Source organism: Vicugna pacos, chromosome 2 (assembly GCF_048564905.1).
Source record: "Vicugna pacos chromosome 2, VicPac4, whole genome shotgun sequence".
Classification (NCBI taxonomy): domain Eukaryota; kingdom Metazoa; phylum Chordata; class Mammalia; order Artiodactyla; family Camelidae; genus Vicugna; species Vicugna pacos.
The window spans coordinates 4,187,646-4,259,734 of NC_132988.1; the positions used below are offsets into that span (position 1 = coordinate 4,187,646).

The 72,089-nt window shown below is 38.6% G+C and overlaps 1 long non-coding RNA gene and 1 pseudogene across 1 annotated transcript; both read right to left on the minus strand.

Annotated features, from left to right (window-relative positions):
• Nucleotides 1-10,520: 10,520 nt before the first annotated feature.
• LOC140699669 (uncharacterized) lies at nt 10,521-16,954 on the minus strand. Its single transcript, XR_012077921.1, has 6 exons — nt 16,883-16,954; nt 16,055-16,211; nt 15,860-15,948; nt 14,889-14,945; nt 12,985-13,201; nt 10,521-11,035 (listed from the first exon to the last, which is right to left on the minus strand). It is a non-coding gene; the product is annotated as an uncharacterized lncRNA (long non-coding RNA).
• Nucleotides 16,955-30,370: 13,416 nt separating this feature from the next.
• Nucleotides 30,371-30,858, minus strand: LOC102545079 (large ribosomal subunit protein eL29 pseudogene; annotated as a pseudogene).
• Nucleotides 30,859-72,089: the final 41,231 nt, after the last annotated feature.

Below are 72,089 nucleotides of genomic sequence, written 5' to 3' on the forward strand. Positions count from 1 at the left end.
CATTTTTAGTGCACTGTGGTATTCCATTTATGCCTGCGTAATAATTTTACTCCTTTTAATGTTAAATATCTGGGCTGTTCCAATTTGGGGCTTGAAAACATAGCACTGCTACATGTATTGGATACAGTTCCCTTAGTGCAGGCTGCTGGAGCAAAAATACCACAGACTAGCTGTCTTAAACAACAGAAGGCTGGAAGTTCGAGATCAAGGTCTTCGTGTGGTCAGGCACTGGTGAGTGCCTCTTCCTGGTGTGCAGACCTGCATCTTCTCCCTGCATCCTCAGATGGCAGACACAGAGGGAGAGAGGAAGAGCGCTCTGTCTCCTCTTCCCAGGTGGACACTAATCCTGTTCCTGTTGGCTCCACTCTCCAATGGCCCAACCTCTGAACCATCACACTGGGGACCGAGGACTTCAACATAGGAATTCAGGAGGAACACAATCATTCAGTTCTTACTGACAAGAATGTCCCTAGATTTACTACGTAGGACTAAAATTGTTTGAGTTTTTTAAAATGATCACATGCAATGTCACTGTATAATGCCAAACTGGCTTTTCAACATAGTTGGGCCAATCTTCTCTTATCAATAGTGAATGAGAGTTCTAGAATCTCTCCAGCTCTTGTTGTAAAGTCTCACCAAACCTTGGGAAGGTCTGATTTGAAAATTGGTGTCCATTGGGCATGTGTGTTACAGTATCTCATTGTGTTTATAGTTTCAAATTTCCTTGGTTATTAGTGAAATGAAGAGTTTTATCCCATGTTTATTGATCATATGACTACTTATTTGTGCAGTAACTTTCAATTTTGTTCCATTTGCTCATTTATCTCTTTTACATAATGTACTGTCTTCAATATTAGAAGACCTATCTTTCCAACTTGTCCTAGCTCTACAGTAAGCATCTTCTCAGCATTTTGTACTTCTTAATAAATTTTTGAATCAATTTATTATGTTCCACTAGAAACCAAAAAAAGCCTACTAGAATTGAGTGAAATTGTTTGAAACTTGTGAATAAATTTGGGGAGAGTTGATGTCTTAATAATACCGAGACATCCAATATATGAGCAAGACATATCTCTCAATCTATTAAGAATTATCGAATCTATCTCAATATAGTTTCACAATTCTGTTCTTTGATTTATACAAAATTTTCTTAGATTTTTTTCTAGGTGCATTATATTTCATATATAATAAAATTATTAAATTAGCTTATAAAATCTAATACTCCATTTTTATTTTATTTTGTGTACATAATTATACCATCTTACACCAATAACTTTGAGTTTTCCTTTTTAAGCCTTTTGGTTTCTTTTCATTTCTTCTCAACTCTGGACAAGACCTCTGTATATAATTCAATACAAATGGCAAGAAATGGTATATTTGTCACCTTCTGGATCTTAAAGTGATAGATTTCAGCCTTTTCCCATTGGATCCCTCACTGTAAATTATTTTTGCTGATTTTTTTTTATCAGAGAAAGGACATTTACTTTCCTTTTCTAGTTTAATAGTCTCATCATTATGGATGTTCAATTTTACCAAAAGCTTTTTCTACCTTTAGTAAGATCACTGTAAGTTTTGCTTTGCTCTTTAATCAGTTAATATGGAAAATGCTGTAATTGATTTCCTAATAATAAACCTTCTCACATTACTTGGATAAAGCAAAGTTGGTCAATATAAGATACTTAAAAATGCATGTATTTATGAATTTAATTCTAACGTATTGTTTAGGGTATTTACAAATCTGCTGACTACTGAAAATAATCAGTAGTTTTTCATGCTTTCATAGGTACTGTCAGATTTTACTATCGTACAAAACCCTACCCTCATAAAATACAGCAGGAAATACTTTTTCTACTATTGTATAGCAATCTTTTAATTGAAATTATTTATTTCTCAAATACTTGTTAGAACTCACCACTGATAAAACATAAGCCGTAAGCTCTCACAATGGTAAGAGTTTGGTTATCAAATCAATATTTTAATACTGTACTACTAAAATTTTCTATTTTTGAGAGTCTATTATTTTTCTTGTAATTTGTCTATTTCATTTAAATTATCAAATATATTGACATAACGTTTGTTGCATCCTCTAGTTTTAATATCTCAACTTCTAAAATGCAAGCATCCTTTTTTCCCCTTGAAAATGGTTGGTTGTGTCCTTGTCATCTTTTTCCTGATGCCCCAGCACTGATGTGCCTAATTCTGGATTTTTTTTTTAATTGATACAAAAATATATTCTTATATTAGTTTGTCCTACTCTTTTACCGATTTTGTTACTAAAAACCAAAAACTATTCCTTAACATTTTTCTATCATTCAACTACACAATTAGCATTTATTTATAAATATCCAAAGATGCACAGTGTTTGACAAGTGATTCGTTTTTAGTATGCCCCTACTGGATGCGAGGGCTTTGAGAGATTGCTTCCTTTAATACTCATGTTGAGGAACGTTAGGACTTATAGAGATAAGGCAACTTGCCAGTGGATAACTAGTTAAGTAATACAGCCAGGATTCAGAGCCAGCTTGGTCTGAAACTTACCTTGTAGATGTCCCCAGCATCTCTGGATTGCCTGAAGAAATGCGCCAGGTGTTTGTAATCCCTAAAGTCCAAGTAGAGCAATTAAACTCCCTGATCAAAGACTGAAGAAGGCAGAATTAAATCAAAAAGCATATAATGATTTTTGAAAAAAGAAGTGCATACAAAATCTAAAAGAATTCACTTTCTTACATTTATAACCTATCCATGAATTTTTGCTTAATATTGTGAAGAATGGCCCTGGACAATTTAGTGACTCCTCCATAGTTAATGGAATCACATTTAGTTGTAGTAAAAATTATGATTATATAGAATCTGTTTTATAATTTTGTCACCTTCACACTGTGGATAATCAAATGTATAGGGTTTCCATTCATGATTTATAAATTAAGACAATTTCATGTCATTTAGTGAAAAGTATTTATGGTTGCAAGATTCTTAATGAGAAAAAAATTTCTTGATGCTTTTATATAATGTTAGGCTTGGCTATTTATTCTTGCTTTCTATTGTTGCCTAGTCTTCAAATTTGGAAGACAAGAATGACAAAAGGAACTGAGATGACAGGCATGAGAGAGTCACTGTGTTTAATGATCACACGTGGTGTCCTGTCATCACAAATTACCCCACCATACTGGTGATTAACCAGGCCACCACTTGTTCTATGAGCTTACGGTACCGTAGCCAAGAAGTGTAATAGAAAACTGCCTGCAAAATTAAAAAAGCTTCCTTAATTTTATATTTATTACCATCTTGTCACCTCTAATAACACTTCATCATATAGGTGTCCTTGCCTGGAGAGATCAAAATTGCAATTTACTTAAAGAGAAATAATCGTAGCTCGGTGCAAGACCGATGAGGTGATTCAGTGCAACAAAAAACAAAGGTGTACAAATTAGAATGAATTTGTTTGGGTTGGGAAATAACAACATTGCAATAATTTCAAAGGGTTTCCTTTCTTCAGTGCTGTCATTTATTTTCATTACAGGGAAATATATACCATCAAATCTATTGGTGGAGTTGTACCAATAATAATCTTTTTGACACATTGTATTTTTTCATCATCGGATTTCAGCCCAGCCTGATTTTAGAAAGGAGCCCTACGTAAATGTCTATTTTGCAGAGGTGTTGTGAAGACAGACTATTTTCTGTCCAGCCACACAAAATAAAAATGCAACTGAATAATGTAGAAACAGGATCAGTCATATTACAGCAGTGGATCAAATTCGGAGCCAAGGCAAGGTTACAAAATACAAATAAATTGTGCTTTCACAGCCATGCTCTTAACAAACATAGCTCTTTATTTTGATGATCATCACTGACCAGAAAGTAAAGCTTTATTCCACTGCAATCCGGGGGGTTTGTCCACCTCTCCAGAAAAATCAACCACAGTCTTCCCTGCTCAGTAAGTGTGATCCTGTAATTTCTTCCACTCTGGAAGATGTCCCTCCTGCCCTCTATTCATGCTACCTTATCAAAGTCACCTCTATAAAACTATATAAAATTGCTCCAGCTCCAACTGCCTCACTTTTCTCTCAATTTCTGTTGAATTCTTAACCCTTAATCTCTGTATGCTTCACACATATTAGTTTTTATTTTGTCAAATAATATTAGCTTTTATTCCACCAAATAGTAAGTTCAGGAGGAATATTTTATTTTCTTTCCATAGAATTTAAAGAAGGTATGAATATATCATAAATGCTCATAAATTCTCATTGAATTTATTTATGTTTTTCTCTGGTAAAATTTGAGGAACCTCTGTGTGTGTGTGTGTGTGTGTGTGTGTGTGTGTGTGTGGTGTGTGTGTATAACTGAGAAATTTAAAAAAATTATGTTTAAGATAAAATCTCATCTTAATTATCAATGAAATAGATCTTAGAATGTGGCTTGAGTATTGGGATGAAATAAATTTCCTACTTTTAAAAAATTATTTTTATTTTTTAGTTTTTTGGGGGTAATTAGATTTGTTTATTTTTTTCTTTATTTATTTTTAATTAAAGGAAATATTCTTGGTAGTTTTTAGTAACCACATGTATTTGGTTCCCAGCCAATTTGGAAGGCAAGTCCACAGTCTACAGGAAATCCCAAATGGATTTGTTTATCTTATTCAAGAATGTTATGAATGTATTCAACCCTCACATAAGACGTGATATCTGTTTGCATAAGAGCATTAAGCATGTAATTAATAGTGCAATGGTCTGAGTAAAATCTTCCTGTATATCAGCAAGAAAAGTAATTACACTGATATGGGTGGTGGATAAGAGTAGTCAAATACCATATTCAGATTCTTCTGTAACTCAAAAACATAAAGTTGAAATGTCAGAAAGAAACTAGTGTTGGTAGAGAAAAACTGTCATTCAAATTGTAGCAAGGAAGCTGGTTGAGTTAATCAATGGTTTTTTTGTAATTTAAGGTATTCTTAAATTATTCTTTTATTTATGGGCATACAAAGGGTTAGAGGACAAATGACAGTAGCAGATAATACCTTTAAAAAAATTCTGCAATAGCAACAAAATCTAAACAAAGAAAGAAAGAAACACAAATGTAACATATTTACTCCCTCTGCCTTAACAGAAGTTCAAACATTTCCTGAAAGTCTGCCACTGGCGTGACATTTGTATGTGTGTGCGTGTGTGTGGCATCTTGAAGAGTTGACGTGTAATCTTCAGACATGTTTCATTTGGGGGAAAGTCTTTTTTTGCTTGAGGGTGCCTCATCAGTTGGCCCTCTGTGATATAGAACAGCTTTAGTTTCCTTTTGAATCGTGCTAGCCTTTGTGTCAATGTATGTGGATTTACTGTGTCACTCCGCTCCCCAAATGATAATTATAAAGAAGCTAGTCTCAGAGGAGAATTAAACTCATTTGTTCTAGATCTGAAACCAAAGAACAATGTAAAGGTATTCTTGTACCACACTATCCTCTGTTGTAGGATTTCTGAATGAATTGTGCATTTGAATTAGCTTGTTGTACTAGTTTGTGTCACAGACGAATCAGTGATTAAGTGGGGTAATGAACATATGAGTGGACATCCCATGTGTTTTGCAAAGCATGCTTTTGAATGACGGGCCCTTGGAGGTGCCACATAGGTCAATTCCTTCCAGCCATAATCAGTCAAGACACATTTCTGATCTCGTCACTGTTTTTATTTGATGCCAATCTTCTGTCCTCACCAATGGAAATAAATTCTGACTTTTCACTGCTATTTACAATAAAAATTCCTTAGTTACATTTACCACTAAATTCTCTCTTCTGAACCCCAGATGTATATTTCAGCTATCTAATGAAACTTTATACTTGCATACATCTATCCTTATTGTATACATATTATACCTATACTTGTACATCCCAAGAATGGTTCATACATAAAAAAACCATGTCCTTAAACTCATGTTTTCCCAACCTACTCTCCTTCCCACATTCCCTGTCTCATTGAATGGCATTTATCCACCCAGCTATACAAACAAGAAAATGAAACACAATACTTTAGCCCTTGTCCTCCTCCACTCTCTACATCAAATTAACTCCTTATGTCCTTAAAAAAAAAAAAACAGTGAAGTGAATGGACTTTAGAATCAGGCAGTCTGGATTGAAATCCCTATCCTGTTTCTTACAGTTGTGTGACCTTGAGTTTCTCTGAGCCTTAGATACCTTATTGCTAATTTCTTTTAAAGGTAATTTTAAAATAATATTCTTCATTTAAAAATATATACCTCAATCAAGGAAAACCTAAATAAATGGAGAAATATTCCATACTCATGGATAGCAAGACTCAAAATTATCAAAATGTCCATTCTTCCCTACTTAATCCATAGACTCAGTGCAATATCAGCCAGTCAAGATCCCTGTGACTTGTTTTGTGGATAATGACAAACATTTCAATGCTTACATGGAGAGGCAAAAGACTCAGAATACCCAATTCAAGAGAAGAACACAACTGAAAGACTGACATTACTCAATGTCATGACTTCTTATAAAGTTACAGGAATCAAGACAGTGTTGGATTGGTGAAAGAACACACAAATAGATTAATTAAACAGAATGGAAAGCCAAGAAATAGACCCACATAAATATAGTCAATTGATCTTTGAGAAAGAAGCAAAAGCAAAACAATGGAGCAAAAATATTGTCTTTGACAAATAGTGCTGAAATGACTAGATATCCACATGTAAAAAAATCCCCCCAAAATGAATCTCGACACAGACCTTACCCCTTCACAAAAATTAACTCAAAATGGATCACAAACTTAAATGTGAAATATTTAACTATAAAACTCCTAAAAGATAACACAGAAGAAAACAAAATGACCCTGGGTGTGGTGATGTCCTGTAGCTACATCAAAGACACGATCCATGGAAGAAACAGTTGATAAGCTGGTCTTCATTAAAAAATTAAAAGCTTCTGTTCTGCAAAAGACAATGTCAAGAGACTGAGAAGACAAGTACAGATGGGGAGAAAATATTTGCAAAAGACGTATCTGATACTTTATATCCAAAGTATATAAAGAACTCTTTAAACAAAAAGGAAGACAAACAATCCATGTAGAAAATAAGCCAGGGACTTAACAGGCACCTCACCAAAGAAGATACATGGGTGGCAATTAAGCATTTGAAAAGATGCTCCACATCATGTGTTATCAGGAAAATGCAAATCAAAACAATGAGACACACTTATTAGAATGGCCAAAATCCAGAACACTGACACCACTAAATGCTGGTGAGGATGTGGAGCAACAAGAACTCTCATTCATTGATGATGGGAATACAAAATGCAAGATGGGACAGCCGCCTTGGAAAACAGCTTGGAAGTGTCTTACCAAAAAAAAAAAAAATGCTTTTAATATAGAATCCAGCAATTATGCTCATTGGTATTTACCCAAAAGAGTTGAAAACTTACATCCACACAAAAACCTGCACATGGGTATTGACAGGGGCTTTATTAATAACTGCCAAGACTTGGAAGGAGTAAGGAAGGTGTCCTTCAGTAGGTGAGTGGATAAATAGCAGTACATTTGGCTAATGGAATATTATTCAGCACTGAAAAGAAATGAGCTATCAAGACATGAAAAGACATGGAGGAAGCTCAATTGCATACTACTAAGTGAAAGGAGCCAGTATGAAAAGGCAATGTACTGTATGATTCCAACATATGACATTTCTGAAAAGGCAAAACTGTGGAGACAGTGAAAAAAAACAGTGGTTGCCAGGGACTGGTGTAAGAGGAGGAGTGACAAGTTGGAGCACAGGGGATATTTAGGGCAGTGAAAATACCCTGTATTATACTATAATGATGAATACACGTCCATATACTTCTGTCCAAACCCAAAGAATTGTACACCACCAAGAGTGAACCCTAATGTAAACTTTGAACTTTGGGTGATGATGATGTACCGATAAGGTTCATCACTTGTAGCAAATGTACCATCTGGTGGGGATGTTGCTAGTAGGGGAGGCTGTGTATGCCCTGGGGCAGGGGGTAATCTCAATTTTGCTGTGAACCTTAAACTGTTCTAAGCAGATTATCTTCCTTAAAAATGTAACTACTTCACAGACATTTGGGAGGAATCGATACCACGATGCATGAAAAGCATTTACTACTTAGAGGTAGAGGGTCTCTATTTGATACTTACTATGTTTCAAAGACATCTACTCCTTCCGTCTTCTCTGCCTCTCTCTCAGTTTACCCCAACTCACCTTTCTACTGGAAAACGACAATGGCTGCACACACTGTCTCCTGTTGTCAGTCTTGAAGGCTCCCATCTGTTATTCTCCGTGATTTCCCCTACCTTTAGAGCTTCACACACAGTTTTCTCGTCTCTGCTTTAAACCTTCTTCTCTTCTTGTCCTGATCGTTCGAGAACCTGCTCATACCTTGGTTCGTAAATTAGATGTCAATTTCTCTGAGAACCTTCCTGACTCATAACCTCCTCCAATAGAAGATATTTCATACAATTATCACTGAGTACATTCTACAAAAAATGTATCTCCCTGCCTTCCTTTCTATCCTCCCCATTAGACTGTAAGATTCTTGAGTTCCGGAACTGCATCTGCCAGGCTGTCATAGTCTTAGTGTTTATCCTCATGGTCACCACATAGGTGCTTAGCAAACAATTTCTGAGTGAGTGAATTCCTAATCCAGCTATTCTTGATAAGCTATTAGTAAGAGACAGTAAATTCTTGGTTATAGTTTCTGGGATAGCCAGGCATCCTGATTCCTCTTTTTAAAAGCTGCTAAAGGCTTGTTTCTTTGCTTTGTTTTTAATAATAGAATCCCATAATAAAAAGCTACAGATCTCTGATATCATTTCCCAATTCTATTCTATTTGTTACATTGTGATTACTCTTTATGAATGTTAGAAATTTAACAATACTTTTTCAGCAAGTATCATCTATAAAAGCAAAATTTCTCTTTAGTTTTTGTTTTTTGAAAATATCTCCAGGGAATTATATCCCCATTTGTGCTTTAGAGAGGTTTAGTTATGATATAGAATGCAACAAAGAAAATATATAACTTCAGAATACTGCACATCAAGATTGCAAATCTTCCATGGTAGTTAAGAGATCATATTTTTCTAAAATATGCACTATAATGAGAGAATTCACAGTTTATGACTTCCATCTGGCAGACCTGACAAACGAAGGTCATCAATCTGTTCTCAAAAAATAGCTTTTTGCTTAGACTCTAACCCCTGAAGACGTCTCTGATTTGTGGTGATCTAATACTCTTTCCAGACGTCCCATCATTCAAGGTCTAAGGTCAAGGACACGAATCTGCGTCTGCTGGCTGGAAAAATAGGTGAGGAAGATGATCAAGGAGAGTCCTTGGAACTCATCTTCTTTGTCAGTATCACTTAGCGTAAAGGTGTATGTATTTCAGCTCAAACACATTCCTCCCTTCACGTGGCCCTTTGTTCCTGCAGTGCTGTTTTATTTTATTTAATGATTACCTCCTTGGAAGCAATCACTGTTAGATCCTTCCCGTTTCCCCTTTAATTGGTCTCAGACTTTCAGACCTGCCTTTATGTTTACTTTCCCAGATGCCTAACTCTAGGCCAACAACTCCTATGAGTAAGTTTTGTGTTGAAAGTGCAATTTTAACATTTTCTAATATGAAGAATAGAACTTTCAGGAGAGCACCATATTCCACCGAAGCACCTTCTCTTTATTTTTCTTTCTCAAGACGTAGATAAAAATGATACAAATTGTTCATTATATCAATGAGCTTAAAAGTGTTTTTTTCCCTAGAAACACTAACCCCTGGGATGTTAAAATGGTCAAACACATTTAGGAAATACATTTGTGAAGTTATATGTATTTTTCTTAAGACTTCTGAGGGGCTTTAATAAGCTAATGTAGATTGTGAGTCTCTAAGACAAGATACCGTGTACAAGCGCCCCCAGGTTATTTGCTATTTTGTTTCAGATCTTCTCTCTGAATAGTCGTCTGTGGAATATTTGGTAGAAAAGACTGCACTAAATATTGTGGCATCCACACAGTAACTTTTCTTTTCTTTCTTTTTAAAAACATTTACTTTATTTGGTTATTATTATTATTATTATTATTATTATTATTATTATTATTATTGCAGGGGGAGGCAATTAGTTTTATTTATTTATTTTATTTTTAGAGGAGGGACTGGGGCTTGAACCCAGGACCTTGTGCAGGCTAAGCATGCGCTCTACTACTTGAGCTATACCCTCCCCAACTTTTCAATTTTATCTGGTTTTTAATTAAATCAGGCAACAACCTTTAGTCCCTTACTGTACTAGTAGGAAGTACCCGTGAGCTTTATTCAGTCCAAGCCAATTCATTTCCCATTTGAATGTCACAAAGTTGATACTCACATGTGATACACAGAAATGGATTTCCTAATTTTATTTATATGTTGTTCTGAAGAGTGAAGGCCGAGAAAAAAAATCCAATGCTATATTTTTTCCACACCAGTCAATAATATTTATTGCTTTTAATCAGAAAGGGAGGAAACTCCACATTTCTGCTATGCATCTTTAAGTTCCTGACTCAGTCCCTGTGACCGCATGCACTTTACCCTAAGCACTTCTGTAGGATCTGTGAATACGACGATGCGGAACCCCAGGCCAGGGAAGGACGGGCCAAGGGACCCTCAGGGTCAGTGTAACGGCTGCCGTGGGGGCATCGCACAGGGTCACAGAGGAAGATGAGCCTAATTCTGTCTCTGAACGTCAAGAAAGTCTCAGAGAAGGCTGGGCCGGAGCTGCTGCTTGAAGGACAAGTAAACAGATGAGTAGGTAGAGGGCTTCCAGTCAAAGAACGCACCACACCTGGGGGACTGCCAATAGCTCTGCTTTTCTAACAGGAACAGTATGAGGGAAGGAACCGCCTCTCCTGGACCTTCTTGGCATGGGGTTCCTTTTATATGCTGTGGCTTCAGTCTCTTTCAAAGATAGTGTATTTGGTGGAGGGTACAGCTCAGTGGTAGAGCAGGTGCTTAGCATGCATGAAGTCTCCTGGATTCAATCCTCAGTACCTTCATTAAAAAAATACGACACAAATGAAGATTGTGTATTAACTTGTTCTCATAATTTCCTGATCTCTCCTTCGCAAAGAGTGAGAACTGTCTTACTGGCTGGATTCTTCAGTGCGGTAATGACTTTGATAACAAGGCCACAGCTAATGGATATACTCACAGCGTTGTAGGGGAGACCTTTGTGAGAGGGCAGACACGTCTTTCTTTTCTTGATGTTACATATAAGGGGAAATGCAATAAGAAAATTGGAAGAGAGAGTGAGAGTAGACATGTAGGAGAGACAGTAAGATTTTAGAGAAAAAATCATAATCATTATATTAAATACCACAAAAGTATAAATGCTGGTATTCAGTTAAGTGTTGTAAAAACTGAAAAACACATATAAACATCTTTACTCTGAGTGCTGTCTTGAGCAAAAAAGATAGAGATATCAATAGAATTATTAAATATAAAACATTTCATGGTCTTAAAAGCGAAAGATACAATTACTTAAATCAAAGTGATGCTACAACATGCACAGCACATTCCTATCCCTCCCATTCTGGAAATCGTTCATTTCTTTATCCCAGTTGCCTAAGAGGCTCTTCTTTTCTCCAATATGTATAATGCACCAGTGAAATTTCCCAAAACTAGAGGAAACGTTTAAGGGAATAAATTGACTGAACCACGTGGCAAGGTTCTCTGGACTTCTCAAATGGCAAATCGTTGAAGTGGAGGAGGAGGACCTGAGACTTGTTAAGGAGAAAGGAAAGAGAAGGCATTAAAAGGGTTGTTTTTATGAAAGAAAGCAACGTAGCTGTGGAAGAGACAGGATGGAAATAATTGCTAAACTTGAGTTATTTCTGTGAGCCACATACCATCCTCAGCCTTGTGTGTACTCGAAGTTTAACCCTTTCAGTGATTCTACAAAGGAGATCCTATTATTGCCCCCATTTGGGGAATAAGGCGCTCAGTCATAGTGGGGCTAATGCCTTGCTCTAGATGATGTAGCTAGTGAGCCGAAAGCCAGGGGTTCAGGTTCCAAAATCTACAGTCTTAATATTTACACTCAGCATCTTGCAAACACTAAATGGTGGTAGTTTTCTATGTTGGCTACACTTTATAAAATCAGGTATTTATGAATCCCTTAAAGATTGACTCTAAGTGCATAAAGGTAACATTCCCTGACCAAAATTTTTATATCAGCTAGTTTGGCATAACTTGTATTCAAGGTCATGGCCTGAAAGTCTCAGTCCCACCGTTAGCTGGTTATTATAATGACTCCTTAAGAGACAAATCAAGCATCATTTTCATTCCTTATGGTTGATTTATGAGTGTATCTATGTACAGATGTGTTTATTCCATGCTGAATGTGTAAAATTCTAACTGGATGCCAACATTTTTAAAAATAAATGAATAAGGTGGAGAAAAAATTGAAAAATGTTCACAATATAAAATGAAACCAGTATTAAATTAATGCATAATATTTAAGCCATAATATCCTGTCTTCTTGTTATAACAGGGTCTACAAATTTTGTTCCAGGACTCCTACCTGTCTCTACCAAATAAATAAATGAAATTCAATTAGTAAACTTGTCAGAAGAATCATGAATCATTGCTAGCATAGATACAATAAATTTCTCCTGCGGATTCTTGTAAAGTAGTGACTGTGGTCCAAGTCCTCAGGGAATAAGAACCATTTCCCTCAGCAAATAAATCAACAACAGAATTCACGCAGTTGTTGTTGTGTTATAATTGCCCTTTGTTGTGAACGGGTAACAGTATTCCAAAGCAGAATTCAATAATAATTTCCAAACGGTACCAGAATTATAGAGTCCAGGAACATCCTTCAGTGATGTTACAGATTAACACATGGAGACAAAACATCAAGTATTTTATGAATCATACTAAAATGAATATTAGTACATATAACTATAAACACACACATAATGAAAGAGCCTAAGACTTACTGTGAAAGGTGTACTCTGACATTTTCTATTTTACTCTAATGTCATTTAAAAGTTGGCCAGGAACTAATACATTAATTTCCTGACCCACAAATGGCCTTGTGACCTATGGATTGAAGGATGTTGACCTGGAGCCAATTTGAATGTCACATTGCCCGTTATGTTTCTTATAGTGAAACTTGATAGGTATCGAAGAGAAGTGGATTCGAGTTCTTCTTCCCTAAAACAGCAGATGGAACATAAATATTATATATATTTTTCATCATACTTAACAGTCTTTATCAATCCAGGTTTTATTTTTTTACATACATAGTGTTTTGGGGTTTGTGTGTGTGTGCAAGTATATATATATACATATATATATGTATATACATATAATTTATCTTTTTTTTTGAAGTATAGTCGGTTTACAATGTGTCAATTTCTGGTGTACAGCATAATGCTTCAGTCATACATGAGTGGATACTAAGATATATAAAAAAGATAAATATTATATTTTGATGATTAAAGAGAAACACTTTCTTCCACAGTTTAGCAAAAGTTGAGATTCTGGGAAAAGGTCTTACTACTTGATGCAGACGCGGAAGACTGAGAATAATGTCAGACAAGATACGCGGTCACTCAGATATCAGATGAAAGTAGTGCAAGGACGTGGCTGTGAGCCTGACACTAGTCTAACTCAGGAAATCATTTTTAGTTCTCTTGAGTGCTGGGACAGATAATGAAACCCTGTGGTTTTAGGTCATTGACTGTAGCCTCAAATATTTTATCCTCAGAATTAAAAGTCTCTAAAGAATGCTGTTAATGTCCAACTTGAAACCGTGTGATTTCTTTGGAAACTCTCAAAAATAAACTAAGTTGCAAAAGATAGCTCATATTTGGATGTGGAAAAAAAAATCAGAGGAGGGCAGGTAAAAATGATACACTTGCATTTTACCAAGGAGACCCACCCAAGAAAGACTGTCTCATGGCGTCCTGTTTAGAGCTGGTATGTGGTAGGGAACCAAAAACATGCTTCTAGAATGAATGGACTAGTTAGTGAAGGACAGTTAGGTAGAAAATACCCATTTCTATATCTAGAAGTATAAAAACGTGTCTTTAGATGAAGATAACTTTTATAGAAGTGAACTACATCTACCTTAATGTCTATCTTTTAAGAGAAAAATAGGTTCTATTTGTATATTTTTCTAGTGATCAAAAAATTCATAATTAGTAGGTGCTGAAATAGGCAAACGTGTTTTTAACTTAATAAAACATGAACAACCTTAGATAAAGCCTACAGAAAGTTTAAACTCTTTGAAAGGCTCAATGCTGAATCTTTTGACTATTTTATGATTTTTTTGCTTTTATTTCTTTTTAATCAACTTTCATCCTAAACTACTGAGCTTGTATGCAATTATATAATCTATCGTTACCATCTCCATCACTTCATCTTTCCCTCCCCCTTCAATACTATGAATAAATGATTTATTACTGGCATCATACACTATGAAAATGCTACAAGTGAATGTTAAATAAATACAAAATGATTAATACAAAAAATGCGTTAAAATACAGTTTTGGCAGGGGTCTGAAACAACATTTGATGGGGCTAGAAAGTTTCATTGTTTACAAAAAAGACTGCGAGTCTCTGATGTCTTTCTCTTAAAGATAGAAACTGTGGTGTTTCATCTTATAAGAAGAAAGAATTTATCATCTACAGGAAAGAATATTACAGTAAAAGCACTCTTTTTTTTTGCTGCTGAAATTGTAAAATTAATGAAAGTTCTTTGTCATTTTCTCATGCATAAATATCAAAGTTAATGCCTGGAAATGAAATTTGTACAAGCAGCATTTTAAGTTCTGTTGGCAATTCGAAAGTTCCTTCCACGTTGTTAGAAGAAGAATCTAAATCGATGTTTACTCACTTATCACTGTGCTGACAACTCCTCACGTTTTCATGTCTTCCCAGTGTCTTGCATTTCCTACGCCAAGAATCAAAAGGAAAGATATGGTTTTAAAATGTAGTCTTCTTTTGATTTTTGAAAATGCCCTGTTTCGATACCCTTTGAAGTTTAGAAATTAATCTCTACCAGCTGTGAGCAGAGTCAACGGCTAATTATTTATTCTGATTAATCGATTCACTTTAATTATGATTTAGTTTTTAAGGCCTCTAGACGTATGAATTTTCACTTGAAGCAGGATTACATTATTTGTTTATCTCTATTTGAAGTAATAAGTCAAGGAGACATGTTTTCTATTTTCCTCCAAAGTAGAGAAATTGTAAATGCTAGTTATAAATGTAAATGCAGTGGGTTTGTATGTATATACACGTATTGACTAATAATATTATAACAGTTGTCCTGAACAAGGAGTGTCTGTACGCAATGGACCCCCTTATGTATGAGAGAGTTACTTCCTCTCCTGTTTGTCATTTACTACATCTTTAAAAAAAAACCATGTCTGTTTTTCTCACATTCATCTGACGGGTTTTCGGAAGGCCAGTCTGTGAGTAAAGTAAAAATTGTAGCTGAAAATGAATTAGCACCATCTGCCTAAGAGCAGCCCCCCCCCCAGGTGCCAACGAAGGGCGTGATGACCCTCATAAATGCCTCGTGCCAGCTGATGAGAGTGAAGGCTCATTTCCATAAGGAACGCTCCTTCTCTGTGTGCGCTGCGGACCACAAGCTGTGCGTGGTACAGGCTGGCAGAAGTCGGCTGTGCGTCACATCGGCCGTGATGCTGATCACCCACGCAATAAGACGACCACGCAGACGCTCTGCCTGGCCCAGAGCCCAAGGGACCACTGTCACAGCGGCTTCACCACCACAGAGCCTTCGAAGCTAGCCATCTTGGTGGCTACTTCCTCTTCCTTGTACCCACATAGACATCCATTTACCACCAAGGCTTTGCTTCCAGAAGACACAGCTAGCATAAGGCGAAGAGGCAGACGGTCTCACTGTTTTCTACTTCTGTCACCAAAATCTTCTGAGCAAAATGAATAAGAGCATGGATCAGATTTGCTTGTGCAGAATAGAAAAGGCAAACAATGAAAATGTGAGGGGAAAAATATACCTTGGGAGGCTCTGCTGACCTGGAAAATACAAATGGCAGCCTAGAATTCCCATGGTCGTACTTTTCCAACACAAGCACAGGCTCAGAGCATGAAGAGGAAGTGAGGATACTGGCACAGGCAGAAAGGACCACAATCTTCTTAACCATCCCTGGAGCGCAAGTTACTTTATTTCACACTGAGGGAAAAAAAAATGTGTGTAATTTTTTTCCCATTACAGGGGGAAACAAATGTGATAGTATTTATCAAAAGAAGAAAATTTAAGTCAAAGAAATGAATCTATAATTGGCATTTCTATATTCATTTAAGGACTAAAGCACAGAATTTCAATGTGCTTCTAGAATCAAATGTCAGACACAACAGCAAAATGTCCAATTATGTCTTCGCTTGACTCATGTTCATTTTCACCCTGAAAGATCACTTGATTAAGGGATGACACGAGAAAAGTGCAAACAAACAAACAAACAAACAAAAAGGTAATAGCTTTCATCTCTGCTTTAGAGAAACTGACCATGTCTGCTCAGTCAATGTGAAAGTAAGGAGGGCAGGAGGGAAGGATAGCCAGGAGAGGGGGAACTGGAGGAAGCAGTGGATGGGAATGGCAGTAATTGATGATGCCCTGGTACCTGATTCTTGAGGGCTTGCAACAGAGAAGAAACCATTAACCATCAGTCAGATTGAGCGCGGTCCATCCAAAGCTCTGACAAAAGGCTCAACCACTCCAGATATCAGAGCACTGTGCATACAGTGGCTACTTGCTTGCACCCATGTTCACTTATTAATGGTGGAGATGGAACTTAACCATAGGCTTTTGATTTTCCAACTCAGCTGAATGAAATTGTAACTTACTGCCAGCTCTAAGCCTTCAGAACTAGAAACTTTTTGTCCTCTACAGTTTGAAGAGCAGAACACTCAGACCTGTTTAAATGCAGAAAAGGGACAGGCAGAGTTTGTTATAAATAACAATGAAATGATTCAAAACATGTATCCATTAAAAAAACATTCAACATTGATATCCAGTGGATAATTCCACCAGTATTCCAAAGGACACTGTGAAGATACACGAATAAACACTCAGTAAAATTATCCAGTCCCAAAGCTTCTCCAAAAAAAAAAAACAAAACAAAAAAAAACCACACAGAATTACAAAGGAAATTCTGAGTGAAAACAAAAAGAAAAGATATTTTGGCTTAGACTTAAGAAACAAGTTTGGAGTTGTCAGAAATAAAATGGCACTGGGACATTATCAACGTTGGATCACTACCCATCAGAAATGTGATAAGACAGATTCCTGTCTGAAAAGAATCCATTAATAATTTCTAAGCTTCCTTCCAAGGTTTTTATTCTTGACTCTAGATTTTTATGTTTCTTGAGTGTCTGAAAATGTACAGGGTGGGAACCTCAGTGTCGCATAACAGAGCATAGGTTCTCAGCTCTGACCACATATTAGCCTCCCTTAGAGAGCTTTGTAAAAATGCTTAAGAATACTCAGTGCCTGAGTACAATATAAAGCGAGTCTCTAGAGATGGGGTCTGGATGACTGTATGATTTTAAATGCTGCACAGGTGACTCCAGTGTGCGTCTAAGACCAAGGACCATGCCGTAGAGCAGGGCCTGGAAGTGACTGAGGTTAAGGACTCCTGACTGGTTGCGTGAGTCCCAGGAAAGCTGTCCAAGCGTTCCAGTAAGAGATCTGGCTTTGGCCAGAGCCATGTCACAGTAATGACATAGACAAATAGGAAATAGATAAAATAAGTGCAAATCAATGAAACTGTGTCCTAGGTCTCACTTTTCCGTAAACACTAGAGAAGGGTCACAGGCAGCTAAGTTGCTTATTATGTTGAGCCTCGCTTGGCAGTTCATTTCTGCTTATGACTCTGTACGCTGGCCTGTGGGACTGAGTTTCCCCTTAACTAGCGGTGCAGCTGCTAAAGGCTGCATTCAAATATGTCCCATTTGTGTGTCGTTAACACAGAATCTGTTGATGTGAAACCCTCCACCCCCTGGCTGTGACCCTGGGTATTTTCGACTGTGATCATGGCCAGAAACACAGGCAAACATTCCAGAGTTATAATAACATTAAATCAGAAGACAGAATCAAAAAAAAAAAAAAAGAACTAGAAGTAAAAATTATTGATTGTGAACACGTTTCTGCCTTTATGCATATTTTCTAGGCAGTTCAAAGATTACTCTTCTTGACGTAATAGATTCAAGTCAGGGTATAAGATGCCCAAATTGATAGAAGTTGAAATCTAAAAATTAAAAAGAAATCTACAAAAAGAATCTTTATTGCCGGCGACTACAGCACATGCATACACAAACACATCATAAATAATAGTCTGTGACCTCAGTAATAAAGATTGCACACAGGATACTTGAAGTTCTGGCCTAAATTTGTGTTATTTTAAACAGTGAGTTAAAGGCACATTAATAAAACTATATATATTATAACCTAAAAAATGATGCAGACACCAGCTGCTGGGAATTCATTAAATAAAATGCCAGCCTTTAAATGATCATACAGTTTATCAGAAACTTGCTTGATCAACAAATTTAAAATTTTTTTCCTTCTTTTTTTATTTTATTTATTTTTAATTGAAGTATAGTCAGTTTACAATGTTGTGTCAGTTTCTGGTGTACAGCACAATGCTTCAGTCACACTTAATACACATGTATTTGTTTTCATATTTTTTTCACCATAAGCTACTACAAGATATTGAATATAGTGCCCTGTGCTGTACAGTATACATTTGTTTATCTATTTTATATATACCAGTCAGTATCTGCAGATCTCAAACTCTCAATTTATCCCTTCCCACCCACATCCTCCCTGGTAACCATAAATTTATTTTCTATGTCTGTGAGTCCATTTCTGTTTTGTTAATGTTTGTTTGTCTTTTCCTTTTTTAGATTCCACATCTGAGTGATCTCATGTGGTATTTTCCTTTCTCTTTCTGGCTTACTTCACTTAGGATGACATTCCCCAGGGCCGTCCATGTTGCTGCAAATGGCATTGTTTTGTTATTTTTTATGGCTGAGCAGTTTTCCATTGTATAAATATGCCACAACTTCTTTATCCAGTCATCTGTCGATGGAAATTTAGGTTGTCTCCATGTCTTGACTGTTATAAATAGTGCTGCTATGAACATTGGGGTGCAGGTATCTTTTTGAATTAAGGTTCCCTCTGGATATATGCCCAGGGAAAGTACTTAGGAATAAATCTGACCAAGAAAGTGAAAGACTTATATGCAGAGAACTACAAAATGCTGACTAAAGAAATGAAAGAGGACTTGAGGAATTGGAAAGATATCTCATGTTCTTCCATTGGAAGAATCAACATTGTTAAAATGGCCATACTACCCAAAGCATTCTACAGATTTAATGCAATCCCTATCAAATTACCCAGGACATTTTTCACAGAACTAGAGCAAATCATACTAAAATTTATATGGAATCACAAAAGACCCAGAATTGCATAAGCATTACCGAAGAAAAAGAATGAAGCTGGAGGACTAATCCTCCCAGACTTCAGACAATACTACAGAGCTACAGTCATCAAAAGAGCATGGTACTGGTACAAAAACAGACATATGGATCAGTGGAACAGAATAGAGAGCCCAGAAATGAACTCACAAACTTTTGGTCAATTAATCTTTGACAAAGGAGGCAAGAACATACAATGGAATAAAGACAGTCTCTTCAGCAAATGCTGTTGGGAAAACTGGACAGCAGCACGTAAATCAATGAAGCTAGAACACTCCCTCACACCTACACAAAAATAAACTGAAAATGGCTTAAAGGCTTATACATGAGACAAGACACAATAAATCTCCTAGAAGAAAACATAGGTAAAATATTATCTCACATAAATATCAGCAATGTTCTCCTAGGGCAGTCTATCCAAGCAATAGAAATAAAAGCAAGAATAAACAAATGGGACCTAATTAAATTTACAAGTTTTTGCACAGCAAAGGAAACCATAAGCAAAACAAAATGACAATCTACGGAATGGGAGAAAATACTTGCAAAAAATGAGACTGATGAAGGCTTAATTTCCAGAATATATAAACAGCTCATGCAACTTAATCAGAAAAAAACAAGTAACCCAATCCAAAAATGATCAGAAGATCTAAACAAAAATTCTCCAATGAAGACATACGAATGTCCAACAGGCACATGAAAAAATGCTCAGTATCACTAATTATCAGAGAAATGCAAGTCAAAACTACAATGAAGTATCACCTCACACCAGTCAGAATGGCCATCATTCAAAAGTCCACAAATGGAAAATACTGGAGAGGGTGTGGAGAAAAGGGAACCCTCCTACACTGCTGGTGGGAATGCAGTTTGGTGCAGCCACTGTGGAAAACAGTATGGAGATTCCTCAAAAGACTAAAAATAGACTTACCATATGATCCAGCAATCCCACTCCTGGGCATATATCCAGAGGGAATCTTAATCCAAAAAGATCAACATCATTTTTAAATAGACAAGTGACGTGACATAGATAAAGAATAAAATAAATTCTCAGTGCCATTGAGAAAACTGTCATTTCCAAAACAAGTTAGGCTAAGTCCTGTGTTGATATCTAACATCCTGTTTCAAAAGCAGCCCTGGTGAACATCCAAGGGTCTGGACAGATCTTCTTTTGCCTGTGGGTGAGCAACAAGTTTCTCTCTGAGATTTTCTTTTCTCTTTTCTTTTCTTTTCTTTTCTTTTCTTTTCTTTTCTTTTCTTTTCTTTTTAAATTGAAGTATCATCAGTTTACAATGTTGTGCTAATTTCAGGTGTATAGCATAATGTTTCAGTTATACATATACATGTATATATTCCTTTTTATATTTTTTCATTGCTGACTATTACAAGATATTGAATACAGTTTCTTGTGCTATACAATAGGACCTTATTATTTATCTACTTTATATACAGTAGTGTCTATCTACAAATCTCAAACTCCCAATTTATCCCTCCCCATGCCCTATGTCACCTACGAACCACAAGTTTGAGATCTGCTTTTCAATGTGTCATCTCGAAGATTGTAAGCTGTCCTCCTGACTGAAAGCCACAAGAGGGGTTTCATACTGAGTTCCTTTGTAAGTTCCAGAACTTTCTTTGGAATTCCTCAGTCATTTTTGATGGTGACCACCAGAGTAACCACCACCCAGCGACCTCATATTCTAATGTTTATGTGCGTGTGTAGCAAAACCCCAAAACGGAGAGGAAGTTGGAGAATCTCTTCTCTAATTAACTCAATCAAAAGAAGGACTGAATTCATAATTCCTTACTTTAACTTACTAGTCAAAAGCCATGCGGGACTTTCTGAAGAGGCAATCTGGCTTAATTACTGGTAAGTTATAGATTACTTTATCCATTGTGCCAGATGAGCTGTCTCCTTTAACTAATGGCCGTAGAGTGAATGAGTGAGTTTACAGATAACCCTGGTAATTCTATCCAGTTAAGACAATTGATTTAAAATGACGAATATTTTGGTTTGGTTTTTGTATTTTGACATTTGCTAAGAGCCAGTGTTCCTTTTGTATGACCCCCAGACTCTATGGATTGACAATAAGTTCACAATAAGATTATCTTATTTTCCAAACTGTCTTATCATTTGTTCCTGGATCTTGTTAGTGCTATTTTTGGAATACCCTGCAGAGTTTCTGACTGATATCTTACTCCATTACTACCTTTGTAGGGCAAGGAAGGGCAGAGAGTCGTAGCAATGTCTGTTTATTTTGTAATAAGAGCAAACATCATCCATCTCTTTCACTTTGTAAGAATCTCAAAGTTATATGAAAAAGAAACCATATGACCTACTTTGTGTTGCTTCCTTGGTCAAAATATTTTCGGGGAAAAAAGGTGGGTTTTGTTTAAAGTGAGTGAGGAATGGCAAAAATAATTGAAGGAAAAGGAGATCATCAGAAATTATTCAAGAAAATTTCATGTGATGGAGAGAGAAACTTCCAGACGGACGTGGCCAACAGAGAACCCAGCATAGTGGATACAGACAGACCTTCCAGATGCACATCATGTGAAACTTTAGCACAGGGAAGGCCCAGAGAAGTTTCACTAAATTCCAGAAATTAAGTGAAAAAAAAAAAAAGCCTCATGCTCACTTGCAAAGAATCAACATTCAAACGGCAAATTGGCTACAGGCATCCATGAAGCTGTAAGATACTAGAGCAAAGCCTTCAAAATAGCAAAGGAAAATTATTTTCAATCTTGAATTTCATTGTCAACCAAACTATTCTTAAAGTATAAAATGAGAATCAAGACATTTTTGGAAAGCAAAATCTCCGAAAATTAACTTTCCCATGTACTCACCTGAAAGAAGGCACTGGAGGATTTTTTCAATAGTCAGGACCAAGAGGCCATGGGGCCAACTAGGTGGGGTCTCCAGCCTCTGAGACACAATGGATATATCAGGGTGGCAGTGAAGGGAGGTTTTAGGAGGACAGCTATAAGCCAGGAAGTGGGGGATCATCTTGTCCCGTTTCAGCCCATCCACAGCAGGTGATGCTAGCTGCTAGGAATGCCTGAGGGTTCTCACCTGTCCCCACCAGGAGCCCCCAGGGACTTTTCTCTTTGGAGCCAGCCTTGTGCTGGCCAGCCCTCATGCTTCTCATCATGACTGCAAGACTCACCACAGCAGCAACCATCAGGGAACTTTGGGGGGGAAAAAAAAGATTTATTACTTACAAAGTCTGGAGGGCACACAGCATGCCTGGTGTCACACAGATTGCAGGGAGAGAGAGAGAAAAAAAGAGTGTTAGACACCGGGCAAGGGGAGAGCAAAGGAGAGAGAAGGTAACAGTGCACCTGCGCTCAGGATAAGAGGTTTCAAAGAGCTGAAATTCTCTAAATGAGTGCCAGCAAAGAAGCTGGTCAGAATCTGATGCTGCAACTGCACAGTAGAGAGAAAGACCCAACTTCACCCAACGCTCATTATAATGTAATGAGCACTGTGGTTTGGGCCCCACCCATGGGCTTTCCCGTGTGCATCACGGGTGAGAACATGTACAAAAGAGATGAGCGTACCTGAGCACTCAAAGGATGTGAGCTGTCAACCAACTAAGCCAGGATGTAAGACAGGAGAACAAAGGAGTGGCGCCATCTTCCTCTCTTGGGTTGGCCTTCCTTTAGTTCTTGAAGGTGTACTATACTTTACTGACTTTTGCTCTACTGATAACACTTTCAGTCTTTGAATTGTTTCTCTCAGGTAAGACAAGAACTGAGGGCTTTTCCCCCTCCTTTTGTTAACAAGAGAAAGAGAGGGTTAGGGTTCTGCTTTCATTGGGATGGAGAGTAGAGGGTAGGGTTTCACGAGTTCATTCTTTATTGGTGAATTTAAAACATAAGAGGGGAAGTTAAAGTGTGGAAAGGGGAAAACAAGTAGTCAAATGGTCAGTTATCTGAGTCAAACAGAGATCCCCAAAATATGGGAGCTGCAGGGTGGGTGTTCATCCCCTGGCTATTTATCCCCTGGTGCAGCTGGCAATGAGTTTTGGGGTCCTTGAAGTGAATGTCTTAGTAATCAAAAGCTTAATATTGGGCATTACAATAAAAAAGGCCAACTGTCTGGCTGCTACACCACAGAGGATGGAAGGAAGACGGGGAAGTACTGGGCGCATGGGAGAGACTGAGGTGCAGAAGGATGAAAATATCTTAGTGTATAAAAGAAGCTAAAAATGAAAATGACACCAGCCATCTAAGCAAACATTTAATTAAACAATGAGAATGACTTTTATAAATTGTGTTCCAGTGTGTGTGTAGTTGTAAGAGATCTGTGTTTATTGTTCAAGCTAGAGTTTCAAGGTCTTTGATTTTGGGTTTTGAGATGATCAGCAAGGTATCAGATCATCATGTCTTCATTCCTGGTCCTTGATTCCTCACACAAAAGCAATCAACTGATACAAACAGAAGTTTGATTTCTCTGCTCTGTTTCAGTCAAGCAGACATTTTCCTTTGTCTACACAGGCATCTTCACCTTTCACTAATTGTTCACTCCCCTCCAGTTAAACTTCCTTACATACTGCTTGACTAAAACTGCTCTAAAAATGTAAGTAAACTCACTGTTGTCAAATATAATAAATACTTTTAAATCTCCATCTGATAAAGTTTCAAAAACAAGATGGTTGGCAATTTACCACCAACTGTCTTAGTGTCAGCATCCTCTCTGCCTTTCTTAGTCTAAGTGGAGTTGAACTGGGGGGGGGGGTCACTCAGTTCTAGGAGAAGACAAGTAGCCAAGACCTGACTCATCAGTGTGTATCATTACAACACCCTTAGCAACATTAATTGATTCAAGGGTTGACACTGGACCTGACTGAGGACATCAGCACTGAGTTCAAGACTTGATTTCCTGATCAGGCAGGAGGGAATCCCCTCCCTGTGGACTCAGGGGAAGGAGAATGTAAGCCTGGAGAGGGGACTAAATAATAAAGGGCAATGCTTCCACCAGACCTCGGTGAAAGGATTTCAATCTGAAATGAAACGAGGAGGTGAAATGGAGAATCTCAGGCATGCGCTCTCAGAATGAAACTTAACAAAGAGACTGATATCCTGTAAATAATTGATTTACCCAAGACTGAGATTTATATCCTGACCAACGAACATCTTCTGAAAATGTCTCCCCATCCTCAAGGCAATGGATTTCTTGCTTGGATTATGGCTGGAATTTCCCCTTTTTACATTCCTCGCCCATCAATACAGCCCACCCCAAACCCTCCATGGACTTGCTTGCTGCAGCATGCTTTTCCTGAATTCCAGTTTCTCTGCTATTCCTGAACAAACTGAAATTCAGGTAATTCGGACTTGCCTCCAGTTGACCTCTTTATTTCGGGTGACACCTTTATTAACTTGCTTTCTGCCTTTGTCTCCCTCTGCAAACTTACTTATTGCTTTGTGTACCCTGCTCCCATGGGGGATGGAGCTGAAATTAAGAAAGGGACTAAATTCTGGGTTTTGCTTTCTAGTGTTTTGAATTTTTTAAGCTCCTAGAGACCACCATAATTGAAACCATAATACATATACTTTCAAACAAGTCTGTTTTCTCAGATTTTTGTTTTTGTCAGTAACAAATGAAAAGCCCCTTCATAAGGTAATCATTCTCACCTTTGCAAGGTAGCAGAGCTAAGGACATAAATCTGAGACTTGCAAAGCCAGGCTTCCTGTCTGACTTTGGGTAAGATGATTAATTTCTTGAAACTCAGCCACACCATATGTAAAGCCGTGACAATAGTGACACTAATCTCACACGATTTGGGGAGGATTAAATAAGATAATACCTGTAAAGTTCACAAAAGCAGGCTTGGAATACAGTAAATGAAATATTTTCGCTGACATTGTTGCGATGATTATTACCACCCTTATTTTTCCATCTTGCTCGGAACACTCTCTTCATTTTGCCTTTTTTGCTCCACGTTCAGGTGGGTTTCCTACGACCTGATTGTTTCTTCTCAGCTCCTACACGGCTCATCCTACTTAATCTGAAATTACATGTCTACACTTCTCAGAGTTCCGATCATTTCCCCCTTCTGGGCAAACTCTCCACTTCCTTCCTAGGTAACCTCGTTTATCCCCGTAATGTAGACTACGACTCGCCCATCTCATTGTGCACAAAGCCAACCACTCTACTGAGGACCAGAGTCATGTATTTACACCCACTCCAAGGAGCCTACTCGTGGATCTCACTGCCACCGGGAACCTTCTCCTGCACCACTTTCATGATCTCACTCATTCTTACCTGTTCCTCCTGTAGGGTCTACATGTCAGGAAATGGCAATTCCTTAGAATTCTTCGAGCAATTCCTGAGATTCAAAGTCCAAGAATCCTCCCTGACACCTTTCTTTCCCTTACCCTAATCCAGTCAATTGTTAAGTGTCATCAGTTTTCCCCCTATTTGTATATGCATTTCATTCTCTCTATCTCTGTGGTTGTCTAGATTTTTTTTATAACTGTATTTCCTTCCTCTGATTCTGATTCTATCTCCATCTTATCTACTTTCCACATAGAATGATTTTCAAAAATGAAAATGGGATCTGTTACTCTTCTGCTGAAAAGCTCGTCTCATTTTCCTCAAAATGTAGACTCAAATCTTTATTTTGTTCTATACTGTGATTTGGTGCATTGGTTTTCTTTCTGTTTCTTGAAAGATTAAATTCTTTGCCTGCCTGAGAGATGCTGACAGGCCACTTCCTCTGCCTGCAAGTGTCTTCCTGTCCTGGTCACATGTAATCACATCCCATGAGTACTTTTCCAATGTCACAATGCATTTTGTAAATTTCCAATGTCTGTCACAAAGCTCGGGATTTACTGGGGCTAAAAATATGTCTCCAAATGAATGAATGGCTCTTATGTAATGATTCTTTTCTGCTCATTACAACAAATTAACATGAACAGGAAACAAATTACTGTAACTGGTGGTTAAGCTCTGTTACCAAACGTTGGCAGACCGCTTCCCACTCTTTAAATCAACAAGCTAAAGAGGCGGTGCTGACAGGAAGGAAAACTGCTTTTAATCAGAATGTGGGCAGTCCGCAGAGATGGCGGGCTTATGTCCCCAAGGACCGTCTTCGAAGATGCTGCTCAGCCAAGGAAGTTTTTAGAGAGAATAGGGGATAAATTTGGGAGTTTGAGATTTGCAAACGTTAACCACTATATATGAAAATAGATAAACAACAAATTCATACTGTATGGCACAGGGAACTATATTCAATATCTTGTAATAACCTTTAATAAAGAAGAATATGAAAATGAATATATGTACGTATATGCATGACTGGGACATTGTGCTGTGCACCAGAAATTGACACATTGTAACTGACTGTACTTCAACTGAAAAAAAGTCACATGAATCTCTAAAACTAAAAAATAGAATAAATAATAACTTGGATGAACTAATTTAAAAAAAGAGAGAGAGACTAGGAAAGAAGTCTTAGCTGATTAACGAGATAAGAGGCTCGGAATCGTCCCTGCTGCCTCCCCTCCCCAGACTGTGGACTGCGGGAGGGACTGTCAATTCTCTGTGAATTTTCTTAACATGCTTTTTTGTTCACACAGTTGTTTGTGAGACTCCCGAAGGGGAAACTAGGGAAGAGATCTGGTCATCTGTTAATTACTTCATTTCCATTTCCATTTCTTTGATGTCCAGAAAGACCAACAAGTTAGGCAAGGTACTGTGTGATTTGAAAGGTGTGTTGAGACCAGAGATGAGTGGGGCACAGGGGTGCCTGGTTTGAGGTTAATTATAACATAGTTTTTGCTAAAGTGACAAGAAACGGAGTTTCCTGCAAAGGGTGGCTTACGAGTCCACTTCCACCTGGAAGTTAAGATGACTACTTTTGTGTCATCTTTTAACTTGACTGGATCACAGGGTGCCCAGATAGTTGGTTAAATGGTATTCTGGGTGTTTCTGTCAAGGTAGTTTTCAGTGTGATTAACATTTAAGTTGATAGACTGAGTCAGGCAGATTTCCCTCCCTAATGTGAGTGGGACTTATCCAGTAGAATGAAGAGACTGACCTGCACCCTGAATAAGAGAATTCTTTCCTGCCTGACTCTCTGTAAACTGAGACATTTGCTTTTCTGCTACTGATACAGGAAAATGGGGCGAGAGAGGTTGGCCATGTCCCAGGTCCCAGGTGAGTCTCTGGGATGTGCCCCATCAAGTGAGGGTGCTTGGCTTTGTGCCAAGAGAAGAATTCAAGAGCAAGCCACAGTAAAGGTAGATTTATTCAAAGAGGTACACACTCCATAGACAGAGTGCAGTTCATCTCAAAAATCAAGAGAAAAGCCTCGAGGTGGGGGGCTGTTAGTTTTTATGGGCTCAGTAACTTCATATGCTGACAAGTGGGAGGGTTATTCCAACTACTTTGGGGAAGGAGCGGGGATTCCCAGGAACTGGTCCATCGCCCACCTTTTGACCTTTGATGGTCAGCCTTGCAGCTGCCTTGGCACCTGTGGGAGGACCATTTAGCAGCTCTTGTCTTTCACTGAGAAGATACTGAAGCTCAAGATCCACTGGGAGTTGAACTTCCCACCATCTTGGTGCTAACGGTTGTGTCATTTATTCCGTGGTTGTGCCCTGGCCCCAGCCCTCCTGTCTCACTACCTCCAGAATCAAACTAAGACTTCAGCTCTTCTTAGATCTTGAGCTGCCAGCCTTCACATGGGAACTACACCATCTGCTCGCCTGGGTCTTAGGGCTTTGAACTTGAACTGGAACTAAACCTTTGGCTATCCTGGGTCCCCAGCTTGCTAATTTGCATTGTAGATCCTGAGACTTGCCCATCTCCATAACTACACGAAACAATTCCTTGCTAAATCTCTCTCACTTTTGAGATAGAAGCAATAGCGATATAGAGATATATCTATTCTGTTTCTCTGGAGAATTCTGATTAATACAGAGGCACTGTGTGACTACAGCCAAAGTGACTTTTTGATTAATTAAGAGTGTCTTTGAAGAGGTGAACCTCAGTCGTATACATTGCTTTAGAATTAGAGTGTTCTGAATTAGCACAATTCATTCCCAAAATGCAATTGTATTCTCTGTTGTAGTCTGCACAGTGGCTGGCATTATAAGCATCTCATCAAATGTAATCTAAATGAATATTTAAAAAGATTACCCCTCTTAAATATATAATACTTCCTATGCATATTTAAGCAGAATTGTATAAATAGTTCTGTGCATTTCTAATAAATAGTTTGCTCAAAAACCTGTTTGTCTATGTGAGAAATAATGTATATATCCAAATCAAAAACATACAAAAATCAATTCCAAGTCAATCATAGATGTAAAATTCAAAATCAAGATTTTAAAAGCCTATAAGAAAAAAATAGTAAAATGTATTTGTGACTGCATAATTAGATTAACTGTTCTAAAAAAAAACAAAAAATCTGAAAGGAAAAGATAAATAAATTTACTCACAGTACATTTTAAAATACCTACATAGAAAGGACTTTCTATAATTTAGGTATATAGAATAGATGGTAATAGAATAGCTTTTTTGTCAAAAACAATTATTAAGATGGAACAAAACAAGAGAGAACTGCCTGAAGGAATTGGAAAAATAAAGAAAATGTCTAAGAGTATGATTCTTGAGAAAAGAAAAATGCAGAAGGCAAAGTCCACATAAGCCCTGTCTTTTCCTTGAAGCAGTTTCCACATTCTTCCAGCTGACATTTAGCATCCATGAAGGTTGTGGTCCCTCTGAGCATGAAGACAGAGGTCAGAGACTCAGAAGGTACAGCGGCTGCAGAGAGAGGGGCAAAGTACTGAACAGAAGGGAGTTGCATGGGGGGAGTGGGTGTAGCTCAGTGGTAGAGCATGTTCTTGGCATGCATGGGGTCCTGGGTTTAATCCCCAGTGCCTGCATTAAAAATTTTTAAATTAAATTTAATTTAAAGAATAAAATAAAATAAAATATTGGGGGGTGAGGGTATGGCTCAGTGGTGGAGTGCATGCTTAGCATGCAAGAGGTTCAATCCCTAGTACCTCCATTAAATAAATAAAAATAAAATAAATAATGATTTGGCTGTGCAGCTATATCCCTTTGCTTAACACATTTCTCCCTTCCACTAAACAAAAAATTATTTAAATAAGATTTTATTCCTGTTAAGAAAAACTTGCAAATAATTCTGAAAAAACATACCATACTCCTAAACCTATTCTTGAATGGCCAGTCACCTCCACCTAGGCCAGAGTTACTGCCTGCAGACAGTCTTAATGCTCCTCTGAAAACCATCACTGACACCATCGAGGTGAAAAAGAAAAGTAAGGAGAAGGAGGGTGTGCCTTAGTGGTAGAGAGGGTGCTTGGTGTGCATGAGGTCCTGGGTTCAATCCGCAGTGCCTCCATTAAATAATAAGTAGACAAACCTAATTACTTCCTGCCCCCAAAACAAACAACTAAAGTAGAAGACTTTTTCAAGATCTCTGTCCCCTGTGCACACCCATAAAACTTTCTATGGCTCCCAGCTGCTCCTCCATTAAAGACTGATATTTTCAGTGCAGCCTCAATAACCTGCATGGCACCTTCCCCCCATGTGTCCAGATCTCACTATGCATCATGTTTGCTTAACTCTCAACAAACTTTGGCTCAGTTGCCCTTTTTCCCTCCTAATTTCCTGAAACTGAAGGTCTATCAATTGCACATGTTGCTCCATCTTTCAAAATTTCATCCCCCCCCCCCCCGCAATTGTCTTGCATTTTCTCCTGGTTGACTTTTTTTTTTCTTTTGACTGACAGATCCTGCCTCAGGTTCATTTGTACAAACAGCACAGGTGGACATGAGCCCCATGCAGACAGCAGCCCAGGGGTCACACCAGTCCTTCTGTCCTCACCTCAGTAGATGAAGGCCTCTACTCTGGAGCTTCTGTGGGGCCTGGGCACCTTTGGGAGCCTGAGCCTGCACCAGAGCTGCAGCTGAAGCTGCAGCCTTGGTCTGAGTCTTGGCCTCGGCCTTTGGCCGACAGAGCCTGAGCCCCTTGGCGACATGGGCACAAGCACATTTCCCGAGCTTGGGGTGAGCAGGGCGGGCGAGTTGACTGAGCTCGCAGCTGCTGCCCTTGGGACCTTGGACTTGACCTCCTTGGGCTTCACGAGAGCCTTGACGGCCTCGGGACGTGCACCCGTGACCTTGGCGTTGTTGGCCTGCATCCTCTTCAGGCCCTCCTTGTTGTGCTTCTTGGCAAAGTGCGCGTTCCTCGGGAACTTGGGGTCCACCCCCTCAAAAGATTTGTCTTGTTGTGATCGAGGGTTTTGGATGCCGTTTCTGTGCCATTTTTGGGACTGGTTGTGCATGGTGTGGTTCTTTAACTTGGCCATGTCTGCACCGGAACTGGGAGATCCCGAATTGCCTGGGACCTGAAGGGAAAGAGCATCTCCTGGTGGACTTTGCACATCACCTGCAGCATCCTTCCTTAGGGAAGGGCTCCATGACTCCGCAGGTCAGGTGCTGTCCGCCTATCTTCTCACAGCACCTGTGTTTTTCTCATTTTGAATTTACCACTCAGTTGTAATTTTATACTTTTTTGTTGATGTCAATGTAGCCTTAGTGCTCAGCTTTTCCACTAGAGTGGGAGTCACAAGGCTAGGCAATAGACCCTGTTCACCATGGGTTCCCAGCATCCAGCACATGGCCCAACACATAGTAAATGATCGATAAACTTTGGAGAGAAAATCATGAGTGAATTGATTTTAAATTAAGATTTTTCACTGAGTTAAAATGTGTTTGGTTTATGAAGTCCCTGCTTCATTCAGTGTAATGATACAGGCACAAACATCTTCATTGGTATTTAAGCCCCAAATCACTCAATTTTCTGTATTTGGATTTATTATTATTCCTAAGTGGTAATTTCTAAGAAATATTAAATAATCTATCAAGACTAACACACTAAGCTAAAGTGCAAAGGGATTTCTGTTCTAACTAAAAACCTATCAAAGCATAATAAATAAAATACATTAAAACATAGCAGTAGACATACCAAAATGTCAAGAGGTCTTCAATTTTACAAAATGTTATTTTTGCTAAGAGCTTAATTTAACATAGACTAATACTTGAATCATATAAAGTCAGCTAATAATATTTAATACTAAAAATAGCTTGCTTTTCATAATTGAATTATATAGTCATGCTTGACTAGCAGTCACTTATTCAAATTCCCATACTAAAACATGCAAAATAATGTACCTTGATGACAAAATTTAGTGATGCTAGTCAGGATGTACCAACAAAGATTCCTTCCAAAGTATGGGGAGGTGACGAGACTGCTCACCTGAGTCATGGAGAGCATGGAGTTGGGGGTGGGGGTCGTCTCAGCTAATCAGAAGCAGCCCCTCACACGGTGTGGGGTTGGAGTTGAGACTCCTCTCACATTCTGGAAATTGAAAGCAGAAAAATAACAAAATAATCTTCCTTACCATTAAAACCACTGCAGTGCTTGACTGAATGGAAATAAAAACCACACTGCAAAAGAATACAATGTCACTCCAAGCCAAACACAATTTGCACTAAAAAAAAAAAAAATCCATGGAGAAAAACTCACATTTGAGAATTACAAAATTCACAAATTCTTACCACAAAGGAGTGTCAATAGATGCAATAAAGAGCAGATTAAGACCCTCAAAAAATTTCAGGAAATGGTTGACCATCTGGAAGAAACCATACCATGGGACATCTAAAATCATTCAAATCCTAAAAGAAGAAACATAAAATAAGAAAAAAAATGTAAGAAAAGACAACTTAGAGAAAGAGGAAGAAGAGAATCACTGAAACTAAACAGTAAATTATAATAAAAAATGAATAAAAAGTAAAATCACAGATTGTCTAATTGCGCATGGCAAATACAGAATCCATGAACTCCAAGATAGAACTGAGTAAATCCGCCAGCTTGTATAACACGAAATAAAAGGATGGGTATGAAAATGAGACTGAGAGACTTGGAAGACAAAATAAGAAGGGAGTTGTATTAATTAGGGCTAAAGAAGCAGAACCAATGTGAGGACTAGGCCACAAGAAGTTTATTACAACAGCTGCACCTTGCAAAACTGTAGGGGGAGCCAGGAAAGTAAAACAGAGTCAAATGACCAAAGAAAAGTCATTACAAAGGGGCTTGGAGTGGAGCAGGTGAGGAAGTAGATGGAAGGTGGTTGCCTGTGAGTCAACAGGTGGGGCCTGAAATTGCTGTGTCCATAGGGCAGTAGTTGACGAGATAGCTGGACAGAAAACAAGGGAAAGCAAGAACCAACAGTGACTGGACAGTAATAGGTTCAAGGGTAACCTAGAACCCATAGAGACAAACTGGGATCGGGATGAAAAACTGCAACCTGTGAAGACAAACTAAAACTTAGCTTTCTCTGACAGCATCTAACCTCAATGACACGGGTGACATGCACAAGAAGCTAGTGGCTTCCACCAAGTGCTTGGCCCAGATGAGGAAGGAGATCTGGCGAAAGTGGGAGAACAAAGGGCCAGGATGCTGCCCACAGCCACAAGGCGAGCCTCCAGCTGCAGTCTTCCAGGAGCTGTGGGAGCCTGGCTCCAGGTTCCAGCCTGCTGCCTCAGTTCTGTCTCCCAAATCTCACCTGATTTTACTTGTGATGGATGTGAGCCTGGACCCATAGTGAGAAGTCTAGGAAAGACGGTCCCAGCTTAGCTACACTGACAAAATATGAATTCATCCCACTCATTTTCTTTACAAATTTGGCATCCACACATAACACATTAGAACACACTTAATTTGCAAGCAGATCTACAACTTTGCTTCCATCTGTGCAGCAATCACTTCTGCAATAGAAAACAGCTAGCTTTCACCCTAAAATAATACGAAGTCCCATGTCACTTTGTCCATCTTTAAATGGTATTTATTCCTCTGCTAGCTGAGCCTCAGTCCCTCTTCGATACCGTCTAATGTAATGTTGGTAAAGTTTATATGTATGTACACAGATGACTCTTGGACAATGTGGATTAGGGGCGCCAACTCCGTGCAGTTGAAAATCCTAGTATAACTTTATAGTCAGCCCTCCATATCCTGGGTTCACATCCTCAAATTCAACCTACTGCCAGATCAACTGGTACTGCAGAAGTTACTTATTTAACTATCTATCTATATCTAATCTCCATTAATACAACAAATATATAATGCACACATTTATACAAAGATATTCTTTTCAACATAAGCAAGAAGCACTCATAAAAAATGCTTCCCTTATTTCTGCAACTAATCATGTGGGAGTTGTGGATATTTGGAACGTCTTCTTCCCCTACGAATTGCAGATTCCTTTTGTCCTCAGCAAGCCCTTGAGCTGGTATGTTCCTTTCCTGCAAGAGTGACCAAAAACTTTATTCAGGAAATGACTAGGTCACGAATAGGTTGTTGGTATCGAGTGGTTGTAGTTCATCACCAATTTTTATCACAAAAAGATGAGGATGTTGGAAGGAAACTTAACTCTCCATTCCTAAGTGTGGTCTAGACTTCGCGAGTCACTTCCAGAAAACAGAATGTGGAAAGGGGGAAATGGTATCTTTAGAGACCCTGGGCAGACACCTCCTTAAGCAAATGATCAAAATTAGCATCATTAAGGAGAAGCCGAGTGGAAATCATGTCCCCCACCTCCCTGTGTGATGAGAGGAGAAAAGCATTTTATTTCTGTGGTATACTTCCCGAAATCCATAACCCACATGATCCATCATGTGAAATGTCAAAGTCCTACAACTCACAGAATGATTTTTATATACACACACACACACATACACACACACACATACACACACACCCAGTATGGGAATAATAATTGAGGATAAATTTACCTGTGGGGAGAATGACAGAGAAATGGGCACAGAGATGATACTGAAGCCATATCTTGAATGTAACAGGTATGTGGATATATGGATTTAAAGAAATGATAAAATATTAAGACTTTTAAGATATATTTTAAAAATATCTTTTTAATAGTTTTTTGAATACTTGAAATGTTTCATGATAAAGATATAATCTCTATGCTGTACACCAGAAATGAACACATTGTAAATCAAATGTACTTCAATTAAAAAATATATACACCAGAAATTGACACATTGTAACTGACTATAGTCCAAAATATAGATATTTACACCCCAAGAGTCAAGTTGGATCAGTAGCCACTCAATTAGAAGAAAGTTTAGTTGTCTTACTCGATTTACATTAACATGATTTAAAGTTACATGCTGAATATACTTGGGAGAGAATTGAGACATTCTGGCCTAAGAAACAAAATATTTGTTATTGAATATCTATCAGAATTTGTTTGTTATCTTGACTCCAGCAATTCTCCTGCAGAGGAAAGACCGGGACCGTTCAGATCCAAGGATGTGAATGGTCCCTCATTTAAATAGATGCTGTGAAGTGCCACATGGCAGCGAGGTAAAGCCAGTTCCAGGAAATGAATGAAGACTGTAGGAAAGGGTTTCTGGAGCATATAGTATGGGAATTTTTGAAAAGAACTGTAGCAGCTGTTGAAATAGAGAGCAAATCATCAGTATTTTATGTGGAAATAATTCCAGGATGTTTATTATATTTCTAAAAACATTTCATTAAATTATGCTGTTTCCATGGTAAAGCCACGTAACTGGCTGAAAATACACTTGAAAATCATGCCCCGTATTTTTCTAGTGCCAGTAGGAAATTATCAAGGGCTGAGTCTTGGCTGTGCCTAAATGTCCTTGGCTTATTTAGGAATCTCAGTGATGATGTTTGCTCCCGAGCAAGAGGACTGCACGGCGGACCCTGTACCAGACGGGGCAGGGCAGGCGGCACACAATAGGCACATTAAAAATGTTTCTTTATTTCCTCATTCTCTCTCACTCTTGATGCATGTATTATTCTATTTTCCCCTTAATAAACTCAACCTAACACTTCTCCAGATCATATATTTTAATTATTATCTTCATAAGCACCGAGCGAGTTTTACTCAATTCAACCCACCATTTTCCTATCAACTATGATAAGCAAGACATTTTACTAATATCTGTGGCTGTATAAGGAATAAAATGTGTATGTTCTCTTGGGCTCAAGGGATTTATAATTCACTGGGAGAGAATAATCTAACAGTTGAAAGAAACCCTCTATTTTAAAATCCAATAATATTTTGTTAGACAGCAAATGGGAGAGGAAAGAAATATCCCATACTTACAATATAGTGATTTTACGATCTTAACCATCTTTCAAAGACCACATTTGTCTGTTACATTACAGCATAATGTGAAACAGACCAGACGGCTAGATGGTGGTGAGTACTAGGACCACTTTTAAAACACACGCATGCTGGAGAGAAGAGAAAACTACACAGAGTCAGGAGCCTGTCACGTATATAACGTTTCTGATCTGTGGTGAGCCGGGGTATCCCATCTCAGGAAAGAGACAAGCAGTTACACCTTGCTCCATACCGCCAGGTCCCCAGGTGTTACAACACTTGGTAGCGCCTTTGGGTTTCGGAGGCACATATTCTAAGACGGAGAAAAATTTCGCCTATCTGTTTTCATGGGATTTGTAGGGTTGTCAATTTCAAGTGAGGCCAGGAAAAAGAGAGGGGTCTGCAGCTGGTCCCAGGCTGTAGAGAAAGCTACCCAGCCACCCAAATCCTAGGACCCAGCAGATCTAATGACGTTAGCATCAATGGTGGAAAGGATGCTGTGTGGAGTCTCCGGAAATTACCAACAAGTGTTACTACAGAACTGTAGGGTTCTGGATCAAGGCCAGACCCGGGACAGAAGACTGACTTGAAAATGTGCCTTGTCATGGAAGAATATATGGCTCTTTGATTGGAACCATCCATCTTGGATCACCTATTGTCAGAGTCACTGAGTAATAAAGTTGAGCTGTGCTACACAATCCATGATACAATGGAAACAGTATGTTTGGGATCACATCTGAGGTCCATAGAATGCAAGTAAGGTTATAGGGTACAAGTGAGTTAGAGGATTGTGTGGTCAGATTCTCTCTTGCACTGAAGCATGTCCCTTATCTTACACTTACCATCTCATGGGAGAGTGGTCCCTACCACCATCTTACAGTAGAGGGAAAACCTCATTTGAAGGTATATTGCATAAAGATGTGAATGTCAATTGAAAATGGATTGCTAAAGAATTAAACGGTGCCATTTGCAACACCATGGTTGGACCTGGAGATTGTCATACCAAGTGAAGTAAGTCAATCAGAGAAAGACAAATACCATATGATGTCACTTATATGCGGAATCTAAAAAAAGATACAAATTAACTTATTTACAAAGCAGAAATAGACTCACAGACATAGAAAACAAATTTACGGTTACCAGCATGGAAAGGGAGTGGGAAGGGATTAAACTGGGAGTTAGAGATTTTTAGATGCTAACTACCATACATATAATAGATATTCAATAAGTTTCTTTTGTGTAGCACAGGGAACTATATTTGATACCTTGTAATAGCCTATAATGAAAAAGGCTATAAAAGGGAATATATGTCCATATATGTACGACTGAGACATGATGCTGTACACCAGAAATTGACACATTGTAAACTGACTAGAATTGAATTAAAAAAAAAAAAAGAAAATGGATTGCTGCTGCAGGAGAGCATTACTCATGTGGGGTCGAAAAGGAAAGAAGTGAGGAGAGATCCTACCACCGGCAAAGTTGCAGGGAGCACATTTGATTGGTTAATTTGTTTCGAGAGAGGAGTCACTAAGATTTGCACAGGCATGGAATTCTAGACAATGATGGATGGCTTGGCTGCTTAATCAGAGATGAAAGAAATATAATTAAGAGATCAGAGACAACAAATTCTGGCAAAGGGCATATGGAGGAATTTATGGAAGTAGCATTCAGTATGAAGACTGACGAGTCTTCTGTTAACAAACCAGAGAGCCTCCAACACAGGGGAAAGTCAACAACCAGGGAGGTGGGGTGACTTATCCTACGGTCATCAGTGCATCTCTGTCCTACTACATGGGAGAAAGGGCCACAAATAGAATGACTATGGCGGTGCAGGGTCAACCTCATGGCTCCCTCTCACCACAGTCAACTTAAGTACCACTGTTGGATGCCCGGCTTGCTAGCATCAGAGGCGAATGCAAGTGGACTGCACTGAGCCTCTTCTGCCCTGAAAGAGACAGTGATTCATCCCTGCAGGAGCTGACACTGACTGATGTAGATTTCTCTTTCCTGGCTGCAGGGTCACGGCTGGTTCCAGCATCACAGAATCTTTGATCTCTGGACACATTACTCATACACACTGTCTAGACCAAGGGGATCACTTTATGGAAAACAGGAACTACATGGGTCCCACATTATACCATACACCACATTACCTAGAAGGAGTCAGGCAGCTGTAACTGGATGAACTGCTTTCGTTTTCATTTGTTTGTCTGTTTTTTGGCCAGGGGAGCAGAAAGAATAAAAAAGGAATGATTATACTAAGGGGTAGGTAATCTACTGACCGAGAAGAGGGCAGAGAAGGGTGCGTCTGGAATCCCGGGTCCACAAAGATGTTTTTGACACTCCCTCACCCATTATAATAGTAATTGGTCAATTGTACTCAATCTTAACCCAGTAAGGGCAGGATGATTACTGCCTCAAAGCCTTTGTCTCGAGGCACAGGTCCATCAGTCAGGCAAACATCAGCACCGCTGACCTGATGCCCAAATGTGAGGGAAATAGAATGAGTGGTAAAAGAAGAGGGAAATTAGAAGAGGGAATTTAATTTAAAATAATGATAATAATGGGGGGGGTAGAGCTCAGTGGCAGAGTGCATGCATAGCATACATGAGGTCCTGGGTTTAATCCCCAGTACCTCTGTTTAAAAAAAAAGACAATTAAAATAAACAAATGCTGCATCCAGTGCAGCTCAGGACCGTGTCTGAGGATGGGCGACGCAAGACTTAAGAAACAAAGAGACAAAGTAAAGAGCAAAGATGGGACCAGGGGACTCAAGATCTCGTGGATCCAGAGTCCCGAACGCCTGGTCGACATCATATTTATTAGGAGTACACGGCTCAGAAAAAGATGTGATCAAAGTGGTGGGGCTTTAGACATTCCATGTGATAAGCATGAAGTTCTGCTTGCTGGTTAACTGATTAATTTCAGGCCTATCCCTTGCAGGAACAATCACCCTCCTCGGGGGATGCAAACTTTCTAAGTCTATCCTGTTACTGCCTCCGGGACATCTCGAGATAGCAAATACTTCCCCTGGGTTAAACTGCATGCTTTCAAGCCAGAACAAAGTTCTGTTAATGGATGATCTGGCTTTCCAGGACCATCCACTGTTTCACCCTAAGGAAATCTCTGCCCTGCTTTGTGCTCTTATGGTCAATCTCAGGATTGCCCCTCACAAATTTTCTTTAGTATAATACGTGCTATAGGTCATCTACTGCATAAAACATCAAAACAAAGCAAGCATGTGCATTTTAAGCAAGCACGAATATCATATTTTAAGCTCATGGAAATTTAGATGTGGCTTGTTTCCCAGCAAATAAATAAATTTGATTACCTCCTACCACTAAAAAAAGAAAAAAATTTTAAAAAATAATAAATTAATTAACATTACAAATATTATAAATTATGATATTATAATTCATATATAAATTATAAATATTATGCATTATACATAGTACATAAAATATGAATACTACATATTTAATATATAATGCATTATACAATAATTTATTATAATTGTATATTAATGTAATTATGATATAATAACATTTATATTATTTTATTTATGAAATAAATAATTAAAAATTAAATAATCATATAATATAATTACAATATTATAGTTATATAATGTAATAATGAATTGTGTATAATAATGCATTTTATAATAATTAATACTTATAAAATAATTTCATATACTATACATTATGCATAATACATAGTATATAACTACTATGTATTGTATATAGAGTACGTTATATCATAATATATTAATATTACAGTATAATAGATGACAATAAACAGGAGCGGGAATACTAGGTGTGGCCCTGGACCAGCAGGAGTCGCGGGGACAAGCGGTCCTCCCGCTGGCCTCCCGCATCAGCATCCGTGCGAGCGCGTCACTCGAGCACGTGAGGAGTGGGCCCCAGAGAAGCAGGGATGGACCCCGAACGTCCCTTCCGCGCTGACCCCGAGCTCTGACCCCCCGCGGGAGTGGGCGGCTCTGACCTCACTCTCCTGGTGACCACAGTGAAGTGCACACCGTGTCGGGCTCTCCAATGGGGAGGACGGGACCCTGGGAAAGGCAGCTGGATCCACGTGCAAGCGCCACGCGCGTGTGCAGCGCTGATGTCCTAAGGGCCAGACCTCAAGGAACGGAGAACAGGGCGTGTGGACCAATCAGTCCTCCCCTGGACCCTCCGGCGGCCAGCTCCGCGCAGGGTCCTGGCGCATCCGCGTGGGAAGCCCGCGGGGTCCCGCGGCTCAGTGCCGCACCCTCGCTCCGGAGCCCCTTTTTGTCTCCCTCGCCTCAGCCCGGCTCTTGCTTCCTAGGTTCGCTTCCTTCACAAACGATGGGCGCACGAGCCCGTGTCCCAGGCTCTGCTTTCTGGAGGTTCCCGCGCCACCACGCAAGGAGCTTCACTTTTCTGGGCTTGGTTGTGCAGGTCGGATTTAGACAGCAGTGGTAACACCCAGGTCCTCTGACCGTCACAGCGAGCAAATGCGCTGCCAGTCGCAGGCTCCTCAGTGTAGTGCCTGCCTGGCACATCACAGCATAATCAGCATTCTGCATGTGGTTAATGACAACAGCAGTGAGGATAAAGTTTTAAAAGGTTAGACAGGATGGCCTCATATATGTACATATTACAATATATAAAATAAATAAGAAATGAAAGTTTGCAGATCAATAACACACTACTGGATAGCCTTCTAAACAGCTTGTAGCCTTACACAAGGAAAACACTCTCAAGAAGTAACGAATTAACCTTTCTCAACATGCCATTTCTTCAAATACTCCATAAAATTGCTCTTTTAAGGCCTTGTTTTCCTCAAAGATGCATCTAAAATGAAATGCATTATTTTTATTAGGAAGGAAAATATTTTCAGCTTAATTGTATAAATAGGCGAATTATATTTTGTCTTACTTTTAGACAAAAAGAAAGTTTAATAAACGTTCAAAGTCTGCACGTAAAAAATTGGTTGACAACGGGAATGAAATCGAGGTAACAGCAACAACAAAATCTCCCCTTCCTCAGTATTTTGAATGCTTGAAAGTATTGTTAAAATCAATTTCTTCCATTTTTAATCTTTTTGCTGCCATAAATACTATTATCTGCCAAGGAGGCAGCCTTCCCAGTCAGCTGTTACCCGGGGATGTGAATTGCCCCTCTATGTATGCATTATAGCATATTGAAAAAATCTAAGGTTGAACTATAGCACAAAGTGGAATGATGCTTCAGAGATTTTATCAATAAGTGGATTTGGTAAACAGTATTAAAGGGTTCATTTAAGTAGAAAAAAATAATCACTTGAGAATCATTCTTGCTGCTTAATTGCCCTCTGGGTAAAACACTGCCCCTCCCCAATCGTATTTTTGGAGAGTGAAGTGTTATTCTCCACCACAGAGCCATTTTTCAGAGAATGACATTGAACACATCTGCTGTGGCTCCATTATTCAACCATCATGCCAGTCTACTGTTCTGCAGAGAAGGAGAAAGAATGTATAATAAATGAAAGTTTATTATTTTACAGCATTTGATAACATCACACTTTTTAAAAAAAAAACCTGCAAAGAAGTTTTGTTTGAAGAAATGACATTTTTCTCCTATGGAGTTAACATTTCTTAGTGAATCAAAAACGATCATGTCTGAAGGTAAATATAAGCCCTACAGCTAGAAACCATTCCGAAAGTCCAGGACCAGATGGCTTCACTAGGGGTTCTGTCGAACATACAGAGGAGAGCTCACACTGGTCCTTCTCCAACTCTTCCAAAAGATTGACAAGTAGAGAACCTTCCCAAACTCAGTCCGTGAAGCCAACATCACCCTGATACCAAAGCCAGACAAAGACACTACAAAAAAAGAAGTCTATAGGCCAATATCATTGATGAACATATACGCAAAACTCCTTAACAAAATATCAGTAAACAGAATCCAACAACACATAAAAAAGGTCACACACCGTGACCAAGTTGGGTCCATCCCAGAGACACAAGGATGGTTCAACACACGCAAATCAATCAATGCGATACACCACATTAACAAGAAAAAGGTCAAAAACCATGTGATCATCTCAATAGGTTCAAGAAAAACATTTGATAAAATTCAACACCCATTTATGATAAAACTCTAACCAAAGTGGATATAGAGGGAACATATCTCAACATAATAAAAGCTATTTATGACAAACCCACAGCCAGCATTATAGTGGTGAAAAGTTGAAAGCCTACCATTTCCTTTATTTTTAAAAAAGTTTTTATTGAGTTACAGTCAGTTTACAATATTGTATCAATTTCCAGTGTAGAGCACAATTTTTCAGTTAAACATGAACTTACATATAATCATTGTCGCATTCTTTTTCACTGTGAGCCACCACAAGACCGTGTATCTATTTCCTACCATTTACTTTAAATGTTAGTTTGGTTCACTTGACCTTAAGTCATACTACAGATAAAGCGTGGCATGGAAACAGATTCCAGATGCCCAAGGATCACTCTTTCTAGACTGTCTTTTTTTTTTTTTATCTATTTATCTACATGGTTTTGGTTCTGCACTAGTCAGATTAATAAATGAAAGAAAGAAAATGCCTGATATACTGAAAGGACTTAGTTTGTCTTTCTGTCTCAGCTGAGGTCTTAATAATTCATGTCTCCCAATTATAAAGGAGAAGATAGTCTCATTTCCTCATCTTTGTATTCAGTTTTCACCTAGTTTATATTTCAGGATGCTGGAGGATATTCCTTACTGAGTCCCTGCCAATCTCAGAGCTTCTGCCTTTGTGGAATAGATTACCATGGTGCTAAAAAGGAGAGTATGAAATGATTGGATAATCAACAAAAAAAAACCCTATGGGTATAATGCTAACTTTCCCATTTCTATAGCTAGAGAGCTCTATGTGGGGTCGGGGGAAGCCAGAGTATTCTACTAGGGAAGTCATAAAAGGAATATAGATTTCATTCCTGTCATCATTGGGTTCATATACAAAAGTCTGAGAAACATACTGGAGAGTAAGAAAGACAGTGGAGAGAAGTCAGATCAGAATCATTGCTCCCAATGCCTCATAAAATGAGTATAAAGCAACAAGTCATAAAAAGGGGAAATCATAGTGATAAGCAAGAAGGAAAGGATACAACCTCATTTCAAAAAAAAAATAAAGATTTTGATACCCTAAGCCAGCCTCCATACCATGCCCCTAATACACACTCATATACACACATACATACAAATGCACAAAAGTACCTCTGTCAGAATTAACACCAAGAAAAAAGATGTGTAACTGAGGGACACAGCTTTGAGAATTTCCATGATCATACTCAAATTTGGAAAAAAGTAGATTAAGGGAAAAAATAGGCACTTTGGACAAAAATGAAAAAAAATTGACAGATGGATAGACAGATACTTAGACAGACAGATGGGAGAATAGTGTAGGTGGCTTCACGTAAGAGGATTTCAGCAGAAGCACAGCATGTCACATTATGACATTTTCCAGCGTCCTTACAGAAATGTACTAATGATTAGAAGCCCAAAATTTATTCTCTTCATAAAAAGAGATGTCTTAAATTCTGGGAGAGGATATTTGCCAGAATCTTAGAAGAAAGAATACAAGACCCAGTGGAAATTCTCCCATGCTACACTGACTGCAAACACGGGACAAAAGCCCCCTCCACCTGGAGCTCAGAGGGAGGACAGATGGTTCCAGTTACGTAAGTGGGGAGTTACTTGATGCAAAGGGAAATGGCTTTCAATACAGAGAAAGTAAGTGGGCTGGGTCCCATGAATAGGAGCAAAGGGTGAGTGGTTCAGACAGCATCATGGTACCTGTGATAAGGTGCCATGTGAAGCTCCTAAGGAAGGAAGGAGAGACGAACTGATGGTAGAGAAAGAGAAATGGCAGAAAAGAGAAAGCCAAAAGAGAGTACCCAAAAAGAGGGAAACGGAATACTTTGTTATCTGCAAAACAGAGTTTATTTTGGAAGAAAACATAATGGAGGGATCAGAGGCAAATAACAAAAGACGATACAATTAGAACACAAGTTCAATGAGGTAAGACCACCAGGATGAGATTACGAAGTTTTATTATCTCAAAAGGGGGAACTGAGGACATTTTTTAAAAAGAATCAAAACAGCTGTTTGAAAGAACGACATGGCAGTCCCAGCACAGAAGTAACGGGGATGAAATCTCCCTGATCACCAGCCCCAAGAAGGACATTTGCTGATCAGAGTGAACACGGAAGAGGGAGACAAAGACAACACAAATCCAAATCCACAGCTTTGATCTTATGGAGAAAGAGGTTCTATGTCCTCAGCAAAAGGGACGGAAATACTTATATTGACCTGAAACAAATCGACTGCCAGATGTTTCTCCAGCCAAGGTGGGTTTATTTGAGATCAGCAGAGAGCTGCAATTCAGGGTCTGCGACGATGGTGACCCTTGTGCAAGTCCCCTCGTAGCAGGAGGAGAACACTTTCGTAGTCAGGACGGCTGTTGTCAACTCAGACATGGAGCCCATGACTTTTCATTGGCTGAGTCCTTGCCAGGAAAGAAGAGGGCTCTTTGTTCTTCCTGTTGGGCACCATTGTCCTCCCAGAGTGTGAGAGCTCCCCCTCGGATCTCCCGACTCTACTTAATTGAGGTCCCTGTCTATTAATTTTTTACACTGAACATCTTAGAAGACCCCAAGTATGCTTGGATTTCAGAATACGTTTGTATCTCCATTTTTAAAATACAAAGCTTTTCTGACCTCTCTTATTGCATTGCACCCTCAAAATGGGCACATCGGGTAGAAGGTCTAACTTTTCCTCTGTTTAATAGGGAACTACACTCAGGCACAGAGAAGCCAACTTGCCCACGATCCAGGGTCAAGGAAGTTGAAGAGAAAAGCAATGACTTAGATGTCCTTGAATTGGAACTCACACCCCAACTTTGTTCTGGAACACTGACTGGAGGGGGCCAGTCGAGGGGAAGAACACAGCGTGGGCAACAGTAAGTGTGAAATCTTGAAGGCAGGGAGCGGTATGGTTATTGACCCCCCATCTTTCAATACCTTCTCCCTCTCTCCCAAGTCATAACCGATCATAAGCAGCTTCACATACTTTATTTCAAAGGACATCTTCAGAAGTAACTGAAAATAACTGAAATTGGATGAAATGCAGCAGTGGGTCCCTGTAGGGATCAGTTACACATAAGCAGCCTCATTAGAGCTGTAAATGCTTGTAGAGGACCTCAGAGAAGAAGAGCCGACAGGGCAGCGCAGGTGTACACAGTTACTACCAATCTTTAGGGCGATTTAAATTTGGAACATAATTTAAAGTAATTGATGGGAAAATTCGGGCTTCTGAGGATCTCCCAACCAAGTGATGATGGAAGAAGCTGAGTGCAGTGCGAGATTGAAACGCCTACTTTGTGCTGTGCTCTGTTGGTCCAGTTTGCTTTTTCTCTTCTCTGTCTCCTGTTTCTCTCTGTCTCTCTGGCTCTGCCTCCCTCTGTATATCTGTCTCCTTCTGTCTCTGTCTCTATTTCACTGGCTCTGTTTCTCTCTGTATCTCTGTCTCTGTCTCCATTTCTCTCTCTGTTGGTCTCTGTCTGTCTCTCCCCCTTTCCTTCTTCCCATCAGAAACTATCCAGTGCTGTCTGTGACTCCCTGGCGTGCCCCCCCACTGGCCTTCCTCCCTTGAAAGGATTCCATATCTGTTCACACAATTTCCTGATTTATATCACTCCACATTTGTTCTTCTTCCTGGTATTTTATAACCCAGTTTCATTAATGTGACTAAAAGGATATTCGCCAATACATTTCAAAAAGCAAAAATGCTCTCAATAAAATTAATTCTGTAAAGAGAGAAAAATAAGAGGCATGGCTTATTAGAGGATGATGGGACAAAAGTTATGATTATAAAAATGCCTAGAATGATAATTCCCGTTTTTGCTTTCCAGAAACCTTATTTTAGCATGATACAGGTTAACTCCTACCACCCCCAGGATAGAAAATAAAGTTTTCATCAGTGAGTCAATGCATTTTGTATTGACATTAAAATGCCACATAACTACCAGCATCGATTCCAATGGCTTCAAAGGCAGAAGTAAGTAGCTCCATAAACAAGAATAATGTCTAGGAAAAGCTAATTTATTCTCAAATTGAATTCACATACTGAGTGAACCGACTGTGACTTTTACGTCTGCATTAGAGACAAAATTACCTTAGACTGAATTATTTGAAAATCACTTTGCCCAGAACCTAGTTAAATTTGGCTTTTAAATTGTAGAAAACTGAAAATATGTGAGGTCTGTGTGATCGCAGTCAAAATATTAACGCTCTAGGATACAGTTTTCTCATCGATAAGATAAACGCAAGATAGACTAAAACAAGCATCTTTAGTGCGAACAATGAATCTTTTGTTAAGAAACTCTATGTGGGCTCCAGCCTTGAAGAGAGCTCTGCATGTCCCAGCATTGCACAGGAAATTGTCTGGAGGTTCCTGTGTTCATTGTTCTGGAGAGGATCGATGCATTTCATCAGACTGTGTAAAGCATATTATATGTTTCTTTGCCTCTCTAATATTCTATTAGTGCTGTGATGGTCTGTCAGTGGTTTACTAACTTGAGTGCATAAGAATAATCTACTGAGCCAGCAATTCCACTCTGAGGTATATATCCAGGGAAAACTCTAACTTGAAAAAATCCATGCACCCCAATGTTGACAGCAGCGCTATTTACAATTGCCAAGTCATGGAAGCAACCTAAATGTCTGTTGACAGATGAGCAGATAAAGAAGACGTGGTATGTGTGTGTATATATATATTTATATATACCTACCTCCATATATATATATATATATGGATAATATATATCCATATAAAATAATAATATAAAATAAAATAATACCATTTGCAGCAACCTAAATGGACCTACAGAATATCACACTAAGTGAAGCAGATCAGATAGAGAAAGACAAATATCTTGTATGTGGAATCTAAAAAGTGACACAAATAAACTTATTTACAGAACAGAAAGAGACTCACAGACATAGGAAACAAACTCATGGTTACCATAGGGGAAAGGGAAGTAGGGAAGGGATAAATTAGGAATTTGGGATTAACACATATGCACTACTAAATATAAAATAGATAAACAACAAGGTTCTACTGTACAGCACAGGGAACTATATTCAATATCTTGTAATAGCCTATTTTGGAAAATAATCTGTATATGTATACACACACACACACACACACATACACACATATATAAATTTGTACACCTAAAACTAACACAACATTGTAAATCAGCCCTACTTCAATAAGAAAATAATAAAATTACTCTAAAAACAATCAAGTCGCCATGGAATCAAAGCCATTACTTTTAAAACTTCTTTATTCCACTGCGATCTCTTCTATGAAGTTCCCCCTTCCCTTGAAGGCAATGAAGTATCCTGGAGAATTGTCAGGGGGCCAGAGACAACATTGGTTGTATTTCTAATGATCGCAGATGAGAAATGGAAATATTCACATTGTCCAGATGATAGCATTACTACAAGATAAGGAAAATGACTGCGACACAATCGACAATTCGTCTAATTCACCTCTTAAACCTCCTGCAGGGAGGGAAAACGAGGAATTTAACAAACCATAAATGCTCTCAGAAAGCCCTTTATATTAAGATGTAGTGAATCAGGACTTTCCCTTTGAAATACATAAATCAATAAATGGCTGGCCTCTAACCACAGGCCTGGAAACTAATCATATATCACATAAAGACCATATCTGGACTGAGTCAAGGGAGGCTTAATTTGAAAGGACAGTTGTAAGGTGGGGGAAAAAAGGGTTCTGGCAACAGGGCAGATAACTATTTCAGGAGAGAGAAAGCTTGAGCGTCCACTGGGCAAGCATCACAGCAGGACACAGGCCCCTGGGCAGAGAGCCTGGGGCCTTAGGGTAGTTGAGTTAATACGCATTTTGTTCTAAAGGATCAGCGGGGACGGCAGTTCATCTAATTGTATATGAGGCAGAAAACAGGAATTGGGAGTCTAAGGTTGACAACAGCCACCCTTGAGTTTTATCCGAATTATGTGGAGAAGAACTGTTGTTTGTAGGACGCTGTTCCTTATGATACGAAATGCTGGCAGGATTTCTTACCCCTCCCTGGTCCCCACATTCAGAGGGCTATGGTGCAAGTTAACACTGTTATGCATTTTTCAAATGTCATCGTAACATACCACCTGCATCTGGTGTTTCTACCTTTCTCTGCATCCTTCATAGAGAGGAACCGATTCCTCTTTGATCTCTTGGGGTTTGAGGGGGTAGTGGAATGGCAGATCTAGATGAGATAACTAAGTGTGGCATCAGAAGAGCCTTGCTCACCTGTGAGGATTCAGAAGGAAACTCACAGAGGCACATGTTACCCCCTCACTGAAACACGCTTGGTCACAGCCACCCAGAACAAAAATGGTTTCAGCTAGAGGACGTGGTGGACAAAGATGACCCTGAACGATTAGTTGAATTCAGAGAAAGGTGCTTTCTTTTCCCTGTGAAATGAATTGATACAGCTTATCATGTTCTAAGCATCTCGATACAGCGTCACTGTGCTGTTTGCCGGGTTGCCCAGGCATCATTCAGACCTAATTTTAAATCTCCAGGAGTAACCACTCTTCTGCTATTTTCAAAGTTTACATCTGACTTAATGCTTCTAAATCAAATTCAGCAATTTGGGGAAATAGATTATTAAATGTTTCCATGTAATAAACACTCTAAATCCAATCATCGTCTCAAATACGTCTCTGTACTTTCTCCTACTCCCTCTGCTGAACGTCTTCATCATTTAAAACATAAATTACACACGCAGGGGAGTACTTGGACCATTTCCACAAACTGCATACCATGTGTCCGTGCTCCGGGCTGGCTGCTTCTGCTGCTCCAGGGAAGATCTGATCAACTGCAGACTAGAGACCGGCCCTCATCCGCTGGTGGAGATGGGGTTCCTCCCTTAGACCTTCACAGAGAGCCATGGACGTTTATAAGGGAGGCAAGGAAAGAGGGACTGAAGTCAGCTTCACCAGCCCAGACCAGGGGGAACGCAGCTCTTCCTAAGTCAGGACTAAGCACATATTTGCCTCAAGCCTGGTACTTCTAGAATGTTCCGTAATCGTCATGGCTGGGAAAAACACACAGGTATTCCAACAGCTGGTGCTAAATAGTAAGAGACATAAAACGATGAAAACTGTTTTCACGGATGTCATATGGAAAGGTTATCATCTTAATCATCACTATTTATATAGTCACATATTTAAAAAAAATTCTCTATGACTAGCCTTAAATTTTAAGCTCCTCTTTTGTAATGAATTTTCCTAATCCAGTGTGTTCCAGTTATTTCAACCTGATTTTAGCTTACGAAAATAATGAGAAAAGTGGGAATATACATAGATTACAATGTGACATATCACAGAAGCACAGCCTTAGAGTTTGACCAGGTTTTATGATATAATGAGGTGATATAATAATCTTACACGTATTGTCACATATTTAAAGTATCTTTTTTTTCTCTTTAGTTTATGATCATTCTCTATTTTTTATTTATTTATTTTTCATTGAAGAAGTGTTGGTTTACAATGTTGTGTTAGTTTCTGGTGTACAGCATAGTGATTCAGTTTTACTTACGTATATATTATTTTTCATATTCTTTTTCATTATAGGTTATTACAATAAACTGAGTGTAGTTCCCTGTGCTGTACAGTAGGTCCTTGTTGTTTATCTTTTTTATATATAGTAGTTTGTATCTGCTAATCCTGAACTGCTAATTTATCTCTCCACCCTGCCTTTTCTCTTCGATAATCATAAATTTGTTTTCTATGTTTGTATATTTCTGTTTTGTAAAAAAGTTCATTGTTTTAGATTCTACATACAAGTGATATTGTTTGATATTTGTCTTTCTCTGTCTTACTTTCTCTGACTTACTGCATTCAGTCCGATAATCTCCAGGTCCATCCATGTTGCTACAAATGGCATTATTTTATTACTTTTCTATGGCTGAGTAATATTCCGTTGTACAAATATACTGTAACTTCTTTATCCAGTCATCTGTCTATTGACATTGGATATTTGTTAAACTTCTCTCGATATGAGATTTTATGGGAAAAATATGTCATTTACATTAATATTTGTGGGTTAAAACATGGGAAAAAAATCTCCAGTCAGTTTCAAATTCTCCAAAAGGAGAGTATTATTGAATTTTGAGACATTTACTTCAAATATAAACTATCACTACATGTATGTGTCAAGCTGAGAAGTACATCATCAAACAAACACTAATAGTTTAAATTACATTCGGAATGCAAGATCTGTTTGAACTGCAGTCTGATCCACCATCATCTCGCAGCAGGATTATTGTGACGACCTCTGGTTCTCTGTCTGCTGCTTCCTGTGCCCACCCTTCAGCCTGTCCTCCTCAGCGCAAACTGAAATGACCCTGTCAATAGCTGTCAGACGATGTTGACCTGTGTTCAGAACCTCTCCTGGCTTTCTGTCCTTCCCAAAGTAAAGCCAAGTCTGTAACCGTGGCCACCAAAGCTCTTCCCAGTCTGGCTGCTCCTGAGCTGTCTGACCTCTTCTCCTGCTGCTCTCGGTTATCACCATCTCCGGTCCAGGCACCCGGCCTTGCGGTTCCCGGTCAGTCAGGCTAGTTCTTTCCTGTGCCTAGAATGCAATCCCCCCTGTACACCACAGGCCTTTCTTCTCCACTCTCCTTGTTTTGTTTTTCTCCGTAGCACTTGGCACCATCAGGTGTGCTACCTATCTGCGTATTTCCCTGACTTATTGTCTCTACTCCTCCACTGAAATATCATATCTCTGAGGACATAAATTATTCTATTTATGAACTGGAAACTATCTTTACATCTAAGGAATGAATTACAAGCCCAGACCAGCCAAGGAAGGACATAGTAAACTTTGCATATACTATTCAAAAAGCCATATAAATACCATAGAAATGAATGTGTCATCCCTCTTACGTGTCCTCATGATCTTTTTCATGTCTCTCTTATAACGGTCAGTGCATTCATTATAGCAGCTGCATTCCTAGTTATCTTTTTTGTGGATATAAGAGGTCTCTTAACAGTCATGCTTTGTTCACATTTGTGTGGTCGTATCCTGGCACAGAACTTGGTATTCAACAAGTAAGACACATGGATGTTTGATCCCTCTTTTATGATTTTATTTATTTTTACTCTTGGGGAAGAAGAAGGCATTAAAAAGTAAATGTTAGAAACTCCCCACTGTCACCGAGCCTAAACTCATTCTGCTCGCCACCCAACAGGGCAATGAATCGGGATATGAGGTTCTGGGGCAAAGACTAATGACTCTATTCTGAAAGCCAGCAGACTGAGAAGATGGGGGACTCATGTCCTAGAGAGCCATCTTCTTCAAGTTAGAATTCAAGCTCCTTTTATAATAAAAGGGGAGGGGTTATGGTTGGTTGTTGCAAACTTCTTGGTGTCGGAATCCTTTGCTCTTGCAGCCATCCATGTGGGTCAGGTAGTGGTTTCCTTATAAACCTCTAACAGGACAAATGTCATGATCTGTTCTGCAACTTTTTATCTCTATATGAATGGAAAAGTGTTACACCCTTAAAGGTCAGAGCCTTGAGGATGGGCTCTCCTGTCTATTTCAGGCTCCAGGCAACATTCTTTTACAAAAGGTGCAGAACCAGCATGACTGAGCCCAGGAAACAGAGCCCAGGCTTAGAGGAGGAAAATCTAGTCTGTGGGACACTTGCATAGACTTTTGCATCAGCTGACTTTGCTGACACAAGAAAATCAGGTCCAGGAGTGAACCCTGGGAGGTGACCACATGCAAACTGAGGTGCTGGAAAGAACTGAGGGGAGCTGTGCATTGGGAAGGGGCACCGCAGAGTAGAAAAGATGAATTCACAACACCCGAAATGCTAAGAGGTGTAAGTTTTGGTGAATGCTTCTCAAAGCTTGAGTGACTGAATGGTCTGGGTTTGAATAAGACTGTCACTTTGATTTTTGTTTGTTTGGGTTTGTTTTTGCATACTAATTAGCTCTGTTTTGAAATTTCTGCTTTCCTAAGAAGTAAACTAATACTCTTTTTTTTGTTTGACTGCTACTTTGTTTGGGAAGAGGCTCAAGGGACCTCAAAAGTTTGCTTTAAGAAATCATTTTATTCATTAGTATCGTATACACCTTATTTGATCTATAACATTTTTTCACATTAAACATTTAGCTAGTGACCTTGAAATGAGGCCAAATTCCAACTCAAATGTCAGCAGAAAGAAATGCCAGTTTTTATGAAAACTTTGCTTATGAATTTTAAATGTGAGAATGATGTTCTTTGGATTTTAAAAATATTCCATTCACTCTCACCTTTATTATTACCATAACCTTTAATATTTCAGACAAAGACTTTTCAGGTGTTCAAATTACTTGAAGCCAGATAGAGACCTTATGAATATTGATCATTAAGATTTTACCTTTTGCCAAAACTAAAGTGATTTCTAGAAGTAATTCTATGACAGGGAACAAAACATCCAGGTGCACTCTGTTCTTTTATCACATGCTGTCTTTTGGAATTAATTTTTTTCAACGTTTTTTTAACAGTCAGAACTATTAATGTGGTGCTGTAGGGACTGAATTTGGTTTGGGGACAAGAAATCTAGTTTAAAAATTTATTTTAAGTTGATAGGAGTAAAAGAATAGAAAGAAGAACCTTAATCACAAATTCTCATAGAAGCGTGAAGTAAAGTGATGTGGCCACAGCTGCCTTAGAATTAGAATTTATTATAATTAATTAATTAGACTTTTCTCTTGATTTTGTTATAAAAGAGTCATTGCATGGTATCCCTTTCCAAATCCCTTTCTCTGTCCCTGCTAAAATATGAAGAGTCGAGTATTACTGTTACCAAGTCCAAACTCGTTCTGCTTGCTGCACAACAGGCCAATGAATCGGGGGATGAGGTGTTGGGGCAAGGAATAGTGACTTTACTCAGAAAGCCAGTAGACTGAAAAGATGGGGGACTCACGTCCTGGAGAACCATCTTCCCCAAGTCAGAATTTGGGCTCCTTTTATACTAACAGGGTGAGGTGTGGTCAGTTGTTGAAACTTCTTGGTGTCAGAATCCTCTGTTCTTGCCATTGTCCATGAAGGGCAGGTATTGGTGTCCTTGTAAACCTCCAACGAGGCAAGTGTTATTTTTTATTCTGTAAATTTTTATCTTTACATGAATGGAAAAGTGTCAGCGCTTTAAAGGTCAGAGCCTTGAGAATGGGCTGTCCTGTCTATTTCAGGCTCTAGGCAGCATCCTTTTACAAAAGGTGCAGAACCAGCATGATGGAGCCCAGGAAACAGCACAGGGTTAGAGCTAAAGGAACGGATCTCATATGGACTCAGATTTGTTCTTCCCTAGTACATTACATGAATTGTTTTTGAGTGTCGGAAAATAATATTTTCTATTAGTCTCCACTAGCCACTTGGGAATAATTAAAACAATTGTTTGTCTTTCAAATGTATTAAAGAATTCTATCATAATGTTAAAAAAATAAAAAGTATCAAAAACCCTTTAAACAGAACTTGACACTTAACGTAACGCCAAGTGTTTATAAGCGTCAGATACCATGATAAGTATTTTCCATATTGTCTTGTTTACATATTATAAAAATTCTATGACGTAAGTACCGTAGAATAGAATGAAAACGGAGACGCGGAGAGCTCCATGTACCTGTCCCACAGCGAGCTGCTGATCTGGGATCTGAATTCCAGTTTGTCAGCATCCAGCAGCTCGGCTCTGACCAGTGTGGGGGCTGGTGTTACCTGTTCAAGTATCTGCTTCTCCTCTTACAGGGTCCCTTCCAACCTCACTGACTCCAGGCTTGGTCACACGACCGAGTTCAGCAAAGGGGTGCTGGGGATTGACATGTGTGGTTTCCAAAGAGGAGATTTACAAGTCATCACACAGTTCCCCAACTTCCTGTTTCCCCCTTTCCCTGAGCCTTGCAGGGTCCCCATGGGGGCTGCTCCTACAGTGTGGGTCTCAGGGGATGCTGACATGGGGCAGGTCTCCAGACAGTGATGCCCAGACAGCTGTGCTCACTGTCACGTGCCATTGAGCTCTCCGGGTTATTTTGTGCCATAGCGCAATTCAGCCTAGCTTGACAGACACCCACACGATTCCACCTGTGCCTCTATTTGCTTCTTCCTCCTGCTAAGTAGAGACATTTATTTGTAATGTAAATTTTTTCTTTGCTGCCAATAAGCTAGAACAAATCAAAATTTCCCTCCTTGCACACTATTCTGAATACCTCATAAAGCCCTTTGGTAAGCTCTGTAACTGTACAGCATAATTAAACAATAAGGGCAGGAGAATTATAAGATGCCCACTCTGCTAGGAGACAGTACACAGAGCATCTCACATACAAATAGAGACACTTTTCAGAGATTTATTTTCCACCATCCACCTTTAATCGCGCCTCCCTTGCTGGCTGGACCATCTAAACGTTGTCCGCGAGCACATTTTAGGACAGATTCTGTTGACAGGCGCAGCTCCGCTCTGAAGACTGCTTCGCCCTCAGTGCGTTGACGTTTCCCCACCTCTCACCCTCCTTCCTTTAAAACGGTACTTACACCCGCTGCCGCCAGCCGGGATGCTTTGGTCGAAGAGGAAAGACTAAAGCGTAATTCATCTAGTTTTTAGTCTCCTGGACTTTTTTCAGTGGGCCAACAGAATCACAGGAATTAGGGATGAAAATGATCAATTGCTTTTGCATTCGGTTTATTTTTGTAACCACAGTCAGCAGCTCCTTAACAATGTGGATGAATAAAAAAAGGAGAGGTGAGTCCAAACCCTCTGTTATGGGTAATCAACAACCCACAGACCTAAGTGGGGGGCGTGGGCTGTATTTGGAAGGAGTGCCTGATAGACATCACTATCACCTGATTTTAAGTTCTGTCCCTTTTGGCTCAGCTTGTGTTTGCTGATTTTGTTTTAGTTAAAATTAAAAACAAAACCAAGGTAAACAACTATGAATTTCTCATTTGCAGCCATCTATGTGCATGGGAAGTGACTTACTGATGCTCTAATTGAACAGTCATTGCTCGGTCGTCATCAGACATGCCCTGGTATTTTCCACTGTCAGCCCCTGACCTGGCGCCAGGCTGTGAGCAGCTTTGTAGGCAAGGGCACTGCTTCTTTGCTGAGAGCATCCACGTACCACACGCCTGTACACAGACTGAATGGACACTTCAGGCATCCATGTAAATGGATTTTCAGTGTTTACTGTAGCCTCTTCTTTGAGGTTTATTTAGTAAATTATGGTACAAGGCAAAGTTCAGATATATTTCAGAGTCAAGATTTGGTTTGATCTTGTAAGCTTATAATATGCCAAAAAAAAAAAAGACTGTAACTGGACTAATGAAAACACACTATACCTAGTAAAAATAGGAAGATGAAGCTCTAGTAATTTTTAAAACAATGAGGCAAAAGACCACACAGGACAACATCGGTGAATTCTTTTCTCATCAGGGCCTCACCCATCCGCAGATCTCCCTGAGAGCCTGGGGAGCTCCACATGGCAGAATCACATGTTGGTGGCATAGAATGTGGGTCCCGAGAGGGGACTCACTGTGGAGAAGGAAACAGAAGGAGTTTGGTCTAAAGAACTGGGTTTCACAACAGGGCTTTGGCAGAAGGGAGGAAAGGCGTGCATATGAGAGGGGCTGATACTCAAAAAATGACCGTGCTCGCCAGTAGCTGCTCCCACGTGGAAGATGCCTACTTCCAGTCGCACCCCATTTCAAGTTCTGAGAAGCAATTTTCCTTCTTATTTCATATGAAATGGCTCTTCTAGTGTCAGGACCGAGCTCCCACACAGCCATGAGGGTGGGCAGCACACAACGAACAGGCCAACTTTGCAGAAGGTGGTACATTTCAGAGCGGTATGTTTGTTCAAGTGGGGTCATCTTCCTCCATTATCTGCTTATCAAAATTCTTTCTATCCATGGAAGATAATGTTGGAAATTAGAAAACAAAAACAAATAGATGAATAAAACTTTAAGTAATACTTTAATTTAAAAACATGGACCTCAATTTCCAAAGGTAATTAATGAGAATATTTGAGTGGAAGAAAAAAATTGTCAATAGTGACTGCAAAGCACGAATGTAGCCATTATCCTGTATTTCTAAAGAGAGGTTAAAAATATCTCCTTACCTACTCATCGTAAAATTTCAGCACAAATTATATTTAATGCTGTATCTATTCATTGCAAAGTCATTTCTGATTTGGTCTGCTTTCCAAAAGGAAAAGAGATTCACTGTAATTTACAGAGACATCTTTGAGGCATCTATCTTCCACCCTAGACGGTCTACTTGTTACTTTGAGATTTTTTTTTTAATAGAAAAGTATATTTCAGTAGAAAATTGTATTTGTTCACTTAAAGTCAAAGTAAGTATATCCCCAAAGCCTAGCTTAAAACTTGGAGCATGTATGTGCATAGAATATGCATTTGTTAATTGACTGAGTTAGATGAAAAGTAAGAAGGACATTATGTGACACTTAACATTTGGGGTAGCTTGCAGCTCCAGGTTTTAATTCCATATGAGACAAATCAGAAATTGGGAACCTGTGTGTGTGTGTGCACACACACATGCATTTTCATGGATTTTGGATTCAAAAATAGTTCTTAGCTTTGGAAGTAAGAAATTGTATAGATGGTATTTTTTTTTCCGGGTCCATTTTGAACAAAGTAAACAGATACAGAACAAAACCTCATGGGATATGACTCTGATCTCTATCAAAACATTTCACAAAGGCTACAGTCAACAGGAAAATTAAAGAAAATTGACCAGATATTGATGTAAGGCTTCTAAAAGTAAAGAATAAGGGTTAAAATTGTTACTTAGAATCATTCATCTTTTTATCATTTATAAAAAGGAAAATTTCTTATTAAAATGTGGTCAGTCAGCTTTCTTTCTGACAGACTGTGCAGTCTTTGGCATCAGTTCAAATACTGCACAACAAATGGAATTTCCATTCCCTTCTGGAGAGGAGAGAATTTGATGAACAATTGTGAGAATTGTAGGGTGAATTACTCCATTCCCAGGCTCAGGAAACAAACCTGATGATGTATATTTAAGTAAATATATGTAATTCTAATGCTCTAAATTTATTATCGATGCACTATAAGATTTGTATCTTTTCAAATAGAAATAAATGAAAAACGAATATATGTTTATGTACATGCATGACTGGGACATTGTGCTGCACACCAGAAGTCGACACATTGTAACTGACTGTACTTCAGTAGAAAAAAAAAATGAAAATATTTAAAAATGAAACAACAGTTCAATTCTCTAGATATGTAAGAAGAGATAGATTAGAAATCACAGGGGTGTATTTAAAGCTCTGAATAGTGTTTTCATTTTCAGAGAATCAAAATAATGTAAGTGAAATCTCTTTCACGTTTGATGAACACTATTATTGCTCTATTAGCATTTTGGATTACAGATGGAAAAGGAAACTTTGTACATATCTAAGAATTTCCAAACAGTAAATGAAGAGCCAAGAATAAAATGTCGTTGATTCACAGTTCCAAATATCTTACTTCCTCTGCTTGAAAAGATGACAGCAGCCTTCTACAGAAAATCGTAGTCTGATTATGTAACTATCATCAGTTCAAATAAGCAATGGTCTAAGCACACTTACACACCCAAAATTAAAAGTAGTGTTATTTCAGGAGCTACGTTCTTCATTTTGGGGAAAGTAGCTTATTGGGAAAAAGTTCTAGAAAATCATACACCAAATTAGACTTTTCTGAATAACCAGATGATTCCACGCAGTAACCACCGCCTTGATTAAGGAGCATACACTCCAAACTTCAAACTTTCATGGCTGTTAAATAACCTTTCCGGCAACAAACTTTATGCAAATACAGGCAGTGAGAGAAAACTGCTTCTGAAGAATGCAGTGTGCATTTAAGTAAACAGCTATGGAAGGCAAAAATGTGGTTTTCAGATTCTACTAAATGATTTCCTTCTAGAAACTCCAAAGTCAGGATGCTGATGCACTTAAGAACACTAATTGCAATTCAAGGTAAACAAAGGTAGCGACTGGAATTTTGCGCAGATTTGTACAGATTATAACCTAATAATTCACTGCCACTTTAAGAATACATTTTTTTGCACTTGCCTTATTTTTTGAAAAAAGTTTGTAATTCCTTAAAATGAGTTCATTCTTCTTGTTTTCTTGTGCAGTAAGTTCTTGGACAGGCCATTCCTTGTTCGCCAAAGATGAAAAGATAGACATCCCCAGCTAAGCGCCAGGGAAGAATTTAGAAATCCACCAAAAAAATCACCTCCTTTTGTGTGTGTGTGTGTGTGTGTGTGCATTGCATCCTGGTTCAAAGAGCTGTGTTTGGCTTTTGAGGAAGTTCTGCAATAAGGACAATCATTGCATTTGAAAAATTTCCCTTCCCCCCTTGGCTGTAAAACCAGACCCCCTTGTAATGCAATGGCAGAATCATTGACTGTGTCCTCACAGTGAAGGGTAAGTGCTTGCAGGAGCCTAGGCTGGTAAGAAGAATGCAGGTATTAACTACTAGATATAAAATAGATAAATATCAAGGTCCTACTGTACAGCACAGGGAACTATATTCAGTATCCTGTAATGTCCTATAATGAAAAAGAATCTGAAAAGGAATATATACGTATAACTGAATCACTGTGCTGTACACCAGAAACTGACACTGAACATTGTAAATCAACTATATTTTATTTTTTCAATTAAAAAAAAAGAAAACAGGAAGGTACAATCCTTCTGGAAGTGGTAGTTACCATTGTGACCCACATAAAACCAATCATATTTGGGAAAAAAGCAAAAATTCACGGTCGACATATTATTAAAAATGCTTAATTGAAAATGTTAGATTAAAAGATGTAAGTAGAAGTTTCCATATATATACTCAAATCTTCACGGATCACCTCCAGCTCCACATCGTGTGTGTGTGTGTGTGTGTGCGCGCGTGCTCAAGCCACTCCGAGAAATCGGCTCCACATTTCCCCATAAGGCTAAATAAACATGCTGCGTGTGACTTCTTCTTCCTCGGAGCAAGCCGTTCTATCTTTGGAGACGACTCCAGCCATTTTCGATATGGGCCCCAGGTAACATCATGCAATTTGAAAATCAGTATTTTACTTCAGGCCACAGACTCAGCAAATGAGCTCTTGTCTTATCTTCCCCAATTCCGTGATATTTGAGTCATACAATATCTTTGGTAGATATTTTAAACATACAACATGACTTTATTTATTTTTTGCACTCATTTTATCTCTTCTTTTCCTTTTTTTTTCCCCCTTGCTTCTTTTTGGGCAGAAGAGAAAGTCATGTTTATTAAAATTTCAGTTTTCTGGGGGGCGGGCATAGCTCAGCAGTAGAGTGCGTGCTTAGCATGCAGGAGGTCCTAGGTTCAATCCCCAGTACCTCCATTAAAAATAAATTATGTATTTTAGCAAATAGAATCCAACAACACATAAAAAAGATTATACATCATGACCAAGTGGGGTTCATCCCAGGGACACAATGCTGGTTCAACATACGCAAATCAATCAATGTAACACATCACATCAACAAGAGAAAGGACAAAAACCACATGATCATCTCAATCGATGCAGAAAAAGCATTTGATAAAATTCAACACCCATTTATGATAAAAACTCTTGCCAAAGTGGGTATAGAAGGAACACATCTCAACATAATAAAAGCTATATATGACAAACCTACAGCCAGCATAGTACTCAACGGTGAAAAACTCAAAAGCTTCCCACTAAAATCTGGGACAAGACAAGGATGCCCACTATCACCACTCCTATTCAACATAGTCCTGGAAGTCCTAGCCACAGCAATCAGGCAAGAGAAAGAAATAAAAGGGATCCGAATTGGAAAAGAAGAGGTAAAAGTGTCATTATATGCTGATGACATGTTACTATATATAGAAAACCCTAAAAGGTCCACACAAAAGCTACTAGAGCTGATCGAAGAATTCAGCAAGGTAGCAGGTTACAAAATTAACTTTCAAAAACCAGTTGCATTTCTTTACACTAACGATAAATCAACAGAAAAAGAAAGTAAAGAAACAATCCCCTTTAAAATAGCACCCAAAGTAATAAAATATCTGGGAATAAATCTAACCAAGGAGGTGAAAGAATTATACACAGAAAACTATAAACCATTGATGAAGGAAGTTAAAGAAGACTTTAAAAAATGGAAAGATATTCCATGCTCCTGGATTGGAAGAATCAATATTGTTAAAATGGTCACACTGCCCAAGGCAATCTACAGATTTAATGCAATCCCTATCCAATTACCCAGGACATATTTCACAGAACTAGAACAAATCATAATAAAATTTATATGGAACCATCAAAGACCTAGAATTGCCAAAGCATTACTGAAGAGAAAGAATGAGGCTGGAGGAATAACTCTCCCAGACTTCAGACAATACTATAGAGCTACAGTCATCAAGACAGCATGGTATTAGTACCAAAACAGACATATGGACCAATGGAACAGAATAGAGAGCCCAGAAATGAACCCACAAACTTTTGGTCAACTGATCTTCGACAAAGGAGGCAAGAATATACGATGGAATAAAGACAGTCTCTTCAGCAAATGGTGTTGGGAAAACTGGACAGCAGCATGTAAAACAATGAAGCTAGAACACACCCTTACACCATATACAAAAATCAACTCAAAATGGATTAAAGACTTAAACATAAGACAAGATACAATAAACCTCCTAGAGGAAAACATAGGCAAAACATTATCTGACATACATTTCAAAAATTTTCTCCTAGAAGAAATAAAAGCAAGAATAAACAAATGGGACCTAATGAAACTTACAAGCTTCTGCAGAGCAAAGGAAACCAGAAATAAAACAAGAAGAAAACCTACGGAATGGGAGAAAATTTTTGCAAGTGAAACCGACAAAGGCTTGATCTCCAGAATATATAAGCAGCTCATACGACACAATAAGAAAAAAATAAACAACCCAATCCAAAAATGGGCAGAAGACCTAAACAAGCAATTCTCCAAGGAAGACATACAAATGATCAAAAAGCACATGAAAAAATGTTCAATATCACTAATTATCAGAGAAATGCAAATCAAAACTACAATGAGGTATCACCTCACACCAGTCAGAATGGCTGTCATTCAAAAATCCACAAATGACAAATGCTGGAGAGGCTGTGGAGAAAGGGGAACCCTCCTACACTGCTGATGAGAATGCAGTTTGGTGCAGCCACTATGGAAAACAGTGTGAGATTCCTCAAAAGACTAGGAATAGACTTACCATATGACCCAGGAGTCCCACTCCTGGGCTTGTATCCAGAAGGAAATCTACTCCAGGATGACACCTGCACCCCAATGTTCATAGCAGCACTATTTACAATAGCCAAAACATGGAAACAGCCTAAATGTCCATCAACAGGTGACTGGATAAAGAAGAGGTGGTATATTTATACAATGGAATACTACTCAGCCATAAAAACCGACAACATAATGCCATTGGCAGCAACATGGATGCTCCTGGAGAATGTCATTCTAAGTGAAGTAAGCCAGAAAGAGAAAGAAAAATACCATATGAGATCGCTCATATGTGGAATCTAAGAAACAAAAACAAAAACAAAAACAAGCAAACAAACAAAAACAAAGCATAAATACAGGACAGAAATAGACTCACAGACAGAGAATACAGACTTGTGGTTGCCAGGGAGGTGGAGGGTGGGAAGGGATAGACTGGGATTTCAAAATTGTAGAATAGATAAACAAGATTACACTGTATAGCACAGGGAAATATACACAAAATGTTATGATAACTCACAGAGAAAAAAATGTGACAATGAGTGTGTATATGTCCATGAATGACTGAAAAATTGTGCTGAGCACTGGAATTTGACACAACATTGTAAAATGATTATAATCAATAAAAAATGTTAAAAAAATAAAGAACATAAAAGGAAACCTGAAAAAAATTATATAAACAAACAAACAAGCAAGCAAACGTAATTACCTCCCCTGCAAAAATAAAAATAAAAATAAGGTAGGCACTTTTAAAAAAAGAAAGAATGAAAAAAATTTTCAATTTTCTGTATGGTGTTTGATTATGGCAAAGTCAAGGATACCGATCCTTGCATCTAAATAGAGCATAAATTCAGAGATTTAGGTTTGGTGATTTTGTTTCTAGAATGTAGATTTCATATTCTTAATGATTAAAGCTTATAACTTATTTTTTGTTATAGTGAAACATTTGAATACTGAGCAAAATCTTCCAAGAATGTGTTTTGTTTTGTTTTTTCTTTTTTAAATTTGTTTACTCCATTCCATTAAGGAAATCTTTATGCACAATTAGATGCATGCATTTTAAGCGTAGAGATGGACGGGTTTTGACCCTGGAAACACTACAATCCGGATACTGCCCACCTTCCGTGCGCCCTTCAGCGGTCAAGTCCCCATCCCGCCAGTCTGGCCCCAGGTAAGCGTGACCTTCCCGTTACTGTTGGTTAGTTTTACATGTTGAAGAATTTCGTGTAAACGAAATCACATACTATATCCTGCTGTGTGTCAGCCTCCTGCGTCGCAGCACGTTTTTGAGATTCGTGCACATTGTTGTGTGCGTCAGCGGTTTACCTCGTTTCACTAAAGAGCGGCGTTGCGTTACACGTAGTATCGTTTGTTTATCCATTCGTGATGGATGGATATTTGGCTTGTTTCCATTTGGGGGCTAATAGAAATAAAAGTTACTCTATTCACCTGCTGGTGTCCAACTCTGGGCTGGAACATAACGTGCAAACGTGTGCTGTCATTTAACGTGTGTAAATACCTGGGAGTGGAATGGCTGGACTTTTTGCCACGGGGGTTGTAACCTGCACCTGCCATCACCAGCGCGTGGGAGCTGTGCCTGCGCCCTGGCCTCCCCAGCACGCGGTGTGCAGTCTTCTCAGCGCCATCGTTCTCCTGGCTGTGTATTGCGTCCTTTAAAGCCGTGATCTATGTTATCCAATAAATAACGGTGTTAAGCGCCAGCTGTGTACACAATAGTATCCCTATCATAGTTCTTCCTAGAGAGTTAGTAAATACGGTCCTAAAATATTAACTCAGAGGTATGGTAATTAACCGTAGGTATCAATGCCAAAAAAGATCTTAACTTTTCACCGTTTCCTCATTATGCAGTATAATACAGAATATATTAATTACCTGGTATTTAGAGATTAAGCATTGCTGGTCATCTGTGTCTTCCTAATGATTTTTTAATTTTATGTAATTGTCAAATTTATTGTCACAAAATTCTTCAAAATATTACCTTTTGTCTTAATATCTGTAAACTTGGGAGCTTTCTCTTTCACTTCTGACTTTGGTCATTTGTGTGTTCATTCTTTTGTTTTCTATCAGTCTAGCCAGAAGTTTATTCATTTCTGACCTTTGGAAAAATCCTTTGATTTTTTTGATTTTTCTTATTATTTACTTTGTTCTAGTAACCTTGCATTTAAGGTTTCTTTTTTCCCCTCATTTCATTAAGTGTTAATATAAAGCATTTTAGATGTTTCTTTTTTCTAATATAATTATTTAAAGCCTTAAATTTCCTTCTAAACATTGTATTATCTGTATCTCACAAATTTTGACATACTTGTTTTTATTTTTATTCCAATCAGAATATTTTAATACCTTGGTAAGTTGCCCTTGACTCATATTTATACAGAAGTGTTTTGATTAATGGACAAATATTTGGTAATTTTCTGCTGTCAATTTAAAATGTAATTGTTACATGCAAAATACAATCTTTGTAGTTTGAGTCCTTTTAATTTATTAAGACATGCCTTATACTCCAGAATCTATTTTGATGAGTTGTTCATACACTTTTGGGAAGAATGTTTATTCTGCTGTTGCTGAATAAAAGGTTCACAAATGTCAACTAACTTGCATTGCTTAACACTCTTTCAAGTCTTCTTTATCAAATCACTGAGAGGGAAGTGTTATAATGTCCACATATAATTGTGGATTTTTCTATTTTGCTTTTCAGTTCAGTTGGCTGTTGTTTCCCGCATTTTGAAGTTTTGTTAGTACAGGCACGCACATTCCGGGTTGTAATATTGTCTTAATTACTTTCCCATTTTATCATTTTGTAATTTTTTTCAAGTATAATTCCTTGTCCTAAAGTTTACTTTCTCTGATGTTAATATAGTTATGCCTGTGTCTTCATTATCAGAGGTATATTATACATGAATGCATATTTCTATTTTAGTTTTATTATAAAACCCCATCTTTGTCTTGACATTTGAAATGCAGTTTTGTAGGTCATACAATTGGGTCTATCTATTTTATTCAGTGGGATAATCACTTCCTTTTAATTAGAGTCTTTATAGCACTTCTTTTAATTTAATTAAGAATATGGTTGAGTTAAAAATCTACTGCTTCATCATTTGCTTTGTACTTAAACCTCTGCTACCTTCCCTCTTCTAGACTTACTGTTTATTATTCTATTTTCTTTATTCTCTTACAGAAATAAATTTTATTTAATTTTTAATGGCCATTCTTAACTTATCATGCTCTGCCTTCAATTAATGTTACCTCACTTCAGGTAAAATGTAAAAAAAAAAAAATCTTAACAACCATATAATTGCACCCCATCCTTTTTGCTTTTGTTTTCATAAACACGATTTATTTTGTATGTTATACATATGGTGCAAGCTCCACAGTATGCTTTCTATTGTTTTTGTTTCAAAGAGTCATTTATCTTTCTTAGAAATTAAAAAATAAAGTTGACGCATTATATTCAATCATGTATTTATCATTCCCTATGCTATTAATTTCAGAAAATCCAAGTTCCCATCTGGTACCACTGTCCTTCCACCTGATGGACTCTATTTTGCTTACTTATTTAATTTAGGTTTTAATTGAAGCAGAGTTGATGCACAATATTTTGTTAGTTTCAGGTGTAAAGCACAGTGATTGGGCTGCACACATATGTGCGCATACATCTGCATTATTTTCTTTTTCATTATAGTTTATTACAAGATGTTGAATGCATTTCCCTGTGCTGCACAGTCAGTCCTTGTTGTTTATCTCCTTTATATACAGTATGTGTACCTGTTAATCCCAGACTCCCAATTTACCCCCTGCCTCTTCCCTTTGATAACCATGAGTTTGTTCTCTATGTCTGTGAGTCTCTTTCTGTTTTGTAACTATTTTGTAGATTCCACGTATAAGTGATACCATGATATTTGTCTTTCTCTGTCTGACTTACTTAGCCCATCCCCAAAAAGTCTACAAATAATAAATGCTGGAAAGGGTGTGGAGAAAAGGGAACCCTCCTACACTGCTTGTAGGAATGCAGTTTGGTGTAGCCACTATAGAGGACTCCGTTACGTACTTTCTGTGGTGCAAGTTGGCTGGGGACAAATTCTCTCCACTTTTGTTTGTTTGAAAAACTATGTTTTGCCCTCTTTTTTCACATACATTTTTGCTGAGTGTAGAATTTTAGGCTGAAGGCTGAGAGTGTAGCTCAGTGGTAGAGTGCCTGCTTAGAATGCATGAAGTCCTGGTTTCAATCCACAGTAGTATCTCCAGTAAAAAATTTTGGGGGGGTTGAAAGATTTTCCTTTTAGCACTTTGACAATGATATTTCATTGTTTCCAGCTTGTGTTATCTTTGTCCCTCTCTAAATCATTGACCTTTTGCTCTAAATTGTGTAAGAGATTTTTCATTCTCTGCTGGTATACAAGTACCTTAAAAATGATTTCTCTAGAGCTCCTCATTATAGCAGAGTATCTTTAAAATATAATTTCAAAAAAATGTTCAGAAGTATGCATTTTATCTATTTTAAAAAATAACTGGATGTATGTCAATTTCACTGTAATATCATTCATTAGAAATTCTCAATCATGAAAAATTTAATATGGCTTCAAATCGTTACTTAATAATGGCCATCTTTATACATTTTAAAATCCTAAAAATGTTTTCTACAGGAATTTTCCCCCATGTTTTATAGTCATCATACTTTCAAAGGTCACAAGTGAAAAGTTCATCAGATTCATAGTGGCTGATGCTGTACCACATCCAAGTTCCCACCAAGTTCCTTTACTGTCTTTACTTTTATCACATAGCTACTTATAAGAGCTTCAGATTTTAAAACTAATTAAGCAAAAAGAGCATCAGTTCCTTTAGAATTTACTTGTTCTTTGTCTTTGTGTCTAGGAGAGTGTTTATAGCCTGCTTTCCCCTAGCTCCCCACTGAGGATACTCCCCCCACTGAGGATGCTCCCCTGCAAGGATGCTTCTACTTGAGGATTCTCCCCCACTGGGGATGCTGCCACCTAAGGATGCTTCCTCCCTGAGGATGCAGGAGGAGGACAGGCCTGGTCCCTCTGTGTCTGTGAATGATCAGCCACTGCAGAGACCACCGAGTGACTCTGATTTCCACCCTGTTCACTGCACAGAGCCAAGCCCCTCTAGACACAGGTTTGGTGTCTGCACAAATTCAGCATGTTGTATACACGGGAAAAGGGATAGTTACTACCCGGAAACTGGCAGAATAAAAATCGCATATTTGCACCATCTTCCCCTAACTATAACCCCAGCTAGTCTTGGGCAAAAAGTTCTAAAAATACAGAGATTTTTCAGACCCACCCAGCTCCACCCGTTAAGGCTTCTCAGAGTCTATTTCACGTATTTCTAATGGAAAGATTCAATAGTAGGTATTTTACAGTACCTTAAAAAACTGTTTTTGTTCCCTTCAAGATGAGTCAATCAAAGAGTGAAAAGTGTCAGGGAAAGTAAGTCTGCATCCATGCTGTGACACCTGTAAATGGTATTTGTGTCGGTCTATTGTCAGCAGCCCGGGGCAACCTCCCTTTTTTGTGTATATGGCTCATATGGTCTGTCTTCTGTGTCCTCTCCACTGTTTCTGTTTTCTGACCCACTTTCTGCTAGTGGGAAAAGTTTCTCAAATTTAACTTTTGGGACAGGAAGGCTAATTTTCAGACTGGACTGGAGATGAAGGTACTTCCTAAATTGCCCTGAAGTGCTGTGTCCAGCACAGCTCAGGACTGTGTCTGAGGACGGGCGACACAAGACTTAAGAAACAAAGAGACAAAGTAAAGAATAAAGATGGGACCAGGGGACTCAAGATCTCGTGGATCTAGAGCTCCGAAAGCCTGGTCGACATCACATTATTAGGAGTACACAGATCAGAAAAAAATACGATCAAAGTGGTGGGGCTTTAGACATTCCCTGCGATAAGCACGAAGTTCTGCTTGCTGGTTAACTGATTAATTTCAGGCCTATCCCTTGCAGGAACAATCACCCTCCTCGGGGGATGCAAACTTTCTAAGTCTATCCTGTTACTGCCTCCGGGACATCTCGAGATAGCAAATACTTCCCCTGGGTTAAACTGCATGCTTTCATGCCAGAACAAAGTTCTGTTAATGGATGATCTGGCTCTCCAGGACGTCCACTGTTTCACCCTAAGGAAATATCTGCCCTGTTTCATGCTCTTATGGTCAATCTCAGGATTTCTCCTTACAAATTTTCTTTAGCAAAATACATACATAATGCTGTAGGTTATCTATTATGTAGAACATTAAAACAAAGCAAACATGTGCATTTTAAGCAAGTAAGTGTGAATATAATAGTTTAAGCTCATGGAAATTTAGGTGCGGCTTGTTTTCTAGATGCTTGTTTTCCGGTGGCTTGTTTCCCAGCACTGAAGTTGTGACCATCAGGATATTTTAAAGGTAGTATTTTTAAGCATGCTCCTGGGCTGGCATTGTTAGTTTTAACTGCATAATTGGTTTTCACTGGCTGTCTAAAAAGACTACTGTGGTCTGTTGGCATAATCTAAGAGAGCATCCAATTGGTCAAGGGGAAGAAAGTAACAAAATGTTCTCGCTGTGTAGATCTAAGTACTGTGTTTGGAAACTTTTTTGGATAATTCATTCTGATTCCGTTATTAATAAAGATCATGTCTGTAGCAAGTGAGATGAGTTCAACTGGTAATGCTACAGTGCTAAATAGAATCTGTTTATCTTTTGTTTGCATTGTGCCTTCCAAATGGACATGTTTGCCTATTTTACATATTTCAACATTTTAGCACTCCAAAGTAGAATATTATAAAAAAAAAATCTGGAGCGGAGAATTGGGCAACTGTGTTTGACAGTGAAGATATAATCCTGCTGCTCTGGGAGATACTGATTTCTCTGCTAAATGTGGAGAGAGCAGACAGACGGCCTTTTCTGTTGTTTCTCTTTCCACAGCACAGCCACGGAGCCAAACATGGTGGTGGCAGCTGAATACTAAAGCATATTCATTCTTCTCCTGATGAAAACTGAAGCACTAGCAAATATATAGTGTTGTCTGACTTAGTCAATTTCAATTTAATTAACATATTATTATTCCAGCTGAAACCTACTTGTTTTCAAAGATAAGAGTTACAGCATCCTTTATAAATATTTTTACTAAAATTGGAAATAAAGTGGTTTCTATTTCTACACACAAACCTGAGATTGTAAGGCTTATATTTGCTTTTTGGTTTACAGAATTTAAGAAACAGACACCAAGAAAATATTTTAGTCTAATGGATACTGCCGAATTTCCAAATTTACCCTGATTGTCTAAAAATATATCAGTTTTTCAGATGAAGAATAAAATTACCTTTGGAGATCTCATTATGGGAATCTAGAGAGACCTACTTCACCATGAAGAGTTTATTATTCAGTTGTTATTTTAGACTGACTCTTAGCAAGAAGAAAGAGAAATAGAATAATACAGTATACAAAAATCCATTTTTAACATCATTTGGTAAATAAAATATTGGAAAATTACTTTCTTCTTAAAACAAATATCTACAAGCGGCATTAAAATACATCTCATAAGATTTTATATAACAGAATATGAATGTTTTTCATTATCCTGATGTGGTGAAACCCATGGAATAATTTAACCTGCTATTCTATATTTATAAGGATATTTGCCATTGGTTCCAAATTATTAAGATCAGAAATTCACACAGCGTCCAAAAGCCAGGCAAACATCTGGGCAATGCATTGTCTGTTTGACACAATTCTTCTTATAAAACACAGTGAATGGTTTCGATGATTTTTTTGTTTACTTGAGTTAACCAGTGTTTTCTCTTTGGGTTTCCGATAGAAGAGCCACTGTAGTCAAAAAACCGGAAGTCATCCAGTAGCGATGTCTGGCGAATTTATGCCTTTGTGAGTCAGTAAGTGTCCCGCTAGAGTGAAGCGCTGGGCACCACCCGGAACCGCCCTGTTCCCCCTGCTATGAGCCCTGATTATACTTCCCATCTGGTAGAGCCTGGTGTTTGGATAGGCTGGGGTTTTTTCCATGTCTGCTTCTGGACAGCCCACGGTTCACCCTGGATTCATGAATTACCAACCTGCATTATTCTAGCTTTTCAGGGAGGTGATTTGAGGTTGTATCATTTATTTATTTGTTTTCTATTTCTTTGTGTCTTGCTTTGTTCAAAAAAAAGTTATAAAGAGATTTGTAATGATGTATACAATACAAACATATATAAAGATGTGTATAAAGATACCTACAACACAAGATAAAATCTATTAAGACAAGGGAATGGTGGGAAAAAAGAGACCGTGGGAGGTCAAACCAGGAAAGCAATTTGCAGCCCGGAGTTTAGCAGGGAAAAGTCATTCCTGAAAATCATTCAATTCAGTAGAGGCGAGTCACAGTGATGGAGCTAAGTTTATTTAATAAGCACTGTAGAAAAGGCACAGGGTAAATTACAGAATTCCCAGTTTTGTAGGCTCAAACAAACAAGTGGAGCAGCTGTGGCCAGCTTCGACCTCCCAGGAGAAAGTCACCCAGTCCACGTGCTCAGGAAGCCAGCAGTCTGCATTCAAATTCTGCTGCATCACTCACTCACAGTGGGACTTCAGATACGTTGCTTTGCCTGTCTGAGCTTCTGATTCTTCATCTATCAAGTAGAAGTAATAAGAGCAATGATGCCATCATCGGGCTGCTCTTAGATGTAAAGGAGCTGAGCGAAGACAAGTGCTTTGTGCAGGTCTGATATGTAGCACGTCCTCTGTGCACCATGAATGAGATGACTTGTTCCGAGTAGCAACTTCCAAATTCACAAACATGGGAATATCCTTCCAAAAAGGCTTCACTAATATCTCTAATTTACATTTAAGATTGATCTTAAGATCGTAAAGCAACAGCAATGGACCAAGAGTTAAGAAACCTAGAGTTAAGAACCCTGTTTCTTCTAGCATCTGGTTGACAAAGACTTATTCACTGAATAATCAGAGCTGTCAATGCGGTTTCCTCCCGTCCAAAGACTGACCGGACAATCTCAGGATTTGTGCCGGCTCTAGTGTTTTCCTGTTGAGGCAAAGGTTTTTTTTTGTTGTTATTGTTGTTTATTTGCTTTTGTTTTTTGCTGCTGCTGCTCTTTTTGTTGTTAAAAATAGATACTTTGAACAGGGAGAATATTGATCAGAATCAATCAAAATTTATCAACATAGGAAGCATGAAGGTTATTCAAGATATAATTACGTTAACAGGGAACTTGTTTAATGTTTATCTCAGGAGCAAATGACTGGACATGGAGGAAAGAAAGACAATCAGAGCAGAAGCACAACTGAAGACATGGGCCTCGTGTCAACCAACCAGGTATCATTTCAACAATAACAGTTATCTTCCTATTTAGGAGAAACTCAGAAATAAAGAATTCTTTTAAGATTCTAGACATTTTTAATTTATAATTTTCAGGGTAAAGTCAATCCAGCAGAATAATGTAACTCAAAAATGAAAAACTTCCTCTCATGAAGTTGTAAAGGCAGAGATTATTCTAGCCCTTAGAATGGCTTAGATAGAGCTTTTTAAAAAATATAAGCTTAGGGCTTTTTAAACACAGTTGACAAGGGAGTACCAAAGCATATATTTCTGATGTTATTTAAGTTTCGAGGTTTGTTGTGACAGTTGGTAAAAGAAGAAAATATTCATTAACTTCTAATCAAACATGCATCCACAAGGGAGGCCTTGAATTTTTACATAGTCACTAAATACTTCTTCGCATCAGCATTTACATGATGTGTTCCAGTATTATGAAAACTGTGTGAGGCTGGCATCAAACTGTGCTTTCAAAAGACTTGGCCACACCATCTCAAATGATCTCTTTTTCGCCCAGGACCTCTTTGCAAGGATGTGATCAGTATCCTGTCCCATCATGCAGCCTGAAGGCAGGCTTTCCCTGTACCCTCCAGGAGGTCTTCTGTGGAACTGGGAGCCATAGGTCTGCCATGGGACTGTCGTGTGCGGGAGGTGCATGGACCACGATGCACATGACAAAGACTCAGGAAAAAAGGAAGGGGGGACCGAGTCAGCAAGGACCCGCTGACTGACCCTGACTGTACCCAGAGCAGATGCAACAGACCACCCGCCATAGACTTCACAACAAAGGACTACAAGGAGCTCGGTGATGAGGCAGAACAAGGGCGTCCACCTCCTTAGAAGCGGATGGAAGGACCCCTCCCTCCACGGCAGTGAGGATGCAGTGAGCCACCCAGCTTCAGACGGCATCCCAGGAAGCACTGGAGGAGGGAAACAATTGGGGAGGAAGTTGGACTTTAATTGACCGAACATCTGTCTCAGGAGAGATCACGTAACTTGGAAACATCCAAAACATTTTTTTAGGGAAAAGTTAGCTTTTCCTCTACAACTTGATACTAAAAGACAGTGGACCCTCAGCTAAATTGTCCTCCACATCCAACATAGTAAAGTGTTCCCTTCCAATCCACCACATGACATTTTCTTGCCATATCTAGGAAACGTACACCATGAAATAGGAGTTAAGTGCTTAACAAATACTTTAGTCGAACTCATGCCCAATTTCGAAGCATAGAAAGGCATTAATTATCTGGAGTCCTAGGCAAAAAAAATAAATAAATAAAAATAAAAATACTGTTTTTTAAAAATTTTTTGTGAATTTATTCCTTGCATCAGTTAGACTTTTAGACAAACATCCTATAGCCTTCTCCATGCCTTCCGGTATTCTTCTTTCTTGCCATAGGCCAGTGGTTCTCAACTGGGGATGATTTTTGGGTTCTTCATTTTGAGAGGCTGGAGGAGGTCTTTTTAAATCTAGAAAATCTAGTGGTCTTCCACTTAGCGCGCGAGTTGGTGACTCCTATGGGATGGCAGTTAAATGCTGTAACTACCAAGACTTTGTGAGCTTGAGCTGCTGTGATCAGACCCCACAGGATGGGTGGCTTAAACAATAAAAATTTATTTCCTCACAGTTCTGGAGGCTGGGGAGTCTAAGATCAGGGTACCAGTGTGGTCCGAGTCCGGGGAGGAC